The sequence below is a fragment of the Pyrus communis genome, chromosome 1 (assembly GCF_963583255.1).
Source record: "Pyrus communis chromosome 1, drPyrComm1.1, whole genome shotgun sequence".
Taxonomy (NCBI): domain Eukaryota; kingdom Viridiplantae; phylum Streptophyta; class Magnoliopsida; order Rosales; family Rosaceae; genus Pyrus; species Pyrus communis.
The window spans coordinates 17,618,304-17,690,392 of record NC_084803.1 but is presented as its reverse complement, the minus strand read 5'-3'; the positions used below and the strand labels follow the sequence as shown (position 1 = coordinate 17,690,392).

Here is a 72,089-nt window from a genome sequence, read left to right as displayed (position 1 = left end):
CAAACTGCCAAACGAGACCTAAACAGTTATACATGCAGCTTTTCTACAAACAAAACCTTAGTACGGTTGCCGTCTTAACCTCAAATTTTACAAACCCTAGCTCTCTTAAACTCAATCATATAGACCGTACTCTTCGATCAATACACACACGTACAATTGAGTACGAGCATACACTCAAACTTTATCTCAACATGCAAACACACTACGTACTATTGGATAAGAACGAAATGACATTGACACACGTTGGCGATATGATTATTAGACAAGTTGCAGCGCACCGTCGCCGTTCCTTTTGATCGTTTTCCTCTGCTTTAAGGTTCAGATTTCAAAGGGTTATTCTCATCTACGCTGCTGTTTGATATTTATTTAAAAAACTTCCTTCCCTTCGTTTTCTTTTTCCATTACATTTTTTTTTGTTTTTGGCCTTTTTAGTATTGTTTTTTTAACATGAAATGAAAGACACAAATGATGAAAAGGTAAAAGGGGCGGTTACTAACTTTATTGCTTGCTTATCTGAATTACCATCACTGCCTCCCTGTCATAAAATTTGATGAGGTGGACCAGGGCAACATACAGGTTTTTTTTGTAATAGGAACGAAAAATAAGGAAGAAGTAAAATGGATGAACCTGGATGAATATGGAGGCTAGGTTCGAGTAAATTATTGGGTATGTATTTGGCCAATCTATCTGCTGGTTTGTTTGCTGTTGGTTTGTTGTCTGCATTGCGCATTGAATTTGGCCCTTATTTTGGGTTTGATTCACAGTGGTTATTATTTTGGATGCGCTTAATGTATGGATGTGTTGTTTCCAAATCAAGAAATTAGTCGGTATATGCTATTTGACATATATAAGCAAGAAAAAAAGCTGAATATAAATCAATTTTTCAACAGTTTCTGCGCGCAGAGTTACAGTTTGGTGATTATTACGGGAATGCAAAGTAAAAATTGAAACACTAATAAAAATATAGGTAATTTTCTATAAATAATCTATAAAATAAATTTATCCGACTAATGTTAGATACACCAAAACAGTTGTTGCATTTTCAATTTTTGAACTAATTATCTCCTTTGTACGTGATATAACTATACGTATTTTTATCTTACTTTTTTTTTTTTTAAGAAAACTAGATTTTAATCTTTAAATAAGATGAAGTTTAGAAAAATATCTTATACAAGATTAAAAATTGATTTTAGTCCCTAGACTTTATTTAATGCCACCATATTAAATGTCTCTCTTTTTTAGTTATAATTTTATGGTGTTCATAAATTAAATTTTATGAAAATATAATAAATTTTAATTCTCATTATGGTAAGTATCTTATATAAAAAAATATTTTCGTAAAGATTTTTCGGTACACATGTTTTTGCATATTTTCTTATGTGCCACTAATTCATTACAATATATTTAGGTATGAACATTTCGATATACTAGGTTAGTATAATATGTTTAGGTACTGACATTTCGATACACTAGTTTATTATAATATATTTAGGTACCGACATTTCAGTACACTAGTTTAGTATCATATATTTAGGTACAGAATTTTTTGGTACGGTTATGTTTTTGCATATTTTCGCATGTGCCACTAATTTACTACAATATATTTAGGTACGGACATTTTAATACACTAACTTAGTAAAATATATTATGATACGGACGTTTAGGTACACTAATTAGAGGAAGTAAAATAAATATAATGAATTAATATGTGTAAAATAATAAATAATTTTAATTTTAATGTAATGACATTAAATAAGATATCTATTAAATATTAAAACAAAATTATAATATAAATTTGAATTAAGTACACATTAGAAGACTAAAATCAATATCCAACCTAACATCAAATTTTTATTAAATTTTAATCTTCTTCAATGTCATGTCCATCAACTATATTTATCTGTACGCAATATTCATAATCTTATCACTTCAAAAGTAGTTTGCAACTTGCACGAAGGTGGAGTAGGATATTCTACTATATATTTCTTTGATACCACGATCGATAGGAATTGGTGCAGTGCAAAGATAACACCTCAAACAAAAGAGAGCGGATCATGAATATTATTATTATTATTACATTCCTAGTGGATGACTTAACTAGCTTTTAAAGCATACTTAGATTAGAAAAAAATAAAAAAATAAAAAAATAAAAAACTCAAATTTGAATTTTGAAGCATGCGATTTAATCGAATATTTCCAAATGCATCAGCATGTTTGATCTAGAATCAATTTGATAGTGCTTTTATATATTGTTTACTTTCTATTTTTAAAATAAAAGATGGGAAAAATATGGAAAAAAAATTGTGAAGGAGACGAGGAAAAGAAAAGAACATTAAAATGAGTCGATCTGCAGAAGTTGTGTTGTTTTTTGTTTAATTATTCGTTTTAGGCAAGTTTGATTGTTTCTATTCAGAGTGAATCTCCCTTTACTGATAAAAATATGTCGTTGTCGTTAAAAAACTAACAGTAGTTTAGAATCATTTTCTTTTTTATTCTGCTGGAACCCTTTTTGCATTCCCTAAAATGTAACCATGTTATTTCGATATCTTTCTTAAAATCATTCTTACTTTTCTTTCCACTCTACGACTCCTACTGTCACACATCGTTTTCTAATATCGTTTATCTTTGATCTAAACTTAATAAACAAACAAGGTTAGTATCAAAGAGACATGCTACATGCAAGTAATAAATAAATAAAATATCATAAAAATTTGTAAGCGGTGAAACGAAAAAGAGAAACCCATATATATACCAGCTGATCTTTGATTGAAGAATGTTGACATATTCTTGACATCTTTGCACCCGGACAAGGATCCTCTCCGGATCCTCTTTATGGGAATCCAGGGATCAATTAATTATATATGTTCATCGTATATCGTTCAGTTAGTTTTTGTTAGATTCTATTTATATTTAAATTTAAAATAATTTATAATCGTACGATGTATGATAAATGGATACGTTTGATCGATTCTTTAGATCTCCACAAAGAAGATCCGGAGAACATCCTATTCCTTTGCACCCATCTGCATTATTGAACTTTTCTAGTACTGAGTTAGCTCGAGAGTCAATTCATGTCAGTTACAGCTAGCTATGCAAGCATGAGGGGAGGCATATGAAATAAAGATTCGCATTCATGAGGGATTCCTAAATTTATATTCTTAAAGGCAGTTTAATTTTAAGATTGTTGTTTGAATATAATATATAATTCAAAGATCTTTAATTTCTTTTGGGGGGGGGGGGGGGGGAATGATTAATCAATATTCACTAGAGAGAAACAAAATTAAACCGTTGAAGATATGACTTCTCTATTATTTTTTTTTTATTCCCAATTTATCTTGCGTTCAAAATTTTAAATTCCTAATTAAGTTAATTTTATCCATCAATCAAGTACCTATTTGAGAATGGTAGGATTTATTTGAAAATACTTTTATATCACCAAAAACGTTTATAATAATATTTCATAGAAAAATTTAGAAATTTCTAACTGAAGTATGCACTTAAGGGCTTTCTGAAAGTAGCATCTCCCATGTGCTTTCATCTGGAAGTACTTCAACAACTTTTTTTAAAAAATACTTTAAAAACAAACATTTGTATAAAAATTTTCCATAAACACTTTTAGCGTTTAGGAGGCTAAGTCTTACAATGGACTAGTTATAGTAATTTTATTCAAATTCATCTTTGATGAGAATCAAATCTAAAATTTCTTACTTATAAATGAAATAAAATATCACTAGAAACATTTAAACCTAAAACCTTTCACTTATTTGACACCTGAAGCAATATTTTTAGAAGCAATAGCACATATAAAGTATTCGAGCCTTTCTAAGAAACATTTTTGCCTATATTTTTGTCCATTTCAACTACTCATATAGGAACGCTTTACCAGTGTGAACTTTTCAGAGCTCTCTTTTATTGATACTAGCCTTCATGCACGCGCTCACACGTGCAGAAGATATTTTTTTTAATTACGACGTGCTACGTGCGACTTATACGTTTTAAATGTACTTATATGCATAAATTGACAAAAGGAAAACCAAATATTTGAATTAAATGAATAATCTTATATCATGCTTAGAAGAAACCCTCATAAACCAATCAAAGTAGTTGAATTCACATAATAAAATAGGCGTATATTGAATTTACATTAAGAATAGAGAAAATAATATTTAATAATTAATTGATTGAATCACATTATTGCTAGCTCATTGTGAGGCTAATCTCACCTCCTTGGTGTAGATAATATCGTTTGTTCCAAAAAAAAAAAACAAAAAAAAAATCATTTGACAACTAATTTAATCACATTATTATGCGGGTGCAAAAAACTTTTTTTATTACCGACATTACATGCCTCTTAAGATGTTTTAAACGTGTTTAAAAATAGAGAAAATAATATTTAATGAGCAACAGATTGAATCACATTATTGCTAGGCTATTGTGAGATACTAATTATAAAACAAAATAGAAAAAAACTATACAAAAAAATTAATTATTTAAAAACACTTTTAAAATGATCAAAATATTCCTGCCACATTTGATGCATTATTTTGAATTGCTTTTGAAGTTTTTTGTTTGAGAGGTATTTCTGTCCACTTTTTTGTGTGAAGCTTGTGACCCAAAAAATCACTATTCAAAAGCCCTACCGGCTTTATATATAAGATTAATTAATATTTCTTAGGCAAATAAAAAGCATCATGGTATTATATAGAAGCATAAAGAGAGACTAAATTTACAAACTAAATAATATGTTACTAATAGGAAGAAGTATGTTTATCAACATTTAAGTAATAAATCAATTATCAATTTTTATGTTATTTAGTTTTCAAAACTTTGTTGATAAATTTAATCTCTATAACATTAGCCTATATAGAATATGCTCACCACCATACACTCCCCCACCCTGCATACTATTTTCTTTTCCACCAACAGACAGACACATATACTTCTGAGTACATCAGGCTAAAAACTAGGCATGCCACGTGTTTAGCATTGCCCTATTTTACGTATTTACAATTTGACCCAATAAACGGACAAGACTTTTTAGGGGATACTCCAGGCTTCTATATGATTCCTCACTTCCTCTGTAATACGTTGTCTTGTGTTGTGTTTTTTACTTCATAAGTATTGCTGCCTCTCTCTCTCTCTCTCTCTCTCCTCTCTCTCTCTCTCTCTCGAAAAAACCATTTTCATCAGCTTTGCAAATTGGAAAACCACCAACAAAACAAGACTCAGCAGCCACTCAGTGACGGCCGGAGAGAATGCCTCTCTCTTATTGTGTAGCGGAGAACAAACCCTGCGCGCGGTGGGTTCAGAAGTATTTCAAGGACTGCCTTTGCAATCTCAACGATGACATCTCGTTTGCTTTTGGTCTGATCAGCTTGGTGTGTTGGGGGGTGGCTGAAGTTCCTCAAATCATCACAAACTTTCACACCAAGTCCAGCCACGGAGTCTCCCTCGCCTTCCTTTGCACTTGGGTCGCCGGGTTAGTTTTTGACTGACGACTAACTCTTAGTCCAGTAATATTTCATTTCTCAGTGCTCAAATCTCCCTCTTCCCTAAATAGAAAAAGGTGGTTTAAAGTTATCTAATATGTTATTAAAAATTAATTAATTAATTAAATTTTTTTTGTTTGGGTTTCATGCAGGGATGTGTTTAATTTATTGGGTTGTTTTCTGGAACCAGCAACGGTGAGTTAACCCAGCAAATTGCTATATATTGTCTTTCTCTCTGCCATAGTTATGTTGTTTGTTAGTCTGGTGGTCCAGAAAACCATCAGCGGGTGATTGGCTGTGGTTAAAACCATTATCTTTATCTTGATGCATGACAGGGTCTCCGCCATATACTGTCAAATTTCTTTTTCTGTTAACTTTGTTAAATTTCGGGTGTAAAATATTTTAATTGCAGCCATTTTTTTGATGCAGTTGCCGACCCAGTTGTACACAGCTCTGGTAATTGCATCTCCAAAAACTTTGGGTTTCGTTTCTATATATATTTGTTTTTCTTTGCAATTGCAGTTGTAGCAGTAAATGATAAAGTTAAATTTCACCACACTTTAGGCCCATGTCCGAATCTATAGTAGGACCTAGTTTTTTTTTATTTTTTATAATATTTGTCCAGATTAATACCATCAATTTAGGTCCAAATTACTTCCATCAATTTAGGTCCAAATAATTCCCATCAATTTAGGGGAGTGGGCATTAAGTAGGTCATTAATTACTTTAATTTTGTGAATGAGAATTTTAGTTTATGGAGTGAAGGATTACTATATATGGTGGCTAGGTTTGTTTGTTTGTTTTTTTTTTTTTTTTCTATCCACCACATTTCAAGTTTAAACTTTCTCCTTATATTAGTAATATCGCTTTTTAAAAAAGCTTTAGTTTATGACATGCTCTTTTATTTTTCTTTAATTAATAGCTTTACACAGCAAGTACTATAGTATTAGTATTGCAAAGTGTGTACTATGACTACATCTATACATGGTGGAAATGCCGAAATATCACAGCAAGACAGAAGGTACAACATCCATTTCAATTTTAATTTTTGGCCTCTCAATCCATCAATTATTTTCTGAATTATTGTTATTAACTGAAGCCGGCCGGCTGGGTAATACGAGGGTCTAATGATCAATTATCATGTAATTAGGATGAAGAAGAGAATAAAAAACCATTGAATCCAAAGTTGGCTGATTCAGGCATTCCAATACCAAGTGCTTCACCCAAAGCCACTCCTAGAAGGGAGTTCTACTATACGTATGTAACCTCCTACAACTTCCACAGATATATGTTCCATAATTATGATGTATCTTAACTTGATTGATAAAACTGAGATTCTTGTTAATTAATTTTTACAGGTCAGCGAGATCTTTGGCTGGCAGTGGTACTCCACCCTTTCGATCGTATATGAGGGCAGCTAGAAGTGGCCCTTCTGCAATGACAATAGACAGTGACTCGTCTTCTGAGGATGAGTCAGCTCCGGTTACATCTAACAAGAACTCTGTTACCCAGCCTAGGCCAATCCCAAGATTGGTGAGCCTCACAAATCTAGTTTCCGACTTATGGTCATTTTATACATTGCCTAAAACTGTTCACCTTTAATAACAATTGTTACGTTTTGTGTCACATCGGTTAGTAATGACGAGTTGGCATATCTATATATATATATGTAGTTCTACTTTTTAAAAAATTGCAAAACATAATTAATTAACACGTGTTTCCTATACTATATTGTTTTGATTTGCTCACCACTTTGTGTACTATAATTCCAGGCAGGGTACGGAACATTTCTAGCAACATCACTTAACTTGCCTTCACAAACAAAGGGTTTGGCACAAGTGTACCTGGGAGTAACTGGGAGGAAACTCTTGCAGGTATGATTGGTGGTCACACGAACTATATTTATCTATTAATACCGCTCATGTGAAAATTCACATGATCCTTAATTAGTCTAGATTTACACTGTTATGTTGTTTAAAAATCCGACGAGAACATTTTTTTCATCCAAAATAGTCTTCATATATATATAGTGTTTGTACAGGAACACTCAGTTGAGCATAGTACCTTTGGTCAATGGCTGGGCTGGCTAATGGCTGCTATATACATGGGCGGTCGACTCCCTCAGATTTGGTTAAATGTGCGTATATATTTTACTAATTAAGGAGTTATCCTTAGCCATTGAATTAAATAGGCAGCTGATATATAAAGGAGATGCACTTCTTACTGTTTTTTATTCATTCGTATCTCTGCCGCTATCAAAACGTTTATTTTACCCTATTTATCGATTTTGTTTTGGACGTTCCTAACTTAGTCGCTGTGTGATTTACATTGGCCAGGTTAAAAGAGGAAGTGTGGAGGTAATTCTTTACTTTTTTATTCCTTTTGTAATTGTATTTAATTACATATGATCAGTATATAATCCAGCTGTTTAAAACTATTGGTTCTGTACGTACAGGGATTGAATCCTCTAATGTTCGTCTTTGCACTGATCGCAAATGTCACTTATGTGGGAAGGTATGCAGTACTCTCTCTACTCTTATCATCTTCTTATCTCCATTTCCTCATGCTTCTCAATTAATTTGTTTGAATATTCCAATTTGCAGCATACTTGTAAGAACTACCAAGTGGGACAGCATTAAAGCCAACATGCCATGGTTACTCGATGCTGCAGTTTGTGTGGCACTTGACTTATTTGTATCCTTTGCTAGTCCTCATGCATATTAAAACAGTTCAACTTTATGATACATTTAGTAATTACAACATCTATGATATTTACTGATAATTTTGTTGGCACATCTTTAACGTAAGTGAAATGTGAGGAATGTGATCAGATGTGATCGGTGAATATGACAGGTAAAAGCATGTGTTATAATAGTCCCAACTTTATGTTACATTTAGTAATTACTGTACTTACTATACTTACCGATTACTTTGTTCTCTCATCTTTTACATACGTGAAATGTGAGAAATGTGGCCAACAATGTGATTGGTAACTGTAAGTATGATACATATGATTTAATGATATCCCTTGACAAGCATAACAACAGATAATTTTGCAGTACATATACTATAAACACTGGAGGAAAGGGACTACAAGAGGTGAAGAAGACTGCACGTACTATAAGGAAGCAAATAATGCTGCAGCTTCTTGAAAGCACTTGCATGCTGAAATCATATCCAAATCTGTATTTTAATTTTGTCGAATTAGGAATTCCCTTTTTTAATTTGTTTCTTGGGAGCATGATCATCATAAGTTAGGAATGTGAGAATGCTGACAGCGATTGTGAGTCGGGTCAAGCAGAAGCAGTAGTGGGCTTGAGGCCTTCTCCCCCGTTGACATTAATAAATAGTATGTTTATGTGGCTTTAGTCTTGATTGATGATGCTGTTTAATTTATTTACCAGGGAAAGCCATTTTCATCACCTAACATGTTTGGTGGGTATCACCAATGCAATTACATAATTGTGTTGTTAGACCAACGCAAGCCCATGGACCTAAATTCAAATATTCAGGTCCACCAAAGAACATAATTCATATATGTGAACAGTAAATTTCACCAACCCTCACATACCTAAATTAAATTAATTGTTGTGAAACTGTTTAATGCTAATTTTTTTTGGGCAAGTATTTAGTTTCTTTGTGTGATCGTAATTCAATTTTTGAATGTTTTAACTTAAAAAAAAAAAAAAAATATTCCAACAATTTTCAATATCGAACAAATAACATCAATCAACAACTCAACCTACCAAACCAATCAAATTTCAATATAGAAACCAACCAATCACTCAATGAACCGAACAAATGAATGGGTACATATAAAGTGTGGGATAATTTTTTTACACTGGATCTATTCTAATTATTATATTATTTTGACCTTTGGATCTAAATTTCAGACGTTGGATCTTTTTTTACAGTTGATTTAAAAAAGAAAAAGCAATTGAACCATTAAATCAAAATAAAAAAAATTGCTAAAAATTTGAATTTAAGAGTGTTCATGGCACCTGTGTTTAGGCTACAAATAAAAATAAGGCCTACTATGGGGCCAAACTACTATTATCTACACAAAATTGCACAACTCTTATCCACCTTCGAAACCCAATTGAGGATCATATCTTGGGTCTAGGACGACCAACTCATTCCACTCTAACTCGTCCGAGGGCACATACAGATTCCCCCCTCAAGTGCATTTGCCTTGTAGACGACCTACCTAGGAAATATCTCGCTTCCTTAAATGTCGACCTACACGTCATATGACACGCTAATACCATCACTGCGATCATGCAAACCAACATAAAACACAACTGAGGGCCACAAACCAAGAATTATAGTCACTGTCATGCCAAATGACCAACTTCTTCGCTACCTATAAGTAGAACTAGAGGTCTTAAGCTCACGACCTTTGTCAAACTCAATCTCTACGATTAAACAAAACCTTAAGTGGTTCTTCAATCAACTCAACTGTTTTTCAATACAAACCCAATGGCTCATCAACAAACCATTAGCTCTCCAACTACAACCTCAAAGCCTTAATTTAAAGCAAACACTACCTACGTTCCCTAAGATCTAAAACTCTTATATCTTTGTGACACCGTGGTATGATTTGATTGATATGTCATTCTGATCACGTTGATTTCCTTACTGAGGCATATGTTCTATACCCAGTCCAATTTGATACCACTAATCTCAGTGGACTCCTCTAGCATTATCTCACCCTTCATAGCCTGAATCTTGCAATAGTTTTACTGACTTCTTTACATTTTCAGTCAAATTTACATTTCTAGTCATGTAGCTCGGCTCATCGGTCTAGATTCGACTTTTATAAATGTTTGTAATCTTGACTCCATGAAATGATTACATTCTGTTTTTTTTTTCTTTTTCCTTATTAGTTTCCAATACTTTTTGTTTGCATTTGAGGTAAAAACAGAAAAGTTAAATTGAATTTTAAGTCCTTGTTCGCTCGAGGCATAAAAAAGAACTTATCTAAATTAGCATCCCACTCGGTGCATAATCATTTAGTTAAGAAGTCGATGCGCAACTTTCTCATACATTCAAACACAAACACTGTCGGTTGGCAGCCTCGAATAATAGCACACATATTCTCTCTTTTTCTCGATCATTCCATGATACTGATACTGAAATCAATATTTGAGAAAAATACATGTTAAATCCAATTCGAACTCCGTCATGGTTTTGACACCAACAAGTTGCCCATGCATTCGGGGTACAATCTTAACCACTTACTCTGCATTTGAAGGGTAAATTGAAAAGTACTAGAGATTCTAAAATGACAATCGGATATATTATTTTGGTTATCCGAGCTAGTATATAAGCTAAACCCTAGACTACTCTCTTTACTCTGGTCGTGCCTTTCTATGATGTGGAATTTGGGCTATCTTCGCATTACTCTTTGCCTTTAGGAATAATGAAAAAGTGGAAACGTATTTTCACTAAATATTGAGGCATATTACTATATTAGCCTTCAAGAATCAATATTGCTGGGGTTTTGAGAGTTGGACAAAGAATTATCATTCAGTGAACAATTTAAGTTGTTTATTCTCTTTTTGTAGTCCCAAACTTCTAATGCTTAAAACCAGAGTTGGTTGTATCCCAAACTTGTAATGCTTAAAACCAGAGCTGGTTGTATGACTTAAGAGAGAAATTTAGGGTTGGTTTGGTATTGCTGTGTTTTGAAAAAAAGTTGCTTTTACTATGCTGTGAGAATAAGCAGCAGAGTGTTTGGTAAACTTTTTTGTAAAAGTGTTTTTGAAAAAAAAAAGCAGTATTGTAGTGTTTGGTAAACATTTATGTAAAACAAATGTGAAAAAAAACCGGTTTTCAAAGCTGGGTTTTGCAGCTTCTTGTTTTTGGCTTTTTTTCATCCAAAATTGTGAAAAAAAGCTAAAGTTGAATGTTTACCAAACACAAAAACAGCTCCCAACTTTTTTTGATACCAGCTTTTTTCAGAATCACCTCAGTACCAAACCATGCCTTAATCAGATCCGTGTAATTGTAATCAAATATTGTTCTCTTTTATTGAAGAAAAGTAGTTGCCCTGGTACCAAAGATACGATTCTATTCATGTTTCGTTCATTTGCATTTAGTTGTTTGATTGATTTTTCTGAGATAGAGGGAGGTCTCTAACAAAATAAAGTCTTTCTGATAGATGAAGGTGTAGTTTGGGATTGAGGTGATAAAAAAAAAAAGCTGGGAGGGTTTTGGTGTTTGGTAAACTTTCAAAAACAGCTTTCTTTCAAAGTTTGGGGTGAAAAGAAGCCCAAAACTTGAAGCAGCCCTGAAGCTGCAAATAGCAACTTCCAAAAACAACCTATTTTAGAAAACACGGGTGAACAGTGGTGCGTTTAATGAATTTTTCAATAACCCAAAATTGCTCTCCCTTCCCTCTCGCCTTCAGCTCTCGCATACCCGAACCCCAGACCACTATCTCGTTCTCTCATTCTCTCGTTCCAAAAACCAACGATCTCTCTCGTTCTCTCGTTCTCCAGGTTTCTCCAGGTTCCCTTAGTAAGCTTTTCTTGTAAAAATTTGTTATTTATTTGTTTGGATTTTTCAATTTGGGGATGCGTAGCGGGAAAAACAACTGGGGATGGAGGGGTGGGAAGAGCAAAGGGATGAGGGTATGGGTGTCTGGAAAAACAATTGGGGATGGAGGGTGGGGAAACAATTAATTGGGGAAGGTGATATGGTTGGTGGAAAAAATTAATTGGGAAAAAATTAATTGGGGAAAAAATTAGGGTTTGTGGAGGAAACAAGAAAAATTGAGAGAGAAGTTTGATTACTTCTTTATTCATTTTTTTAGAAGGTCTGCTTCTGATTTGGCTTTAGGTAAGGGATAATTTCTTATAAAGCTTTGCTCTGCTTCTTATTTGGCTTCATGTTTTTGTAGACATCGAAATTTCAGTAAAACAAATGTTCACCAACGCATTAAAGTTTTGACATGTCAGGGCATACATGGCATACGCCACGTGTCGTACAAATTGTACACATGGCATGTGACTCAACAAAATAGGAAGAAATACCCTTGGATGATTAAACAAGTTTTTTCTTCTCAATTTGGGCAATGACAAGGTAAGCACATTTCAATCCATTGAGGATCAAAACAAGTTTTTCTTCTCATGTTGGGCAATGACAAGGCAAGCACACTTCAATCCATTACGGATCAAAGAAAGTTTTTCTCATTTGGGCAATGACAAAACATACACATTTCAAGTTTAAAATGGTGTTAAGTGGGAAATTAGGCCATAAGTTAGACCACTTCAAGTTTAAAATGGTATTAAGTGGGAAATTAGGCCATAAGTTACACCACTTCAATTTCAATATTGCATTAAGTGGGAAAATTAGGCAATGGTGCTTGGAAAGGAAAAAAATATTTTGTGGTGGTGATTCATTCTCAAAGCCTATAAATAGGCTTCTCCATCAAGGTATCAAGCATGAAGGAATTCACAAATACATTTCTCTACTCCAAAATTAGAAGAGAATTCCCCAAATCCTTGAAGCTTTGAAACTCCAAAGCTTCCAACCATCCAAATTCCCAAGAATTCCGAAGAATCAAGAAAGCTCTCTTCGTTCTTCGTTAAATCCTCTTTCAAGATCAAGCCTCGACGGCCCTTGAAGAAAGTGTTCATCGTTCATCCTAAGCTCAAGCCCCAACGGCCCTTTGGATCAACAACCTCAACAAATCCACACATCCAATCGTTCTTCAAGACTAAGCCCAAAAGCCCTTGAAGATCCGCTCATCCATCAACCTTCAAGATCAAGCCCAAAAGCCCTTGAAGAAATCCACACAACCATTATTCAAGATCAAGCCCCGACGGCCCTTGAAGAAAGTGTTCATCGTTCATCCTAAGATCAAGCCCCAACGGCCCCTTGGATCAACAGCACAAACAAATCCACACATCCAATCGTTCTTCAAGACTAAGCCCAAAAGCCCTTGAAGATCTACTCATCCATCAACCTTCAAGATCAAGCCCAAAAACCCTTGAAGAAATCCATACACCCATTCTTCAAGATCAAGCCCAACGCCCCTTGAAGATCCGTTCATCAACTGTTCATCCTTAGATCAAGCCCCGACGGCCCTTTGGATCAACAACTCATCCACAAACCTACACCCTACGAAGATAGAATCAGAGGACCAAATTTGAGAGAGATCGTAACCCTAAAATCATAAACACAAAAATATTATTTTGTACACGTTATTCTGGTTTCTTGTTTCAAGGAATCTTTCGTGTTCACAGTTTTCAGCCCACATAGTTTTCAATCCATGCGCTCCTCTCTTTTCCCTCTAAAAATCGTGGTTTCATTTCAATCATCTTCACCCAAACGTTTATTGCCCCTCACTGCAACTCCTTTGAGATCTCTCTCTCTGAGAGGTTCGTCTCCAATCCAACCAATCGCGCGCGCTCTCACTTCCTCTCAGACCTGTGAGATTTCTCTCTCATTTTCTCCATCACTTTATAGGCTGATTTCTTAGTTGATTCTCTGTAATTCGTTTGTTAATTGTTGAATTGGCTGCTGATTATATTTTTTTGCATGTTTGTTTACTGAGAAATTGATGAAATTAGGATGGAAATTGGAAAGTCATTCATTTGGTCAAAATAGTTGAAAATTTACATTTACTTTTGTATATTTGGGTCGTTTGGTAAATTGGGTTGTGTTTGTTTTGCTGTTTTGGGTCTTGATATGTTGGCAGAATTGGAAAATTATATGTTTGTATTGACATTGAATTTGCATGTTGCTACTTCAATTGGCTGGTTTGATCAATTCCCCGCTGATACTTTTTTGTTGTTGTTGTATTGCCTCACTTGCTATACTTCCTTTGTTTTTTACATGTTGCATACTTCAATTGACTGGTTTTAATCAAAACTATGTTGCCTATTCCTCGGTTTGAATTGATTGAATGGCGATTGACTGAAAAATTTGGACTGCATTGTACACATTGTTTCGGGTATTTTTAGCAAATTCAGGATATTTTTTTTGGGATTCTAGAAGTTCAGTTGAATGCTAATATCAAAATTATATCCCATGTGGTGCCTCTCTCTATTTGAGTTTGAGGTAGGGATGGTGGACAATGAGCAATCCCGAGATTTATCGCAATGCAATTCATCATTTCCTCAGACCACCTATAATACTGGCTCACGTTATCCTTCTTTTTTCTTTGCCTTTAGTAAGATTATTGTTTCTTACCAAGATCTGAGTTTGTCATTCACATGAGATGCTTCATTCAAGAAAATTGGAATTTCCCAAATCTTCATTAGTCGTTGTTTCCTTTGCATAACTTTAATAAATGGGGATTTGATTTTCTTGGATGTTTACTTTTGAGCTGAAATTTTCCATGTATGCAGCATTACTAGACCAAAAACAGCACCATGTCGTGGAGAAATTAGGGCTGTTTCCTTTTTAAGGATTTAAGAATTACTAATTTATTTTAGTATGCTATCCTTTGATGTTGGTATTTTTCTCTTAGGAGGTATTCAACCACAGACATATACCAACGGGTCATAAAGAGGTATTCAACCACAACATTCTTCTCTTAGGAGCATCATTGAACGAACTTTTGGGGTATCGAAGAAAAGATGGGCAATTTTAAGGGATATGCCTAATTACCCGTTCAATAAGCAAGTGAAGATTGCCATTGCTACAATGGCTCTTCATAACTAAATACGGAAGTATTCTGAACGTGATCATCATTTTGATGACCCTAGGGACTTTTGTGAAAAGAGTGATAATAGTGATGATGATGATGATGAATATCAAAATTATCAAGTTGAAGGATCACATGAGATAGAGGCATTAAGAAATAGAATAGCAACAAGTTTGATGAATGCATCTAATTAGACTACTTTCAAATACATTAACAATATTGTATTAATCAATCCTAGCTATTCAGTCTAAAATATTTCAATTGAAATAGTTTGTCATACTAATTAATATTTAAGATAAAGTTTATAAATAATTTTCTTCTAAAAATAAAGTATATTTAGTAATTCACTTTTATTTGTTAAGAAAATTAAATTAATAGGACATCTAGTATTATATCATTTTTGGTCATTTCACACAGTCACAGCTGTTTTACATAAAAGTTTACCAAACACTATCATACTACTTTTTTTTCCAAAAGCACTTTTACAAAAAAGTTTACCAAACACTTTGCTGATTTATTTCACAGCCGCTTATTCTCACAACACAATCGCTTATTCTCACAGAAGATATTTTTCAAAGCACAACAATACCAAACCAGCCCTAAATCGTGCAATATGTGTGTGTGCAATATGAATAATCTTGGTATATACGTGACTATAACCACAAGATATACTGAAAACAACTAGAATTAATGAAACATACCACAATGCATATATTCACCCCGAATGAAATCGATTCAATCATTAGTATAAATTCATTGACAACTTTTATATTTGGTATGCAAGAAAAATACATTTAAACAACATGTGAATTTTTTCGGTTTGCAATATAAGGATTCAGTTAAAGGCAGTAAATGAAACACAATTCTCAAATCACCAACCTTAGAAGCTGCCAACCAAGCATCCCAAGATTAAGAATGTTGAAATGTCCCACATCGACCGTATCAATGACAAAAGAAAAGTTTAAACCCTAATCCCACTCCAACTAATACCAAGGCCTTTTGTGATAAAACCCCACACCTGACGGATTGTGGGTGTTGTTGGAAGTGGGTCGTATGGTCTGTCTCTCTGATAATTCTACATGGTATCAAAGTTAGGAAGCGGGTTCGTACCGTACTGCCACGTGATGGATGGGTCCCCTTGGCCCCACGCGATGATGGTGGGCTCCTTGGCCCTGCGTGTAGGATGAGTCCCCTTGGCTCCACGTGGTTGTCGTTGGGAGAGCTCATACCGCACTGCCATGTGAAAGGTGGGTCCCCTTGGCCCGGCGATGATGGTGAGTTCCTTGGGCCTGCATGTAGGGTGAGTCTCATTGGCTCCACGTTGTTAGAAGTGGGCCGTATGGCCTATCTCTCTGATAATTCTACAAAGAATTGGAGCTATCCTTTAAGATGGCATTGGTGATATTGCTTCACAAGTAGAACCTAATAGTAGGGATGGATATGAGGATAGGCTTAGACTTGCAATTGAATCATCTAGCGAGGGAGACAAAGGTCAGAAGGAGACGGGTTTGGACCTGCAGTCGAATCATCTGATGAGGCTTGTACGTGACCAAATTTTTGGTATGAGGGCATTAAGCCTTTAGTTTCCTCCAATATTTACAAAGTAAAAGTATGTCATTCACAGAGAAAATGTGGAATTAGCAATGAGTGGTATGTGTACATGCTACAAATGCAATAAGATTTATAGTGTGATCAAACTAATACAAAACAGTTAGTTTATTAGAGGTAAGATATGAAAGAGATTTTAGCATATAGTTAATTAGACATGAAGTAGTTTTCTTGTATCTTACCTTTAATATATAGAGAATTCAATTTCATAAGAAAAGCTAACATATATGGCCTGAAATATTCATTTCTAGTGTTGTAAAAGAAATGGGATTGTGAGGTAAACTATCTTTCACAAAAATTTCGCCTCCAACTTTCACAAAGGATCTTATGAGCTCTTTGTTTGATTGGGACAAGATCTTTTTCAGATTGTATTGTCCTTCGGTCAAGGACCAGGCAATCTAGACTACTAAAATTGAATATGTCGGCCTTCATTAATTCATTCTATTGGCCTACTTCACATAGATCAAAAGCTTTGATCTCTCTTCCACACAAATAAGGACCCAAATTTTTTTGTTCTTAAGCTCTGGACAACAAGATTTTGAGAGGAGCCAAATTCGTTTGATTGCATATCAAGTCTAGGAATAAATTTTGCAAAGTTTAGTTTCTGGGCCCGACATTCAGAGCCTTGTTGAAACAAGCCTAGAGGGGCGACCTTCCACAAACGCATCAAGCCCATGTATATAATATACAAATATTTCAGGGTTTGGGTTTGGTTAATGGATGGCATTAGACAGTGAATGATAGCCTAGATTACTGATCAAGAAATATAGTTCAGAACTTTGATGGAGTTTTTCATCTATCTTTACATGCTTCTGAGCTACGGAGATGCAATTTCAACCTCGATAAGAAAATGTGCAATCCAAAAGTTCTTTGTACACGCACATAGTTTCAGTTGTTTAAATAGATATTAAGTACTTGACATTTTCTTTGAAAATAGTTACTCGTAATTGTCTATTATTACAATTTCAGACGTGTTAGTTTCTTTAATCAATTATCTTCATATAGTCATTGTTTTAAAAACAATGAAGATCCCTTTGCATAAAGGGCATATATATATATAAAATATGTCCAACTATGACTTGGGCATAATTTGCGAAGGGGCCAAACAGGGTTTTGTTTGGATAACTTGACTTAATCAAAGAGAACCCTCACAAATGGACTTTAGCCATTTAGCTACCATTTTTTGAAAGCAAACAACTACTAGTCCTTATGCTAGTTGAAGTGGCTAGTAACACTATTCGTACTAAATAACGTTCAAGGTAATTTGAGGGAGGATTCATTTTTCTTTAAATTATAACTTACTAGACAAGGATGAACTAGCCGATATAACAACTCAGTATACATAGTAACTCAGCTGCTGGGGTCTTGTAGGTATGTGGTCAGTGTTTTAGGTTCCAAATGCATATTAAAAGCTCGATTTCTACATTTTCTATTAGACCATCCACTCTTCGATTAAGATTTACTCAATATAAGGATTTAACTAACTGCACCTGACAATTGACTTTGTAACTCATAATATACAAATATAACCCTAGGAGTTCACATTATGTTAGATCGTGGTTTTTAGATGAAGAAAAACACCTTGATAAGCAGACTAAGCTTGACAATCTACAATATATTAATACATGCACAATTAGTTTATGTATAAAAGTGATCCAAATTCACTAATTAAACATTTAATCCCAATAAAAGGGACGCAACTAATAATAGTCCCGTGCATGGCCGCAACTCCAAGATCCCGCAGCCGGAAAAACTGGTTCTTGGTTCTCGATCGGAGATCATTTAATTTAACCTTCACAAGGGCCTTAGATTGCTCCCGAAATCTAGAAAATGGCACACTCCCACCATTTGTTTATTAATAATTATCATGCAATATGATTATACATATCTTAAAACGAACACACTACATTTGTCAAATTATGTTCACAAACAATGCGACGATGTTTTATTTATCATTTATTTTTAATTTATGCCTATTTTAAAATGTTGTGAGTTGGCGGTCACGTCAAAGTTTTGAGAGCTAGTAGCATTATCGTTCCTGTGATTTTGCTTTAGAATTTTGGAGCTTCAATTCTCTTCTGTGATATCAAAACAACTTTTACAAGATCAAAGATTAACTTAATTATAAATCACAACTACAGTAAACATTCATGCCATGAGTTGAATGAACAATTGAACAAGAAGCAAACATTTAGAAACCAATGAAGATGAAATCATGATCGGTCAAATTAGTCCTTTTCTTCTCTATCAGCTGAAAGCTCTACGCTCAACTAATAATAATAGGCTTTAGTTCAACAGTACCTTTGTGTGAGAGCAAATGTCACTTTTTCTAGCCATATGATTCTCTTATTAAAATTCATATAGAAAACCAACATAATCTCATTGTTAAGTTCTAAGTGGCAAGATTATCAGTTTTCATATATATATATATATATATATATATATATATATATATATATATTTATTCAAATCGATTTCATCAAATGGATAAGTACGTAATCATCTTTTAATAAGACTTTTCTATACCAATGTAGATCACAAGTACCAGTCTAAAGTACTTATATTTATGCTTGTATTCTACCATTTAGCATTATTGCTATGAAAACTAATCTCTTTTTCGCGTACGAGCTAGATTGTTATGCAACCCTATAAAATAAATTAATAAATCATTAGTTACTTTTATTGAATAGTTTTTTAAATCACACATGAAGGTATGAAAAACATATGCACTGGATCCAGTTAATCGTAGTATGAACCACTGGCTCTTTTATACACACACACACACACACACACACCAAAAGGTCGACAACTTGTGTTTGACTAAGATTATGATTGGTAATATAACTATTAGCAACCATAGAGATGTGTTGTAGTTTGTTCAAGAGTTCTTGTTCTGATAAACCATCTATATTTCATTCATAGAGTTTATCAGTTAAGACAGAGAATTGATTTTGGATGTTTCTTTCCTCAAACGGAATATCCAAAGGTGTTGGCCTTGGATACCAATTTTTGGTAAGAGCTGTTGGATTGACTCTTTTGTTTGTGATTCGTCTTAGTTCTGACTCTTTTGTTTGTGATTCGTTTTAGTTCAAGATTTTGAAAAGCTTGTTCTACTTTCCTAATGGAATCGGTTTCAGTTTCATTTTCTGAATCCCATACTGTAGAAATTGTTTCTACATGAGACTCATCTGGATGTTGTAAAACATTGACTGTTTTTTCTTGTTTTAATTCATGTAACATTTGATCTATTTTTGGGCTTGTGGACATTGTTTTCAAGGCAATGTTGCTGGATGAAGATTCTGGGAAGTTCACCAATGGCTTTTCTCTTCGTGTGGGTTTTGGTTGGGAAAGCTTATCTATTTTGTTTTCAATTTTGTTTAATTGTTTTCCTATGGTATGTAGGCTTTGGTTTGTGAAATTGTTTTGTTCAATGATTGGCTTGACTCCTGCATCATCTTTTGGAAGTTTTAAAGGAGTAGCTGGTACTTGTGTATTGGCGGTTGCGATTAAAATGGTTTTGTGTGGAGGGTGGCTAGAAGAATTTAAGGTTTTGTCTTCTTTAACCTAGTTTTCTTTGATAATGACTTCTAATTTCTTTTCAGACTCATAATACTTTTCAACGAAATCGAAGAAAAATACTTCAAATCTGGGTGTTTTCATGAAATTGGTCAATTTATCGTAAATATCCAATTTTTATTCTTTGGTATATTTATTTCGGAAAATGTCCCTACGATGAATGTTTTATGTTGCTTCGATGTCAGCATTAAGTTTCTTCCATCGAATTTTGAATGGTTTATTTAGGACGAGTAATTGATGGTTGACTTGGCTTGCGTCAAAGTCTGAAGTTGTTAGAGAAGTTTATTCTCCTTGGTCTTGAGTGTTGGGTTAGTAAACTAGATGAGTAACTTGAGAAGTTGTTTCTATTGATTTCAATTTGATATTAATCAAGTCATTGATTATTCTTGTTGAGTGATAGTTAAACTTGTTTCTATTGCCTTTAACTTTTTGTTGATTAAAGAATTGATTAAGTCTTGATCTTGACCTGCTATGCTAGCAGATGTGGATCCTGAAAAAGAATTCCTACTAAGTGCTAAGGATTTGTGGGGCTGAGGAAATTCTTGTAAATGAACATTTGATTTTCTGGCTGAAGGGTCAAAGTTGATTTTAACTGTTTCGTCAAAATATTGTTTTATGTTGTCTAGGTTAACCAAGCTATTTTGAATGGTAACTGGTTTGCTTTTGTTTATCAAGCACCAGTCTGAAGGTAAATTGATATTTGACCACCTAATGGTTCTGGGTATTTTGATATTGGCATTTTCTTGATTTGTTTGGATTAAGTGCGTATGGTCTTTAGGACTTTTGACTAAAGCTTGAAAATTCATGTTTGTTCCTGTAACTTTATAATAAACCCTAAATATTAGAGTTAATGGTTGGACTCCTTTAAGGACTTAGTACCCTGAAGTTTTGATATTTAATGTGAGTGCTTTCAACATGTAGGGGTCTGAAAGACTTATTGTGAGATTTGGGAAACAATCAAAATGAATTGGTCAATTGTAAAGACTTGACTCAATCATTCCTAGAATGTTATCACTAAAGTCAGTGAATCTTGCATCTTGGAGACATAACAAAATAGAGGTATTAAGGCATTTTCTTGTTAAGGGCTTGACTGCTATTTGGACTAAGCCTATGTGAATGTAATTATAACCATCTTTTCTATGAGTTCTGATTTGTTCGGTGTGAATAATTGAAAAGTTTCATATTCTTTGCTAAGAGCATATGCTTTTCCAACTGTTTTGACATGATGTTCATTTCTAAAAGAGGCTACTAACCATTTCTTTTTATAATGTTTTTACTAGAAACCTTGGGGATATTCTAATCTCCAAAGTTGACATTATCATCTGTTTGAAATTCTAACTTTTGTTCTTTATTTACTATATCTAGAATTGTTCCTAGACTGGATCTAGAGCTAGTGCTGACCATTGAATTGGATCTAAATAATCTACTCATATTATTCAAAACACAGACTTACAAAACATAAACCTACTGACTTACCTTCCTGGAGTATTTGCTAAAGTCTCTCTCCGCTCATGCCAATCCTATGGACTTATTATTTGAATCACGCCTTACTGTTTGGTTTGAGAGTGAAACAAGACAGCTTAGAAGATGAATGAACATGATATACCGCATGGAAAACTGAGTAATGAACAATTAAGACAATTAAATAGATAACAACTCAATAACCACTCACTTGGTTCTGATACCAAATGGGGCGGAAACTAGTAGAAATAATAATGATGAGGACAATTATACCAGGGGCAATGATGATAGGATTGAATGAACTATTAAGTGAATTATTGATGGAATTATATGAAATTTGATAAGGATGATATCCAGGATTAAAGATGCCATGGAACCAACTATTATAAACAAATAGAAAGAATTAGACAAATGATTGATCGGTGTTTACCTTGAACTTGAGATACTCAATGAATTGACTGTGAGTAAGAATTTTATGCCAATTAAAATAAGTTGTTATGAAAATATTCTTCATGATGAAAATAATGAATTCAAAGTAATGATGCGGATATATTTGAAAATAAGTTTTATTGAAAACTTACTTAGAAACTTACAATTGATTTACTGACGATTGGGTTAGTAAATGAGAGAATAACTGATGAAAAGGGTATTGGTGCACGTAGGCATCCTTAACATTTGAAAATTAAAAAGTGTTTACAAATTTTGTGCTGAGAAATTGATAGTTGAATATTGCTTCTGTTCTGATATGAGAGTGCATAGAAGTTTCAGCCTTCTCTTCATAAGACTTGAGCTTTGTTTTTGTAGACTTGGAGAATTATTGAATGAGATGATTGAGGCCGGGAATCCCGCTATCTTGTGAGCTGGAGGATAATGATGAAAGCTTATGACTATTCAATCACGCGGTTCCTGTTGGGAAACAAAATGATGATTTGCTTTTACTGCTGATGAATAGTGCAAAAATAATTTTACTATTCATGAATAATCTTTTTTCTGGAATGATTGCTAATAATTGCTATTGTTTTCGGTGCTGAAATTGACATATTTCCTATTGGAATCACATGTTGATTAACTGTTTAATCATATGGGTTAATTACAATTCAAATGGGTCTTGGGAATCCTGATAATTTGCCCACTTGGCAGGTTGCTGCAAGGATGCATCTGAAGATTTCGAGTTTGAGTCTTTTGTGTAGAGCATCGCTGCTTCTGGAACTAATTGTTGGGCTAGGTCTTTAAGTTGGGTGGATTTTTCTTTCTTTTTCAAACTTGCTGATTTACACGACTTGGTTGTTCCTTTGAGGGATGAAGACGGGTTAATGTCCGATAAAGATTGTTCTGGAATGGTTGGCAGTGCCATTTTTTATTGAACAGGAATAGCTGGAACTGGGGTTGCAGGGATAGCTGGAGATGGAGTGATGGGAAACTCCGAGAGGACCAAATTGATGAACTTTTGATGGTTGAACTTATCCCACCATTTGACTGATCTTGAACGGTAGACTTCACCTGTTTCAACTTCATAATTCCACTTCAAAATCCACGGAACTTTGTACTTGGCCATGAATAATGGGAGAAGTGTAATCCTATAGTTGAATCAGCTTCTGTCAAATTTTTTCTGGAAACCAGCTAAGAGGACTTGCATAAGTTCTTCTAGTAAAAGACTGGCTGTTGGGTCGTGAACTGACCACCATTTTGGGAACCATGCAGGAAAATTGAGTCTGAACCATTTGTCAAAATTAATAAACCATGAATGACTAAAGTCTTCTATTTGATGGAGGAAAATGTTAGTCCAAGATTGAATATAATCAAAATAATTGTAATGGTTATTGGGAATGAGAACATGCTGGGTATGAAGTGGTTTATTCTGATAAAGGGAGAGTCCCCAATCTGATTCAGTTAAAAACTTTCCAATGTACAGAGAATGATAAAGAATTTTGTTTTCATGGGTTTTGCTGTAACTTGGTTTAATTGAAATAGATTCAGTCTCACTGAGAATGACTTGGTAGTTTTTTAGGGTTTTATATGATTCAATAAACTAATAATGAAAATTAGGAGGGAAAACTGTTTAGGCTATTTTCTATGGTGCTTGTTCTTGGTGAATGTTGAAAATGATGCTGAAAAGATATTCGCTGGGGTTTTTCTTGACATATGGTAATGTTTTAGTGTAACTGGCTAATTGGGATGATGAAGATGGGTGAGTTGAAATTGAATATAGATCATATTGACTGACTAATGTCGTTTGGTAGTTTAGACGGGATGGTTGGTAATTTGGTCTAAGGTTTCCAATTGTGGAACCTAAGGGAGTGAATCTGTTGGTAATGGCTAAGACCGATGAAGAATATGAGCTTGATTCTTGTTTGACTGGTGGTGGTAGAGTGGCTGGAAGCCTTGTCTGTTCAATTCTTTTGTCTGTCATTCTTTCCCCTGCAAAAATTCTCTGATTAGGAAATCAGGGATGCAATTTTGGCTGCCTTTAATGTATTCAATTTCAAAATAAAAAATACTTAATATGGCTTGCCATCGTGCAAAAATTTGTTTTGATGCAATATTTTGAACATCTTTTTGTAAAACATGTTTTGCAAATTTGCAATTGACTCTGACTAAAAACTTCTGGTTAAATAAATCATCTTGAAATTTGCTAATACATAATACAATAGATAATATTTCCTTTTTAATAGTACTATAAATACTTTGTGTTGAATTCCATATTTCTGAATGGAAACGAACAATTTGTTCAGGAGATTTGGAAGAAATGGACAGTTTGAAAATACCTCCGTAACCAATTTCAGAGGCATCAGTTTCAACAATTTTGAATGAATTGGGGGTTGGAATGTCAAGACAAGGCAAAGTCTTCACATGTGATTTGATTTGCTTGACTATGGAAGTATAAGTGTTGGACCATGGTGAGGGATTTTCTTTGAGACGATCAAACAAAGGTTTGCATTGCTGTCTAAGATGGGGATAGAATTCGGCAACATAGTTTAATGAACCTAGAAATCTCTGTAATTGGGTTTTATCAGTGATTTCATCTGGAAACTTATCTGCAAATTGAATTACTCTATCGATTGGTTGAATGGTTGACTGGTGGATATTGTATCCTAAAAACTAATCTTGGTTTGGAACAACTTGATTTTGGTTACTGAGACAACTAATCTATTTGACTTAATTATCCTAACAAACATGTTTAAGTGTTTCCAATGCTTATCCATCGATTTGGAATAAATGAGAACATCATCAATATAAACAATTGAGAAATGATTGTATTGATTAAATATTTCATTCATGATATTTTGAAATTCACTGGGTGCATTCTTAAGACCAAAAGGCATTACATTCCATTCATAATGAACAAACAGAGTGACAAATGCAGTTTTGTATTTATCATCCTCATGAATTTGAATTTGCCAAAATCCAGACTTATATCAAATTTTGAGAAAATTACAGCTTGATTGAGTCTCTTAATTAAATCTCTTTTGTTGGGAATTGGATATCGTATCCATTCTAGGACTTCATTAAGAGCTTTGTAATTGATAACTAACCTAGGGGTTTCTCGTTCTAATTCTGCATTCTTTTGAACATAGAAAGTAGGACATGACCATGGTGATTTACTTTTTCTAATTATTCTTTTATTAAGAAGCTCTTGAATTTCTGTTTTGCAGAATTCCATAACTTCTTGACTCATTTGGATCGATCTGGCTTTAGTAGGTATTTTCTTTTCATCAAAATCCTTATTGTAAAGAAGTTTGACAATGTGTTATTTTCTGTGCCAAAAGGAGTTGGGAATATCCGAACAAATTTCATTAACAAGTTTCTTTTGAAAGTTGCTAATGCTTTGTAACAAAGATTTGTTTGTTAATTGCTCTTCAATTCTTTTGTAATTAATTTCTTCCTTTAAGAAATTAATTTGTTGTGATTTTTTGGTAACTAGATTGATGGTTTTTGAGATGCTATCTTTTTGTAATTGTCTTAATTTTTTTAGTTCTGTTTTCGTGCAGAACTCAAATGTGATTTTTTTGTCCTAACATTCTAGTAGTTATCCTATTATGGTGTACCTTAAAGGGGTATAGGAGAGCTATGAAAGGGAGACCTAAAATGATTGGATGTGAAATGTTTTTTATTAAAACGAATGGGGTTTTAAAACAAACATTGTTTTGACAGACATGGGCTTTTGGAATTTCGTATTTTAATTGCATTGGCAATTGGTTTGCAACACTAAGTATCTTTGCTGATTTATGAAAATACTTAGTAGGAATTAATCTTTTTTTAATACAATTCAAGTCTGCTCCTGAATCAATCAAAGCAATTGTTTCTAAGTGAAAATCTTCAATTATTACTTTGATTTTAGAATACCATTTCTGGATTCTTATCTAGTCTAATAATCATAATATTAAACCTTTTGATGATTTTTCTTCAGACTGAGAATCTGAATTGTGACTTGAGGAAGAACTGTTGTGTTCTTCGTCATTATTGTTGACAAGTGTTTGTGTCTGAACTCTACTGAGATATGTACGAATTTCTAGGTTTTCTGATTTTAGAAACCTAATTTCATCTTTGATTTTATTGACTTCTCTTTGTAAGTCCTTAACTGTAATCTCTTTCTTAGACTTATTGAATCTCTCTGGGTTGTGCTAAGGCTAATTTTTTGGGATACTTGCGGTTGATTAGTACTGGTCTCTTCCTGGGAGACTAGTTTCTTAAGTTTCTTTAAATAAAATGACTTTAATTCAGGGTCTTCTACTTTGCTAATTAATTCGATAAGAAGATCTTCTTGTTCTTCTTGTTTATTGAATACTGAAATCTTTTTGCAACAAGTGTCAGTGCAGCATATTTTGATGTCGAGGGATGCAAGACTACTTGATGAATTCTTGGAAGAAGACAAATTAGAACTTAAATCATCTTCGGATTGACTATGGTCTGTGTTTCCTAATTCTAAAACTTGGATTAATGGGACTTTCTCTTCCTCAGAGATTTTCAATTGGTTGATTGTTTTCTTGACTCTACATTTATTTGCATAATGACCAAATTTGCCACATTTGTAGCAATTTCCTTTTTGTTCTTGTTTTTTGGAGTGAATTTTTCCTGAAGGTTTTGTAACATCCCGTTCCGGGATTATTAAAACGTACATGGGAAATTACGATTTTACCCCTAATTTGTTCGTTTACACATTAGTGTTGTGTGGTGTGGTGTTGTAGGACCACACACACTCATACCCTTTCTTTTTCTCCCGGGATTCCCTCCCTCTTTCCCTCACTTTCTGTCACTCTGTCTCTCTCTCTCTCTCTCCCCGAGTTCCTCTTCTTCTTCTTCAACATACAGACACACTCACCATTGTAGGGTCACCTTCGGGTGTATATATGTCGCATTTTCCTTTTTGACTGCTGTAGACTTGCTCTGAAATTGTGTCTCACATACACTAGTACTTTGTATGCTAGTTAGTTTTAAATTATTCATACTTTTATATTACCTTCTCATTAGCTTCTGCACGCGCACATGGCTACGTCACCTTCGTGTGACGGCCAGCACGCCCTGATCTCGGTCGGGGTGTGTCAGCTTGGTATCAGAGCCTAGGTTTGGCAGTCCTGTGTCTTTGTGAGTATTCTAATAGTTGGTGTCTTCTGTCAGAATCATGCTGCCTCGTCGGGAACCACATCGTTCTTCTGAGTCTAGTTTCCCCGATCTTACTCAGTTGGGGGAAGTTATTGCTACAGCCCTTCAGACAGTGATGCGCCCTCCCCAGAGGACTCCTCTGGAGACTATGTATAATCTGAAGTTGGATAAGTTTAAAGGTAGTGAGGGTCACGAAGGCGCAGAGCGTTGGTTGGAACACATAGAGAAGACTTTCCGTGTGTTGCATAACCAGGGGAACCTTCCTATGGAGAGGTGGGTCGAGACAACCTCATGGTTTCTGGAGATGGAGTCTGCAGCCTGGTGGGAACAGGAGCTTCGTAGGTTGACTCCAGCTCAGAGGACTGATTGGAATGTTTTCAAGGATGTGTTTCAAAGGAGGTTTGTACCCCCTGAGTATATTGATCGTAAGAAACAGGAATTCACCGAGTTGAAACAGCGAAAGATGACGGCTAACGAGTATTATCATAAGTTCACTGATTTGTCTCGTTACTATCCTGATGTCGCTGGGAATCCGGCGGAGATGCTTCGTCGTTTTCGCTTAGGCACTAGGAAGAGATGGCGTTCTATGGCGACTACTACTCACTGTGAGTCCTACCAGGATTTCTATGAAATACTATTGAGGATAGAGGACTCAGAGAATATGTCGAGTGACAGTGATGAAAAGAAAGATGACAAAGGGAAAGGTCAAGTGTCGTTTGGGCCTCGCCAGACTCAAAACTTCAAGAGGGGTGGTATTAGTTCAAGTTCATCTAGTGGTGGTTTCAGTACCTCTGGACAGGGACGAGGAGGTAGGTTTTATGGAGGTGCTCGAGGCCAGAGACAAGGTGATGGTGGCCGAAACCGACCCCCAGTTTGCCGTAGGTGTAATAACCGACATTTCGGCGAGTGCAGGCGTGGCGGAGGTGGTTGTTACACATGTGGGCAGATGGGACATATAGCTGTGAATTGTCCTCAGGGTCAGCAGCAGAAGCCGCAGCAGACCTTTATGCTGCCACCTGCACCGATTAGGCAAATCCAGGGTCCGAGTAATTATGGTCAAGCAGGTAGAGGTGGTGCCTATCACTATCAGGGTGATGTTGTTCCCTATGCTCCGGGACAATATCAGTACCCCCAGGACCCGTATTCACAAGGTGGTTATCCCCCGTATCCCAGCAACTACATGCCGTATCCTCCAGCTCCGGTAGGTGGTTCTCAGTGGTACCAAGGAGGACAGTATCAGCAGGGTGAGATTGCCACTAGTAGTGCAGGGTCTTCGAGACAGTTGGGTCAGCCCAGTCAGGGGCGTGGAGCTCCAGGTCGCGGTGTTCAAGCGAGCAGAGGTCGCGGCGGACGACAGCAGGGCCAGGGGCGTATTCACAATATTTCCCTGCAGGATGCTCAGAACAACCCGGACTTGATTATGGGTACGTTAAACATTCTTGGTTATTTTGCTAGAGTCTTAATTGATTGTGGAGCTACACATTCCGTTATTTCTCATACATTCGCTCAAGTAACGCAACCTCGCCCCACACCTCTAGGGTACGATTTAGAATTCGCTATGCCTAGAGGAGAGAGATGTGTTGTAGATTGTATGTACCCAGGATGTCCAGTGATAGTAGAGGGTGTTGTTATGCCCGCTGATCTTATCCCGTTAGATATTGTCGATTTTGATGTGATTTTGGGCACAGATTGGTTGCACTTCTATCGTGCCAACATTGATTGTTACGGGAAAGTACTTACGTTTCACCGTCCTGGATTACCTGAGGTTACTTTTGTGGGTGAGCAGAGTGGGGTAAGACACGGCGTTATTTCGGCTTTGCGAGCGAAGAAGTTGTTGTCTAAAGGTTGTCAGGGGTATCTAGCTCATGTAGTGTTAGATGAGGTCGTTCCTAACAGAGTTGAGGATGTGAGAGTGGTTAGACACTTCCCTGATGTTTTTCCTGAGGATTTACCTGGTTTACCCCCAGATCGAGATGTGGAGTTCACTGTTGAGTTGCTTCCAGGTACTAATCCTATTTCATTAACTCCTTATCGTATGGCTCCCGCTGAGTTAAGGGAATTGAAAGTGCAGTTACAGGAATTAGTGGATAAGGGATTTATTCAGCCTAGTACTTCGCCTTGGGGCGCTCCAGTGTTGTTTGTGAAAAAGAAAGATGGGACTTTGAGGCTGTGTATCGACTACAGGCAATTGAATCGGGTGACGATTAAAAACCGTTATCCATTGCCTCGTATCGACGATTTGTTTGATCAGCTGAGAGGTGCTTGTGTAGTTTCTAAGATAGACTTGAGGTCTGGGTATTATCAGCTGAAGATTAGTAGGGATGATGTTCCTAAGACGGCGTTCAGGACTCGTTACGGTCATTACGAGTTTCTGGTTATGCCGTTTGGGTTGACGAATGCACCAGCAGCTTTTATGGATTTAATGAACCGGGTATTCCAGCCTTACTTGGATAGATTTGTTATTGTCTTCATTGACGATATTCTGGTGTATTCTAAGTCCAAAGCGGAGCATGTTCGACATCTTACTTTGGTGTTGAAGAGGTTGAGAGAACACCAATTGTATGCTAAGTTTAGCAAGTGTCAATTCTGGTTAGATCAAGTCGCGTTTTTGGGGCACATCATTTCTGCTCAAGGTATTCTGGTTGATCCTCAGAAGGTTGCAGCTGTGGAGAGTTGGGAGCAACCACGAACCGTTACTGAGGTGAGAAGTTTCATTGGTTTGGCGGGATATTATCGGAGATTCGTTAAGGATTTTTCGGTAATTGCCTTGCCACTGACGAGGTTAACAAGGAAAGACGTTAAGTTTGAGTGGAATGATAAGTGTGAGCAGAGTTTCCAGCAATTGAAGCATTGTCTCACTCATGCACCTGTTTTGGCACTCCCGGACGATAGTGGTGATTTCGAGGTTTATAGCGATGCTTCCTTGAATGGTCTGGGATGTGTGTTGATGCAACATGGTAGGGTGATTGCTTATGCTTCGCGGCAGTTGAAACCCCATGAGATGAATTACCCTACACATGATTTGGAGTTGGCTGCTATCATCTTTGCGTTAAAGTTGTGGAGACATTATCTTTACGGAGAGAAGTGTAGGATCTTCACAGATCACAAGAGTCTTCAGTATCTCTTTACCCAGAAGGAACTTAATCTTCGTCAACGGAGGTGGTTAGAGTTGCTCAGCGATTACGATTGCACGATTGATTATCACCCTGGTCGTGCGAACGTAGTGGCCGATGCACTTAGCAGGAAGTCACATGGCCGTATTAATGCGTTGTACGCTAGTCGTATTCCTCTTTTGGTGGACTTGCGTGCTACGGGAGTAAGGTTAGAAGCAGAAGATCAAGAAGTGGCGTTACTTGCTAATTTTCAAGTTAGGCCAATCTTGGTTGATCGGGTGCTTGAAGCTCAAGTAGCTGATGAGCAGATTCAAGAACTAATTCGAGCTCGAGATCAAGGAAGGAGGCGAGATCTCAGAGTTCGTGATTCGGATGGCATGTTGATGTTAGAGGGTAGAATGTTCGTGCCTAGTAATGCGGATTTGAGGAAGGAAATTCTTGATGAAGCACATATCTCGGCTTATGCCATGCACCCAGGGGCAACCAAAATGTATCATACCATTCGACCATTTTATTATTGGCCGGGTATAAAAAGGGAGATAGCCGAGTATGTGAGCAGGTGTGCTGTTTGTCAGCAGGTTAAAGCAGAAAGAAAGAAGTTGTTTGGATTGTTGCAGCCGTTTCCCGTTCCAGAGTGGAAATGGGAAAATATCACTATGGATTTTGTGTACAAGTTGCCGCGTACACCTAGTGGCTTTGACGGCATTTGGGTGATCGTTGATCGGCTCACTAAGTCGGCACATTTTATTCCAGTAAGAGAGAAGTACTCTTTGAGCCGGTTAGCGGAATTGTTTATCTCAAAGGTTGTGAAGTACCATGGTGTCCCTGTAAGTATTGTCTCAGATCGTGATCCACGATTCACATCGAAGTTTTGGGTAGCTTTTCAGGAAGCTTTGGGTACGAGACTACTTTACAGTACGGCATATCATCCACAGACGGATGGACAGTCCGAGAGAACTATTCAGACCTTGGAAGATATGTTGCGAGCTTCGGTGTTACAGTTCAGTGATGCTTGGCACCAGCGGTTAGATTTGATGGAATTTGCTTACAACAACAGTTTCCATTCGAGCATTGGCATGGCGCCATTTGAAGCTTTGTATGGTAGATCTTGTCGCACTCCGTTGTGTTGGTCAGAGGTTGGCGAAAGAGTCTTAGTAGGTCCGGAGATTGTCGAGGAGACTACTCAAAATGTTCAGGTAATTAGGTCTAACCTGAAAGCAGCTCAGGACAGGCAGAAAAGTTTAGCAGATCGACATGCTACGGACAGAGTGTATGAGGTCGGAGATTGGGTATTTTTGAAGCTTTCACCGTGGAGAGGTGTTGTGCGGTTTGGAAAGAAGGGAAAATTAAGTCCCAGGTACATTGGACCGTACATAGTCACAGAAAGAGTTGGTGAGGTAGCTTACAGGTTGGAGTTGCCTCCGGAGTTGGCTAAAGTGCATAACGTTTTTCACGTGTCTATGCTCCGACATTATGTTGCTGATCCGTTGCATGTGATACCTCCTCAACCATTAGAGATAAATCCAGATTTGACGTACGACGAGGAACCGTTAACGATCTTAGATTGGAAAGAGAAGGTTCTGAGGAACAAAACGGTGAATTTGGTGAAAGTTTTGTGGAGGAATCACTCGGTTGAAGAAGCGACATGGGAGACAGAAAATAGGATGAGGGATTTGTATCCTAGATTGTTCTTTGACCATTAGGGGTGTATTTAGTTATTTTGAATTTCGGGACGAAATTCTATTAAGGTGGGTAGGTTGTAACATCCCGTCCCGGGATTATTAAAACGTACATGGGAAATTACGATTTTACCCCTAATTTGTTCGTTTACACATTAGTGTTGTGTGGTGTGGTGTTGTAGGACCACACACACTCATACCCTTTCTTTTTCTCCCGGGATTCCCTCCCTCTTTCCCTCACTTTCTGTCACTCTGTCTGTCTGTCTCTCTCTCTCTCTCCCCGAGTTCCTCTTCTTCTTCTTCAACATACAGACACACTCACCATTGTAGGGTCACCTTCGGGTGTATATATGTCGCATTTTCCTTTTTGACTGCTGTAGACTTGCTCTGAAATTGTGTCTCACATACACTAGTACTTTGTATGCTAGTTAGTTTTAAATTATTCATACTTTTATATTACCTTCTCATTAGCTTCCGCACGCGCACATGGCTACGTCACCTTCGTGTGACGGCCAGCACGCCCTGATCTCGGTCGGGGTGTGTCAGGTTTCCTCTTCCACTTATTGGACCTGGGTTTCTAGTAAAATTTATTTGTTTCAAAATTCTTATTTTTAAATTTGCTATATTTGGGATATCTCCTACTGGAGTACTTATTTGTATACCTATTATAAGTTTCTGATTTTTTCTTTTTGTTGGATGGAGCAATAGGAGGAAATCCATATTGTTCACAGAATGTTCCTAATTCGTATTTAGCTATTGATTTGTCTTTATTAACTTGTTTTGAGATCTTCATATCGATACACATTTTCAATTCTTCCTTCTGGAAAATATTAATTATATTTCCATAAGTAAGGGTATGATATGGTATGATACCTTCTTCATTAACTAAAACATTCCTAATTTATAGGCAAAAAGGTTTGGTAATCCATTGATGAATTTTTCTTTCCAAAATGGCTGATTACTATCTTCTCTAAGCATGACTCTAGACATAAAAACATCTTTGTACCATCTAAAATCACTTAGGGTTGGATATCTTAAATTACTAAGTTGGTCATGAATTCTAAAGGCGACATTACTAGGAGTACCTATGAACTGTTCTATGATGGTAAATAGTATGGTATTGACTGCATCTGGGACTCTTTGTCCAATGTGTTCATCAAAGATAGGTGTTCCATCTTCATATTTTTTTATTGCGTGCTTAATTTCATTTCTAGACTGTTCAGTGAGATGTTTTTCCCACTAGGAATGAAGCATTCCTATGAATCCAACGATCAAAAGGTCGACAACTTGTATTTGACTAAGGTTATAGTTGGTAATATATACACACACACACACACACACACAAACACATATACATATATATGTGTGTATATGCATGTCAACCATATTTGTATTTTAGAATTTTAAAGGAGTTCAAAGACAATTAAAGTAATGACTAGATGTTCAGGAATTTTGCTACTTTTAACTAGTTGAATTTGTCTTCAGACTAGATTTCAAGCAATCTCTAGGAATCAACATTGATAATCAAACATATAGACCAAATAAAATCATGTATTAAAGAGAACAAGGGTGACCTAGTGACTTAGAAGAGATTCTCTAGCTATTTTTGGTGGTATGTTCTCTTGTATCTATTTTTCTTATCATGATGGAAACCAAGTTTTTGTCTAGTTTAATTTTATAGCATATCGCTATTTTATATCTAATATAAGAAAATCATCATATTACGTATTTAATGACTAATATATCTAATACAAGTGTGCATATATTGTGACTAATATCTATAAAAAAAAATCATCATATTGCATAAGATAGGTGTCTTCTGTTGATACAATAAGGACTGGAATCATTCATGAGAATACATAGAGAAAGGTTCACCCTATGAATAACTCGTTGAAAATGCACAATTTTCTATTTTATCAATTTCATATTTTGTTTTTGTAGTGTGAGAGAGAGCCTGTGCTTTCTTACATGATTTAATGATGGCTAATCTAGGATTTTTAATACTTTTGTGGTTTTATAAGGACTAAGGGCCAGTTTGGGAGTTGCGCTTTTAAAAAAAAACTACTTTTGTTGTAGTTTAATAATAATCAACTGTGACATAAAAGTCTTGGATAAACTGTATTCTTAAAAGTGTTATGAATATAAAAAGCAGTATAAAAGGGTTTGGTAAATTATAATGTAGAACTAATATAAATGTATATACTGACAAAATTGGACATGGTCGTGGGGATGGTGGCGAGGGTAGTGGTGGTGGTGGTGGTGGTTGTGGTAGTGGTGATGGCGACGACAAAAGTGGAGGAATGCTGGTAGTGCCAATAGTGCGGTGGGGTGATTGGTGTGTAGAGGTAACAATAGTGGTAAAGGCACGCGGCAGCGACAATATTGGTGATTGTCGTTGTGGCGGCTACTATGGTTATGGTGGTAATGGAGGCGGTGGTGGTGTCAACGATAGTGGTGGCAATGATGGTCGTAGCGGTTGTGATGGTTGTTGTGGAGGAGGTGGTGATAGCAACAATAATTGTGGTACTGACAGTGGTGGTGTAAGGTGAGTGTTTGTAGTGGTAATTGGTGGTCACTTTGTTCTCTAAGAGATAAAATGAGGATGGAAGGTTAAACTAATTAGGTTATCACATGGATTGAAAATTAATTAGGGTATTACAGGAATTGAAAATATTCATTAAAGACTCAACTCCGTTTTTTATTAAAGCAACTTTTAAAAGCTCCCACATGCTGCTTTTAAAAACTACCGTCTGCAAGGTATTGCTTTTAAAATAAGTAGGATATATCATTTTTGTCGCTCAACTTTAAAGTGAAACAATTGTTGGTAAAAAAAGTAATACCAAACGGGGCCTAAGAAAGCTTGCTCTACATGGTGCATTCATTTTCTAGTTTGTCCTCCCCCACTTATTAAAGAGGTGCGTAGCTCTTGGTTAAAACGTGATCACGTTTGATTTAGGGCTGGTTTGGTATTGCTGTGCTTTGAAAAAAAGCTGCTGTGAGAATAAGCGGTTGTGAAATAAAGCAGCAAAGTGTTTGGTAAACTTTTTTGTAAAAGTGCTTTTGGAAAAAAAAAAAAAAAAAAAACGCGTGTATGGAAGCCGATCTCCCTGACTTTATTAGATCGTATTGGTAATTGACATCATTGTATAGTAGTATGAACCACTGGCTTTTGTACAGTTATATATAAATATGTATGTATGTATGTATGTACATGTATGTGTGCGCGCGCGCATGTCAGCCATATTTGTATCTTAGAATTTTAAAGGAGTTCAAAGACAATTAAAGTGACGACAAGATGTGGAGGAATTTTGCTACTCCTGACTAGTTGAATTTGTCTTCAGACTAGATTTCTAGCAATCTCTAGGAATCAGCATTGGTAATCAAACATATAGATCAAATACAATCATGTATTAAAGAGAACAAGGGGTGACCTAGTGACTTAGAAGAGATTCTTTAGCTAGCTATTTTTCGTGGTGTGTTCTCTTGTATCTATTTTTCTTATCATGTGATGGAAGCCAAGTTTTTCTCTAGTTAAATATTATAGCATATCGCTATTTTATATCTAATACAAGAAAATCATCATATTGTTGTATGCCTATTTGACTGAACTGTATTTGGGATAGAAAAGGAGATTGGGCTAGTGGCAACAGAGAGAGAAGAGAGAGATGTAATTCTAAGGTGTGTGTTGTATCACCCCATTGTGCCTTTATTTATAGTAGTAAAGTAGGTTAAATCCTTACCCTATTAGGATTACAACTCTAATAGGACTTAAACTATGTAAGGGCATATACAAAGATACTCCTAGATACACTAGGATTTACACAATCACATTTCTAATCCAATAAAATTGCAACACTCCCCCTTGAGTGTGTAAATACTCAAACAAAACATCGCATCAAATCTTCAGCAGATAAGGTAGAACAGTTAATGAAGTCGTTGGCACAACGGGTGAATGCGAGTCTCAAATTTAAAAGAAGGTATGCATGGGTAGTAAAACTCACAAAACCTCGCTATGGTAAAACCCAGGGCAGGGGAAAAATCCATAGACTAAGGAGAAAAGTGAGAAGTATGCATAATGTCTAAAACAAACGTCAAACATGACGAAAGTAGTGAACTCAACAGAGTATGATCATCCCAGGATGGATGCCTCATCAAAACCTCGTTAGGTAGCAAAAACCAGTGGGAAAATGCTCCTAATCATAGGAAAAAGAATACATTAAGATCAAGTGAGTATGCTTCTGGATACTCTCCCTGAGTTAGACATAACTTCCAAATAAAAGAACTACAAGCAATTCAACTTAGTTAATTTACGCATACCGATTACTTGGACGAGCTTCTAAAATTTAGGGAGGGTTTGGCCACTCTTAGTGGGTTGGGCCATTAGGGGTGTAAAAACGCCCTAACATGTCTTAGGAAAATAAAACTTTATTCTTCCATGGGAGCTGATGCTTCCTAAAAATCTGAAACCTCCAGAGTTGTAGTAGTATCTTTAGGAAGTTCTACAAGCGCAAAGTTACACTCACAATGTGAATGATACTTGGCGATAGCCTCGAGGGTAGCTCGACATATGCATCATCAATGATCGTTTGATCCACAGTGATAGCACATGTCTAGTTCAGTGGAAACTGATTAAATTGTAGCTTTTCCCTTGTTCTTGAAGTTTGGGGCCTTAGGGGCAAATGGTTGGCACTTCTGGGTCAAATTTCCTCCTTTGGGTGAGCCTTTGTTTTGTTGACCTTGGGCCCATGGTGGGGCTTGCTGCCCTTTTCCACGGCCACAACGAGGTTTCCGTCGGTTATGGCTGCTAGAATTGATCGCATGTGTTTCAGGTGCAACGTTCAAGCCAGTGGGTCGAGCTTAAAGATTTATGATCAAAAGCTGGTTCTGTTTTTTAGCAAGAAGTAAAACAGATATCAAATCCAAAAATTTGATGAACTTATGTGCCCTATATTGTTGCTGCATGACAATATTGGTGGCATTGAAGGTTGAATAGGTCTTCTTCAGGAGATCCTATTCGGTTAAGTCCTCATTACAGAACTTAAGTATGATCGGATTCTACAAACTTCATAGTTGTATTCATTCATAGACTTAAAAGTCTTGGAAGCGTAAATGATACCAGTCGTGTCTTGTTTCAGGCAAGTAAATGTCTTTCTGGTGATCAAAGTGATCGGCCAGAGCGAGCCAAAGGGTATGTGGATCCTCCTATGCGAGGTACTCCGTCTGTAGTGCATCATGGATGTGTCTACGAATGAAGATTATAGAAGTAGCTTTTTAAGCTTTGTCGACGAGTTCATAGTCGATTGGTTCCTCGACAGTAGCTCTAAGACTCTTTGCAGTAAGATAAAGTTTCATGTCTTGAACCCACTTTAGGTAGTTTCTTCCAGTGACTTCCAGAGTGGTGAAATCGAGCTTGTTCAAGTTCGACATGTCCCTAAACAGAGGGTACAATAAAACATGATTAGTCATATGGAAAGCCATAGATATATATCGTAGAATATTCAGGTTCTATAGACATGTATTGGTTTAATTTAAGCATGAAAGCTACAGGTTTCATGTGGTAAGTTTTGAATGAAAACTTCAGGTTTCAAATGCACTAAATTCGAAACTACATGTTCGATTTAGTTATGAACGTTCAGTTCATATATAGGGGTACTTGTAAGAACATAGAATACAATATACAAAAGAAACACAAATTTTAGAGAGTCCAATCATCATTCATTCACTAAAGCCAACACAACTTTTAAAGGCTCAATTGTTTATTTAAGACCCTTAAACTGGGGCTAGTACAACTTTTAAAGAATCCAACTAAAGAAAGCAAATTTGGTATTTTTTTTGTCACAAAAAGTACTTTAACAAAACCACATGCTGTGGTTAATTGAATTTATTGTAAGAGTAAATATATGAGCTCGTACAATGCTGGATTATTGTACATAGTGGGGCTAACACAATATTATCCATAGCTTAAGATAAAACCTTGCTCACAATAGGTCATGCTTCACACATAGCCTCCAATGGAATGGCTTTAGGTGTTGTGAGTCCTTAAAGTGTAGTGGATTTGGGGATTGCTTCAGGAACCCAAGTGTGAGTGTTTCGGGACGACGAAAGATAGTCAACGGTTCAAGGAAACGAAATAATTTATTGAATCATTAATTGCCAAAAAGTGAGCTTCAAGCCAATAATTTTAGATTAATTGTTAGATTAATGTACTGATGGTCACTTTAATTAATTCAATAGATCGGGACCATTCGAGGTCGATCGTAGAAGCAAAAATAATTATAACATTCGGGTTAAAATTATAGAGAATGCAAAAAATATCATTAGATTCGAAAAATCATAGCCCAATTGCAGTGGGCACGGGGTACTGTGAGTAGGGCAAAGCCCTAAAGGGCAAATTGGGCCTCGGGTGGCCGCAGAGCAGCCCAAACATGGCTACAGGCCACGAACCGCATGTCTGGGATAAGCCCATCAGCAAAATTGTTGGCTTTTGGGCCAAAAATGGCACGGGTGCATAGGCCCAGCATGGGTTGACTTGGGGTGTAGATGCACGCGAAGTCCAGAAAAAGTTGGTTTTGATTTTGGGTTGGTCTAGGCAAGCCTACCTACCTGGGCTAACTTACGGTGATCAAGGGTTAAGACTGTTGGCAAGCCCAGTAAGCAAAGCTTGCTGAAGGTGGGGTGTGTAACGCCCCGCCCCCGAAATATTTATTTTCGGGAAATAATTCCGATGATAGGCCCAATTAAACTCTTGTTTAATTTACTACCTTTAAACACTATTCTTAATTTAACATTCAATAATTACTCACATAATCTACAACCAAAATCATTTTATCAAAAACATACGTTTATAATTTTTTTTATTTATCGCCAATTTCTTCTCTTCACTCAAATTCCAAAAAAAAGGTCAAAACTCGATTATTTAAGGTTGCATCTAACCCCTATTAAATTGCCTACGTACCATTGACCGGGATCAAGCCTTTCATAGTTCACAATTTCCTTTAAATTCATTTCTGAAAGTATTCTATTAACCGAAATATCCAACATTCGTGTTAATAATCGAAACACATCAAACGGATACCGAATACGCAATTGAAATATCAAAATTCACATAAAAAGTAGCATTGACTCACTGGCCACGCACCGCCGCCGGTGGCAGTTTCTAATGAACAGAAACCCTAAATTCCGACCAACACTAAAAATTACCATATTTTACAGGCAAGTAGACCTCAATGATATGAACAACTTTCATACCTGGGCCGAAGTCCAATTCAGCTGGTGGCAGTTTCTAGTGAACAGAAACCCCAAATTCCAACCAACACTAAAAATTACCATATTTTACAGGCCAGTAGACCTCAATGAGATGAACAACTTTCATACCTGGGCCGAAGTCCAATTCAGTCAGGAAACACCTCAAATCACCCTCAAACCGTCGAAAACCCTTGATTTTGGGTGTTCTTGATTTGTCTCCAAAACAGCTCTGATGCCCCCAACCAATGCATAGACTTTCTTCTTGAGGTTGAGGGGAGTCCATTGGTGGTGGTGATCAATGGTAATCGTTGTCGAAATCACCGAAAAAGGGGAAAACCATAAAAAAACTGGGGACTTTAAGGCTTTGGTTTGTAAAATTGAGTTAAAATTTGAGAAATATAATACCATAAGGATGTTGGGCTCACCGAGAGCTTTCCATGGACACCAAAATCACCTCGAATAGACGTCGAATGGGAAAGATACGACCTGGTCAAGAAACAGGCTAGGGTCGAATGACCCGATCACCCTTAAAACAAGTCTAGAGAAAAGGGCCTGGTTTTGTGTTTCTCTCCCCCCTCATTTCTCTCCCTCCTCTTTTTTCTGATTGGGCCTGTTCCTTCCTTTCTTTTCCTCCTTTCTCTCATTTCTCTTCATCATAACCGTCCATCTCTCTTCTTTCTCTTCTTTTTCTTTCCTCCTAGCCACACACGTGGCACACCTCATTGCTCCAGAAAATCTGGAGGCTTCTAGATTATGGTCAAATGACCATTTTGCCCTCAACTTTGATCATTAATAACTCCTTCATTGTAACTCCATTTCGCGAACAATTTTTGCCTATGCACTCGTGAGACTGAGCTCTATCCAAATATGCCAAGAAATACAATAAAATATATGAGGATAAAAGACGTCCTTGTATAATTACGTTAAGCCAACTAGGGGAAATTTCATCTTTTCCACTTATCGATAAATTTTACAACATAAACTATAATTTTTCGGAAACAACACTTTAAAAATTTTCAATTAAATTTTCATAACCATAAATCGATTTATTTTTTATTTTTCTCCACATATTCATAAACATAAATAATTGATTTATATATTTCAATTTGTTTTTCTGGGTATTACAAGCTGGGTTAAGGGAACAAGCCCAGCAAGCTTCAGGCATGCTGTTGTGGGCCGGGACTTCAAGTTCGTTTGCAATTCAACCTAGGCCTAGGCCTAGGCCTGGTTGCACTTTAATGGCAACAAGCTCAAAAAATTGTTATGATCAGTCCAAGGTGTCGAGAATGACACCGTTCCAAGAGTTTTCTGCACGCGGCTAGGCTGTTGGCAAACGCGGTGGTTCAGTAGTGGATCCCATTTTTTTTTTCAAATTCTAGGGTTAAAAGCCCTAATTGCTTCTAAATTAATTTTGATGCTTTGACTCATAAATTATGCATAGCATAATTGCGTATTGCATAAACAAGTATATATATTGACAAAATATATGAACACGTATACAATATATATATATATATATATATTATGTAATTGAAAGAAAATATAAATATAGGGGGTTCATGCATCATGGGGAATGTTTTCATGCTTCAAGGTTTTTTCAAATATCTTAATTTATTTTATAAGAACCTGATTGGCAGAAAATAATTGAAAACCTTTGATTTTGTAGAAGAAAGCCTTCTCTGCGATCCTTCATTTCCTTAGCTTCTGGCAAGAGTGTGTTGATAACATGTTGTAGGCCTATTTGACTAAACTGTATTTGTGACAGAGAGGGAGAGGGGCCAGCGGCAACAGGGAGAGAAGAGAGAGATGTAATTCTGAGTTGTGTGTTATATCACCCCATTGTGCCTTTATTTATAGCAGTAGGGAAGATTAAATACTTACTATATTAGGATTACAACTCTAATAGGAATTAAAGTACTAAAAGGAATGTACAAAGATATCCTAGATACACTAGGATTTACACAATCACATTCTTTTGACCCTAAAAATTACAAAACCTACGAGGCGCGCAGGCCGAGTAACTAATAAGCTAACTACGTCCTTGGTTGAATGTGGGGGGTGCCAACTTGTCGGCCGAGCTCGGTTAAGGAGTAAAATTTGTTAATGTTGCGTTGAGCATGTTGCTGACTTCTTTATCTTGCGATTGTGGCCGAGGAAGGAACAAATCTCAACCTTTGGACTCTCGAGCCTGAAGACAAGGCTACTAGTTCTACGAAGTTCAATATCAAATTCGACTTTCAATGTGCTGAATGTAGTAACTTGTAACACCTCATTTCGCCGAGAATGCTAATGAGATGACCTCTGCCAATAAGGATTCGAAAACCCTTTTCGACCAAGACTTGGATAGGTAACCAGTCGGCCTCAACGCAGTGCTGTTTATCCAAACTGAAGGTGCTCATTGGTCGGCTGATTCTACGACAACAGTGCTGTTTATCCAAACTGAAGGTGTTCGCCAGTTGCCTTCACAGCGTTGTTTATCCAAACTGAAGATGTGTCGGCCGAAAAAGAAAATAAAAAATCTCAAAAGGTTTGAGAGGTTTTCCGCGGGGCAGTTATGTGTTGAATTGGAGGCCCTTTTTCCGTTGCCATTGCATCTGTATTTATAGGACTGACGTGCTTGCTTGGCACGGCTAGATAATCGTGTAGAGTCCCTTTGCAACTCAAACTTTGTCGAACATCACTTCAGAATTGGTGTCTAATCATCTTGGCTGTCAAGTATCTCTAAGATATGATAAAGGCTATCTCCTAATTTTCCTTGAAAAAATAAATATATATCTCTACATACGTGACCTCACCAAATGAAAGCATCGCATTCCAACTGAAACTTCTCTTTTTCCACCATGTTAGTCCAGGTGCAATCGTGCATGCATACTAAATTACATTTTATCTGCAACACACCCTGATCACTTTAAGAGACCATTCTCTACCAAAACCCATCTGACAAAATCTCAGGGTCATTTATGATTATCCATGACTTTTCAAAAAAAACAAAGACAACACCTAGGCTTGTCACATCACCAGGCCTATCATCCTGTCGCATTAACTCACACATACATTCATCCATTTGTAGTTGTATGCATGCATAATCCCATCCTTGCCTGCTTTATTGCCGTGCGTATCCCAATATCCCATATGTTCAAATCAATGGGGATTTAGACAAATATTAAGTTTAAATAATTTAATATATTATTAAGAGATAATATGATGATTAAAATCACAACATTAATTCTTGATAATAATTGAAAATTATTTCAACCACTTTGTCATTCAACGGTCTCGATTACTCGGGCCGATAGTGTAAAATCGGGTCCAAACACATTCCTAATCCAGTAGGATTGCAACACATATTACATATTTAGTGACTAATATCTAATACAAGCATGCATATATTGTGACTAATATCTAATAGAAGAAAATGATCATATTGCATAAGATAGGTGTTTTTTGTTGATACAATAAGGACTGGAATCGTTCATGAGAATACATAGAGAGAGGTTTACCCTATGAATAACTCGTTGAAAATTCACAATTTTCCATCGTATTAGTTTCATATTTTGTTTTTGTAGTGTGAGAGAGAGTATGTGCTTTCTTACATGATTTAATGATGGCTAATCTAGGATTTTTAATACTTTTGGGGGGCGTTTGTTTGCCCTCACTAACTCGGACTGGACTGGACTGGACTAGCTATTAGTCCAATACTGTGTTTGTTCCATGCTGGGACTAACATTAATGAGACTAAAGGGGACTAGCATGGACAAAACCCTTCACTAAGAGGTCTTAGTGAGACCCCCCAATAACCATGGGACTAGCTAAGACTATCCTCTATTTCTCGTCCTTGTCATGCTCAACGACCACTCTCGACATACTCCTCGTCATCGCCGGTCATCTAGATCAATCATTAACTTCCCGACTCTCTTTCAGATCCATTTCACAACCAACTTTCATATAAAATATACCAAATTGAAGCTGGGAGTGACAAGATTACTATTTTACTTGAATCGAGGCCAAAATGTGGTCGAATGTGGCCGGAAAATGGCCTAGAAGTCTCGGCCTGTTTGGGCTTCTTCAAATCCATGACAAATTCGAGCATGCAAAGCTAAGATCTCGGTCCAGGGATGGTGATGAATTTTTTGGCGGTGATAACTTCATCCAATTTAATGAGGGTTGGCCAAAAAACGCATCGGAAAACCTGCAACTCGTCGAGAAAATTGGAGCCGTGAGGTTCCGTTCGAACAACTCATAGCTAGAGAGGGAGGGAGGACAGAGAAATAGAGACTGGAATCAATAAGGAGTTTGACCAGGAATGAGAAAGAGACATGAATTGAGAGGTCTGAGAGGAAAAAAAGAGGGAGAAGGTGGGACGATGAGAGAAGAGGAAAAGAGTGGGACGGAAATGGTAGGAAAAGATGAAGAAAAAGATAAGATCATAATAAAATATTAATAATTTATATATTAAATAAAATAATATTAGAATTTGTTATTATCTAGCTTCTTAGTCCAATACTGCACCAAACGCTTCACTAAGTTAGTCCAGTTTAGTCTAATCTAAGCCAGTCCAGCTTAGTCCTTGAAGCTAATCCAGTCCGAGATAGTCCGGCGCAACAAACGCCCCCTTGTGGTTTTATAAAGACTAAGGGCCAGTTTGGGAGCTGCGCTTAAAAAAAAAATATATATATATATATATATATATGTTTATGTTGTGGTTTAATAATAATCAACTGTGACATAAAATAGTTAAGTGTTGAATAAACTGTATTTTTAAAAGTGTTATGAATATGAAAAGCAGTATAAAAGGGTTTTGTAAATTGTATTGTAGAAATGATATAAATGTATATACTGACAAAAATGGACATGGTTGTAGGGATGGTTGACAGGGCAGTGGTGATGATGTTGGTGGTGGCGGTGGTGGTGGTTATGGTGATGGTGGTGGTAGTGGTGATGGAGGTGGTAGTGATGATGGCACCAACAAAAGTGGAGGTATGTTGGTAGTGCCAATAGTGCAGTGTGGTGATTGGTGTGTAAAGGTAACAATGGTGGTAGAGGCATGCGACAACGGCAATATTGTTGATTGTGGTTGTGGCGGCTACTATGGTTATGGTGGTGATGGGGACAGTGGCGGTGGCAACAATAGTGGTGACAATGGTGGTCGTAGCTGTTGTGATGGCTGTTATGGAAGTGGTGGTGTAAGGTGAGTGTTTGTAATGGTAAGTGATGGTCACTTTGTTCTCTAAGAGGTAAAATCAGTGTGAAAGGTTAAATTAATTAGGATTGAAAATGGATTGAAAATTAATGAGGGTATTACAGGAATTGAAAATATTCATTAAAGACTCAACTTTGCTTTTTATTAAAGCAACTTTTAAAAGCTCCCTCATGCTGCTTTTAAAAGCTATTGTTTGGAGGGCATTACTTTGAAAATAAGAATGATATTTCATTTTTGTCAAAAACTTTTTTATTACTAAACTTTAAAGTGAAGCAATTGTTGGTAAAAAAAGTAATACCAAACGGGGTAAAAGAAATCTTGCCCTGCATGGTGCATTCTTACCCTAGTTTGTCCTTTCCTTCCTCGTTGTTCCTGAATCACCCATCCTAGGAATGCTCTCACCCGAACTTGCTTAACTTTGGAGTTCCGATGGAATCTAAAACTAGTGAGTCCCCAAAAGGCCTCGTGTTATATGGAGGTGGACATGTACATATAAGGCACATCACCTCCTATCCGTTGGTCGATGTGGGATGTTACAATCCACCCCCCTTAGGGGCCCGATGTTTTCGTCAGCACACTTGCACCACACGGCAGAGTGGTTCTGATACCACTCTGTCACATCCAAAGCCAGCTTCGCCATAGCACGATATTGTCCACTTTGGGCCATGCCCTCATGGTTTTGTTTTTGGGAACTCACATAAGAACTTCCCAGTGGATCACCCATCCTAGGAATGCTCTCGTCCGAACTCACTTAACTTCGGAGTTCCGATGGAATCCGAAGCTAGTCAGTCCCCAAAAGGCATCGTGCTATATGGAGGTGGGCATGTACATATAAGGCACATCACCTCCTCTCCATTGGTCGATGTGAGATGTTACAATTGGCTTTGGGCTTAGGGTGAAATTTTTCAGCCCTAACAATCATAAAACCCAATACATAAGACAAGACCTTGAACTCCATGATTTTCACAATACAATAAAACAGATCATAAACGATAATATGTCAATTAATCCTATGATAACATAATTAAATCGACTGTAACCCAAACTAAAATTCCTCATACTTTAATTCCATGTCAACACTATCATGCATGCTTCCATTAAGGTTACATCCCAACAATCTATATCATTCCATACAAGGTTTACGCGCACACAAGTCTATTCATACATTTCTTGTATACATGCATCAATATAAATTAAAGTACCGCCTAAAAAATAGACAAGTATCTGTAGGTTTACGCACACACAAGTCTATTCATACATTTCTTGTATACATGCATCAATATAAATTAAAGTACGGCCTAAAAAATAGAAGTATCTGTAGGTTTACGCACACACAAATCTATTCATATATTTCTTGTATACATGCATCAATATAAATTAAAGTACGGCCTAAAAAAATTGACAAGTATCTGTACGGATAGTGTTATATAGATTTCAGTTCTCCACAAATTGTGTCAATGGTAGAAGCCACAATAAGGTCGAATGATAATGATCAAATCAAATGCAATTTGAAAACTCACATACCAGTACACCATCCAATACATAATCCATCTCAATATTTTTTTTTTTTTTTGAACAAGCGATATTATTTACACTAAGAGAGAACATGTGGCTTAGCCTCACAATGGGTAGCAATAATGTGGTTCAAATTCGTTTTTGGTGAAAATCGAACCTAATACATCTCAATTATTTTATGCAGTTGGTTGAAACCTTAATCCCATAAGTCCTTATAATTATATGCCATCGTTATTAATTAGTAACAATGACGAAATATTCACATATGAAAAATGATTATTCACGGGCTACACGAAATATTAATTCAAAATGTCAATCTATGAAACCAATCCGATGGAAAAGAGTTGTCAATGTATGTTATTCAAAGTTGGTGCCATTGCTATACAATAATTCCAATATCAAAGATGATTATATCAACATGAATCAACCATTCCAAACCCAATTACTCATATAACGGCAAACCCCAAAATCTTATTACATATATGGTGCAATCAAAACTGTCAAATTGAATTTTTAATATGAGCCAAAATATATTTACATGCTCTTGATAATTAGTTTTAGTACATATTAATTCAATTCAGAAATCGATAAAAACACATATGTCGAATTGAATTAGCCGCACAATAGGCAAAAGCCAAAACTTGATTACTGCATAAATTTTGACAAGCATATTACAGCAAAGCCAAGCAAGGTCATATCAAATCATCACTAAAAAACGAGGCCACATCAAAATCATTGCTCATAAGCGGGGTCAAATCGAAATCATATATCGCTTATAAGCGAGAATTCGACCCACCAACAACCAATTAATACATCAACCCAAACCTGCAAATCTTGCCCCAAATCAAGGGAATAGGCCCTGCAAGGCAATAGTTCTTGAGTTTTGGATGGTGGCTACTTGAAGCCACGAAAATTTGTTACCTACAAAATGGTGGGGGTGAAAAGGTGTTGCGCAACACCAAGGATCAGAGAGAAAAGGGAAAAACAAAGGGAAGGTCGCTGAGGAGTGGTCGAGGGAAGGGGGATGGAAGCTGGGGAGTGGAGAGGCTAGGAAGGTGAAAGGTTAGGAAGAGGGGAGGCCCTAGAGGAAGGGGGGAGAGGTTGCCGCCACCCCTGAGCCAAAGTAAGGGACCAGTTGCTAAGAATTTTGCGGAGTTAGGGTTTCTGTTTGTAGAGGAAGAGAAAGGAGACTACTTATTATCACATTCCTGTAACTTATCTATAAACGCGATTCTACGGTACCCTTTACATAAGAAAGGGTACCAATACTCTTTGTTTTAATAAAATTACATAGTAATTGTGTAAACACGAATTTTCTTGAAACAAGAACACCTGTACAAAATATATTTTTGTATTAATGATTTTGGGGTTAAATCTCTTTGTAATTTGATCTTCTGATTCTATCTTCATAGGGTGTAGGTTTGTGGATGAGTTGTTGATCCAAAAGGTCGTCGGAGCTTGATCTAGGCATGAACAGTTGATCAATGGGTCTTCAAGGGCCGTTGGGCTTGATCTTGAAGAATGGGTGTATGGGTTTGTTGATTTGTTGTTAATCCAAAGAGCCGTCGGGGCTTGATCTTAGGATGAACAGATGATGAACGATGAATAGTTTCTTCAAGGGCCATCAGGGCTTGATCTCAAAGGTTGAGGGAAGTTTCTTCAAGGGCCGTCGGGGCTTGGTCTTGAAGGGGGATTTGACGAAGAATGAAGAGGGTTTTACTGATCCTTCGGGATTTGCTTGAGAGCCTTAGAGTTTAAAAGCTTCAAGGTTTTGGTGTGTATGTAAATTCCTCCCCTTTCCTCTTGATGGAGAAGGCTATTTATAGGCTAAGAGAGTGAACCACCACCATCCGTTTTTTGGTGAAGTGAGTGGATGTTGTAGGTGAAATAAATGGAGTTGGTAGGTGAAGTAACTGTGTGATGTAGGTGAAATAAGTGTGTAATTTTAATACATTGGTCAACATTTATTTCACTGAAATTTCAATGTCTACAAATTGTCAAAATTTATTATTCCACGTGGCATAATAATCGTGATGTTCTAGAATGATATGTTTGTTATAGTACTACCAATGTTGATTGTTAAACCATGAGTGTCCTACACTATATAGCCGTAAATTAGACCATCTTCAACCGAATGGTCAAGAGGGCCAGATGGCCCAAAAATGCCCAAAACTGTCTCCAACCGAGAGCTAGGCCAAAGGGCACGTGGGCCCCACTAGACAAAAAATGGCCAAATGGGCAACTAGCTGGTCTAAATGAGCTAACTAGCCAGGCCCCGGCTGGGCCAGAAATTTGAGCATTTCTGTCGAATATAACCAATAGGAATGCTAGGCCAAATTTTCAAATTCAACAGCTAGATACCGTTGGATTCAATTATTTTTTTTTTTTGGGCCAAATTTCTTTTTTATGAATTTAAAAAATTTAAGTTAATGTTGTTTTTAAATTTAATTTGTAGTTTTTAAATTTAAGCTGTAGTTTTTAAATATAAGTTGTAGTTTTTAAATTTAAGTTGTTGTTGTTTTTAAATTTAAATAATAAATTATGTTTGGCACTATGGCCCTTTGGCCCACAGTTGGAGAACGTTTTTGTGACAGGGCTAAAACGAGCCCTATGGCCCTTTGGCCCTCGGTTGGAGATGGAGGCAAATATGGCCCTATACTGTTCCTTAAAATATTAATATCTTGGGGGGCCAGAGGGCTAAAACGAGCTCTCTAGCCAGCCTTTGGTTGGGGATAGTCTTATTACTTTCACTTTTGAGTCTCTGCCATCACTTCTAATGATATTAGGCCATCTCCAACCGAAGACTGACCAGAGGGCTCGTTTGCCCTTTGGTCCTCCAAGATATTAATATTTTAATGAACATTATAGGGCCATATTTGCCTCCATCTCCAACCAAGGGCCAAAGGGCAATAAGGCTTGTTTTGGCCCTGACACAAAAAACCGTCTCCAACAGAGAGTCATAGGGCCAAACATAATTTATTATTTGAATTTAAAAACTGCAACAACTTAAATTTCAAAACAACAGCAACTTAAATTTAAAAACTACAATTTAAATTTAAAAACTACAAATTAAATTCAAAAACAACATTAACTTAAATTTAAAAATTACAACAACTTAAATTTAATATCCATAATTAACATCATCTTCATCATCCACCATTGTAGGAGTATAGTCAGAGGTAAACAATTGCTGCCAGATCATAATATCTCTTTTTTTCCAATCAAAATAAGTCTTCCTCATTGGAGTGTAATTCGACGTGTTCCTTTCCATATTCTTATCATCCATCTCTTCTTGTATTTGTTTGGCCCATTCTTCATGCTTATGGTTCCTTTCTTCCGCGACAATGGCATTTTGCTCGGCCATTAATCATAATGAGGCCGCCACTTCTTGTTGAGTGGCGCAATCATCATTTGCGTTGCCCTTTTCCTTCAACCTTCGGGCCTTGTTTCATCCCATAGCCCTAGGTATGGAACTTTCATCCGATGACAGATTTTCTACCCTTGTTTGTTGAATGGTAGGAGATCCATCTTCATCCATATCCAAGATTCTAAAAGACGATGGGCACTAATCGAGCTGCGGGCTAGGGCCTAGTACCTAGGCGGTTAGGTGGGTCTAGGTGGATTTAATTAAATATATTGTATTTCATATAAATAAGTGTTTGTTTATACTTAAGATATATATTATTTCATCATAAACTACAAAATTGAATGATATATATATTATAACATAATGAAAACATGGGAACAAGTATATAAATTGTGTTCCCTTAAGTATTTAACAAGTATCTTACAATTTATTGAAAAAATAAAATGCAAAATGAGAGTTATCTATTATCTGTGTAAGTAAGTTGCAACCCAGGCAGGTGTCTAGGTGGGTCTGGGCGGTCTAGGCGGGCGCCTCAGTAGGTCAAGGCACCCTTCTTAATTTTCAAACTCCTAGGCATTACTCGGGATGGTGGCCAACCATCTAGTGCTTAGGCGAGGATTTTTAGAACAATGTCCATATCTACAGCTGAGGCAGTTCCGAACATCGGCGTAGGAGCTACTCTATGTTGAGGTGGATCTTCAAATAACACCCACCCTTTACAAATTTCCCATCAACCTTGATGCTAAAAGGGTTTCAAGTTGCCTTCCATATACAATTCCTCCACTTGGCGTACCTAGAAAATATAATTACAAAAATTAAAGGAAATTAATTTATGAAATTAAATGTAATATAATGAAATATAATTACAAAAATTAAAGGAAGGAGAAATTAGGTTTTCATCCCTCTTTTTTCAACTTCTTAAATTGAATTCTTTTTTTAATTTTTAATCAAGGCCCTTGGTTTTAATAAACATCATTAATTATTTCAATAATAAAATATTTTACATATCAAGATAATTAAATTTTATTTATAAATTATTCATTTAGTGTTAGAAATGTTACATTTGATATATTTATATTTATGGCTAAATTTTGTATCATATATTTTTATTTTTATTTTGTACCCTTTTTTTAAATTGTGCCAATTTTCTATTCAGTTTTAGTTTGTACCCATATATTAATTTCTTTTTGTGTCCATATTTTTCAAACTTTTATTTGTACTCATATTTTTTGACCTTTTATTTGTACCCATAATTTATTAATAATGTACCATTTGTCTTTAAAAATGTACCATTTTGTTATATGTAAAATGTACCCATTTTTTTTTGTAAGTACCATCTCTTTTTTGTGTAAAATGTACCCATTGTTTTTTTTTATATATATAAAATGTACCCATTATGTAAAATGTATCACCTTTATTTTGTATAAAATGTACCAACTTTTTGTATGTAAAATGTATCGTATAAAAATTACCAATTTTTCATAAGTAAAATGTCATTAATACAAGTAATGACAAATCATGGGTTTTGTTTAAGTATATTTTTTTTAAATATTTTCAACAAATTATGGATTTTATTTAAAATCTCATTAATATAAATAACTACACATATCAAATTTTAATTTAAAATTTATAATAACCTACATAGAAAGGCATTATTGCATTAATTTCATGGACTTCAATCAAAAACCGAAAACCAACAAGGTTTCAATCAAAAAACGTTGATAAATAGGGACCGCATCCAAAGTTACCCTTAAAGGAAATTAATTTATGAAATTATATGTAATATAATGAAATATAATTACAAAAATTAGAGGAAATTAATTTATGAAATTAAATGTAATCTAATTAAATATTTAAAATAAATTGTGAAAACACTTATTTCGTCGTAGTAATTGGGCCGCTTTCATGTGTACTTACGGCTGCTAACAGTGCTTGATGCCATTTATTCAAATTTGGATGAAGATGTTTCTTCCATCTTGAAGAACAACTCTCGTGGTTTTGGGTATTCGATGGAATGGTGCCTTCGTAGAACTCATAGTATTTTTTGGACACACAAGTCCAAACACCTTCACTTGTTTGAGAAATCCCCCTCACACTATCTTCCAAGACCCATCTATAAGCCCTGCAAAGAGTTTCATCTTCTTTTCGGATCCAAACCCTACCTTTCATTGTAGATGAGGCCATTTGAAAAATATTGAAAAAATTGAAAGAAAGATTATTGGAAGATGTAAGAAAATATAATGTGAAGAATTGAAATAGAATGAAGTGAGATAGTATAGAATGGTGAAAATTAGGTGAGAAATGGTGTAGGAATGGCTTATGTATTTATAGGGGAAAAAAAAAAGGAATTTTTTTAATTCATTAAAAAAAAAATTAGCCCAGGAAAAAAAAAATTTTGAATCCAACGGTAACTAATGTCAGCTAACCGTTGTATTTGAAATTTTATCCAACGGTAACACATAATATTATTATGGTAATAACAATGTTAATTTTTACGTGGTGGACAACAAGGTGCGTGGGCATAAAAACACATGAAAACACCGTTCGAAGTGTACAATACTATTTTTAACAGGTATCGTAGACTATGTATACAAATATATTTCAATATCTAAAGGAGAAGTGAGGGGTTGAAACTTGAAGGCGATCATCATGTAAGCGATTTTCACCAAAAAGAGAAAGTGTAAGCATGACCTCACCAATCTCATCTTGACCTAACAACAAATAATTGAGCAACAATATTTGGTTTATAGTTTAGGTCTAATTCTCCTTCAACAAATAGCGTACTGAGGACTTTTCATTCACCAAAACTTGCCACTAGTACTCTCAAATGGAACTTAATCACAGTATTAACAAGTTTGAAAGAACAATATATAACTGTACTAATTAAAATATGTTATTAATTAACTAATAATTAACACGCTGATTGCAATGAATAAAAAGTTGAGCTTAATTCGTTTAGTACTTAAAATAGTGGTCAAACCCTAGAAGTAATAGCCAAGTACAAGATGTGTTAAAACAAGTCTTGAAGGGTAAAGAACACCAGAAAGAAAAAAGAAAAGAAAACTAATAAAAAAAACTTGAAAACTTTGAATTTTAATCAAAAGAGCAAAAGTCAACATGCTAATAAACAATTTCTTTATAATATAAGCAATATTGCGGAGAGGAAGACCGTCTCACCACTGGTACTAATAATAGTTTTTAAAAATTGATTAATAGATAAGTATAATGTAAACACTAATTACACATATACATAAAACCAAGAATGGAAAAACAAAAACAGTATCAAATTTTCTCTGATATGATTCAACTGTTTCCAATTTAACCAAAGGAAAAACAGAATTGTAGAATTTAAGAGTATTAATGCCTTTGTATGATGTACTACAACAAAAACCTCGATCGAGCGACCAAGTCTTCAATTTACTCACCAATTATCATGAGCCATGACACATCCAGAGAGTCCAGAAGCCTCAGTTCCGAACAGTATAGTTTTCTCACCCAATACCTACAAATTTCCATGGACTTAAAAGAAAAGAAGAAAAATGTATTTGCTTTTATTGTAAAGATATTAAACCCCTGTAGTAATGATTAATGAATTTGATAATGTGACGATTATTAGTCTAATTTAATTAAGAATCATGACTCCAGCGCGAAGGGCGTCTGTAACAGATCATATGGGGCCCACAGAGCATCCAATGGGCACGGCCGGTTGGCGTCCAGTCTCACCCACGGCTTCCCCTTCCCGCTCCAATGCAGCAAGCTCACCGGACCCGGATGCAAATCCCGACACAACCCACGAAAGTTATCTCCGCCCAGTCCGTGCTGGTTCCATCGGTGGTCCACGGCGGCGATGTTTCCGGCGAAAACCAATAGGAACGGCGGCAGGGACCCGAGCTCGTAGATCCGCATCCGCTTCTGGAGCTCCATCCACTCCGCGATCCGATCCGTGTACCCGCCCGATCTCCACTCGTCCAAGTCGATGACCATGACGCCGGTGTTGAAGTAGCAAGCCTTGCGGTTCTCGAAGGTGAGGGAGAGTGTCGGGTTCGACCAAAACGACGGCGTAAAGTAGGATGTGAAGTTGGCGTTGCAGTACTCCGGGGCGGCAAGGACTTGGGTGGGGCCCAGCGGGGTCGACGCCAGCTTGGAAATGTCGTCGACAAGGATGATGTCGGAGTCCAGGTAGACGACACGGCGGACACATGTCGGTAGGATGTTGGCGAGGTAGTTGCGGGCATAGTTGAGCGGGCAGTCGAGGGCGGAGCGGATCGACGTCGAGATGAGCCCCGCAACGGCCGAGTCATCGAAGGGGTAGACTCGGAATTTCAAGTAGGGAAATGACTTGGCGATGGTTTGCTGGAGGAGTTGGGAGTTGGAGGTGGAGGAGGACACGAAGTGGAAGATAACATTTTCCGGACAGGAGGAGTGTTGGAGGACGGAGAGAATGGCAGCCATTGAGCCGCGGAGGTAGGCGGCGTCGAGGGTCATTGCCACGTGGAACCCCTCATGCGAGCACACGGCCACCTTGTTCTCGCGGTTGTTGAGGTCGGGGCAGCTGGGGGAGTTGTAGAATTTCGGTGCTTCCTTGAATCGTTGAGTGGTAGATGCGGCGAGCGCTTCCCTAAGTCGTTCAGAAGTAGTGACGGCGGCATTGGTGGTGGTCGTAAAGAGGAAGATGAAGCTGATGAAGAAAGAGAGCATGATAAGAAAATTTGGACAATTAGGAAAGGTGGTGATAGGAAAGGGAGGAGGTGTGTGGTGGTTTGGTTTTAATTTGAGGGAGGAGAGGGTATTTAATTTTTGACAAGGGGAGGGAGGGACGGAGAGAGAGAGAGAGGGGCGGCGGGGGGGGGGGGGGGGGAGAGGGAGTTTGTGTAGAGTTTTTGGGGAGAAGACACTTCTGCGATTTCTGCGTGGCTTTGAAACCACGTTGGTTTCAAAACTGAGCTGCTGAGGAAGCAAAGTCAAGGGAAGGGGGTCGTTGTTCAAACTAAACAAAATGGAGTCAGTTTATTTCTCTTACCAGGAAAAGAATGGGATTATTCTTCTTCCTTACGTGTGGTTTTTTACCAAAATTTTTGGAAACCAATAGACTTGGTAATATGCCATCAAGACCCAGACCGCTACTCTACTAGCTATGTAAGTGTACATTAATTTCATCTAGTCACACTCAATTTTTTTCTTTTAAAAAAAAAAAAATTCTTGAATTAAAATTTATAATTAATAACGCATGAAGTAATACATGAACACAAAACTTCGGGTGCATAAATCAACGCTCTTAACTACTTGAGTTTCAATTTATAAATCATTATCAATTTGCATAGCTTGCTAAGGAAAACTTGATATACACGTGAAAAGTAACAATTCATTAGGTTCTACTAATTTAGATATATATTTTCTCAAAAGATAATCCAACTATCGATCGTTATATTATATGATTTACAAAATATGGTCTAAAAAGATAGTCTTCCTATCATTTTTCTATTTCTATTTATTTCTTATGACTCTATCTAATTAAGTTGAATATTAAAGTATTGGAGGGAAGGAATTGAAGCAATCCCCTTTCCCTAATTGTCTAGGTTGTAAAATAAAAAATGATTAGGACATCATAACCCTTGAGCTGGACTACTTTTTAAGCAAAAAATGAGCATGAAATATTAAGATTGTTGTATTAATTGCACAAATTTCCACAAATTAAAAGTTTATTGCTAGCATCATATATCGTGTAGGTGAGCTGGTGAGGTATCCCCTTCAGGGAAATCAAATTCCAACCTCATATCATCTATATGTGTATGCTTCTGTTCAAAGCTATACTCTGTTTTCATGTACAACTCCCAGCAAGAAGTGATTCCAAGAAGGGTGAAATGGGAACTAGAAAGTTCTGCCACTAATGCATCTAATTTGGTATAGAAAGAAATATCCTTATAGCTTCATCTTAGTTTGGAATCAATTGCCAAACGGTAGTGTTAATATATCGGTATTGGTCATAAAACACACAAATCACATTTTTTTTATACATTTATGGTAGTTACTCGACTCAATGCCAATCGAAGTCAAAACATGTTGTACTTTGGATGTAACAAAAAAGGCAACAAGTTACTAGACGACCAACACAACATAACATTTTTGTCTGATAACGTTTCTATCATTAAAAAGTCTGCATTAAAAATTTAAATATTTCTTGTATGGACATCATTTACCAGTATTGTTTTTTGGGGCTAATTATAGAAATAGTTCTAGCAATTCATGGGGAAGTATTTTATTATTTTTAGACGAACCCTAAACTAAAGAGAAACGGATTTCACTTAAGATATCTTCCACTAATGAGAAGAAAATGAGTTAACTAAGATATAGCCATATGACATTTGACATTTGATGTTATAAAGAGTACGTACTTTTAAACGAACCCTAAACTAAAGGAAATGTAAGTCGTGAACCCTTGTAACATGGATGTTGATCAGTGTCCTACCCTGCTTTTGCAGTAACCCCGAATCCCTATTGGCTATTTCCCTAATCATATAGTATCATCTTTTTTTTTTTTTTTTAACAAATAATATTATGTACACTAAAGAGAAGAATGTGGGCTAATCATATAGTATCATCTTCTTCTTTTTTTTAACAAACAATATTATCTACACTAAGAGGAAGAATGTGGGCTAAACCTCACAATGGACTAGTAATAATGTGGTTCAACTTCGTCTTTGATGAGAATTGAACTTAATTAAGGCCTCTCATTTACAAATAAAGATGAATATCATTAGACCGTAGTACTAAGTGGTCATATAGTACCATCTTAAACCCTAATTATAATACAATTAAACTAAACTTGAAATTATTAAAGCAAGAGTGGAGCACTAACTTGAATTATGTTATTCCTTTTGTTCCGGTTACTGGAGGGAAAATACTTAATGCGAAACCCTACATAAACTGTTCATGTGTCATATGATGGGGGCACTAGAAAATTGGGATCCGAAATTTGTGTTGATCTTTTGGGCCACCTCATTGCATTGTACAACCTGATATTTTTGTAGCCTTAACTGACGTAAGAGAGTTGCCACCTGGCCCTTTGAATGCAAATCTGGATTCTTGCCGAATTTTTTTTGTAAAATTCCGAGAATTCGTGAATCATATCTGTTTATCGTACATCATACGGTTAAAACTTATTTTCAATATTTTTATATAAAATTAAATACAAACAGTACATGACAAAAACTAACAGTACGATATATGATAAACAGATACGATTTACGAATTTTTAAAATTCTCACCAAAAGAATCCAAAGAGGATCATGTTGGTTTGAATGCGACCAAAGGGAAAAGGAGGCAGATCGTGCCCTCCTGATATGGTGCCTCCTCATGCGTTCTTATTTGTACGGTCACGGTTAAGTTACATCAACATTTTATATTTCTATTACTTTTTATCTTATTATCCTTATAAAAAAATCAATATAAAATATTGACGTGACTTAACGCATTAGAAAATGATTTGTTTCTTATGATCCTTCTAACAAATTTTAAATTTGTCTGGATATCTTGCATTTTAATGATCACAAATATATCTCAAGGTAAATATATATATATATATATATATATGATTAAGTTGTTCCCTCCTTTTTTTAACATTTAAATATATTTGTCTGGAAATTTCCGACCTAGACGCGACCACAATCACATTTGAAACTACTAAAATGCAAGAATCAGGCTTACTGAGGTCTTTATGACTTTTTTTTTTTTTTTTTTTTTTTTGAGTCTTGATTAATTAGGAGGATTATTTGGTTGATGCAATGCTTTGTCTAAAGCTTCGACTTCGTATGCCATGTTTTATTATAGAGCAATCTTATTTTATAAAAGTGATTTACGTAAAAGACTAAAGAGAAATCAGACTTGGGTTAGAATATGTTGTTTTATCTAACTTGGTGCAATCCAAATCTATCTTGCATATAATTTTTAAAAGAGTTGGATTCTCTCTCCTCCCGTCTCGCCCGCTCACACTTTTCTCTTTTTCTTTATATCTCTACAAAAGATCAACACAAGATATTAACATAGCTTAATCGTGACAATTCAAATAGGAGGGGACTAGAAGGGAGAGAATTTGGAGGGAAATGATCCTATTCTATTTTTAAAATAAGATAATGCTTGTTTCATTCCATGGGAGACTTAACAGTGGCGAAGCCACATAGAGGCTAAGCCTAAGCCTGTCCTGAACTTTTAGGAGTATATATTTAGGGGTATGTTATCCAAACACCCCTTTTTATTTCATACACACTCTCTTAATTTGCTGCCATCTGATCGACTGAATTAAAGAAATTAAATGACAAAAATTAACAAGGGATGTGTGAGAAATGAGAAGTAAAAAATGGCGCGTGGATAACACACCCCTATATTTATTGTCTGTTATTTCTTATAAGGCTTTTTAGCCAAAATGATCCTTGAGATTTGCATAACACATAACTTTGGTCCCTGAGATTGAAATCAATATAAATGATCCCTGAGATTGTCCACCATCCATCATTTTGTTTCTTACTTTAGAAACTCTTTAGGCAATTTTCAAAGCTTCGTAACTCAATCGTTTCTTAACCAAATTTGACCCATAATATATCAAAATGATGATAGGAAAGTGTAGAACAATATTATATATATTTGGAAGCCCGATGGTTGCCATAGATGGTCGGAAAATAGCCTGAAAGGTGACTGGTCTGTAGGAAAACTGGCCGAAAACTGGGTAAACTTTAAACGTTCATAACTTCTTCAATACTCAACGAAATCAAGTGATTCAAAATGAAAATCATACTTCTCAACGAGACGAAGAGAATGGTACCTTTCTCAATGGCTAGATCACAATAGTTTTTCCGTAAAATGGCTCGAAAGTGGCTTTCTTGGTCTCGAGTTAGCCACTTTCGAGCCATTTTCCGGCCAAACCACCATGCATTATCCATCTAGAAAGGTACCATTCTCTTTTTCTCATAGAGAAGTGTGATTTTCATTTTTGAATCACCCGATTTCATTTAGTATTGAAGAAGTTATGAATGTTTAAAATTTACCAATTTCCGGCCAGTTTTCCCACGGACCAGTCATCTTTCAAGCTATTTTCCGGCCATCTCTGGCAACCTTTGGATTTCCAAATAGGTATAATCTTGTTCTACACTTTTCTATCTTCATTTTGATATTTTATATTGAATTACAAAGCTTTGAAAATTGCCCAAAGAGTTTTTAACGGAAGGATCAAAATGGTGGATGATGGATAATCTCAGGGACCATTTCTATTGATTTTTAATCTCAGTGACCAAAGTTATGTGTTATGCAAATCTCAGAGACCATTTTGGCTAAAAAACCTTCTTATAATAAAGAGTTTGTTGTGCATTTGCAAGTGGAGTGTGACAATTCCATCATTCCATGGGTTCAAAATATGTTGATGCCAGTTTAGAGCAATATCCAATTATGTTGAAAGTAAAACCTCATGGTAATAATTTTCAACCATGACCTTAATTTTTGTTCGAAATAATTAGCCGTTTGTTTTACCATATAAAAACTAATTCCTTGTTTTTGGTCAATTCATATAAAACAAGATTTATACAGTTACTTTAGAAAGATATCTAATTATGTTGAAAGTAAAACCCCATGGTAATAGTTTAAACTGAAAATATGATTTTAGCCCTTGAAACTCAAGTTTTTTTTATATAAAACCCGACATAGTCTTTTTACTTGAATAAAACCCAATGACTATAGGCACCACATAAACAAATTCATTAATTATGTTTGACTTTACACATTTTGCATTTTTCAGATGCCTAAAATACCCCTAATTACAATTTTAATGTATACGTTTAATTATATGCAGATTTGAAGGGAAGGATTAATGAAAAAATGTATTAACGTTTAAATTCATTGCATATTAATATATCATAACAAATTGTATGTTAATGCTTCTGGCAAAAAAAATAAATAAACATTAATATTATACTTTCCTTCAGATTTTGTAATTATTTTCCAAATTTGCATAAAATTAGACAATTTTAATTTAATCTTATCATTTTCTTACCAAATGGAAATTGAAAGGGAACTATGGAGTAATTTACATAAAAACACAGGTAAATTATTTGGACATATGCGTTAGTAATAGAATATTCCCAGTATGCAAAATAATTTAACTACAAAATAAAAAATTGTTATTTGATTTAACATTAATTTATCTACATTTGATATAATTGTACATATATAATACTTAAATGTGCCCAATATATGTAATAATGCATGTAAAATTATTTACGTACAAAATAAAGGTATGTAAGTTGATTAAAAAAAATAATATATCTAGTACTTTTTGTTTATGAATTTTAATTTACCTTTTTTTTTTTTTTTTGTACAAGCATAATGTACCTACAATATATAATTCCTACTAAAACTAATATACATTTGCACATAGTAAAATGTGCCCGGTATATATAATAATGCTTTAAAAAAAAAATTTACCTACAAAATAAAGGAAAGTAATTTGATTGAAAAGATAATATATCTACTACTTTTTGTTTATGAATTTCAATTTTCCTTTTTTTTTTTGAAACATAATGTACCTACAATATAAGTTACCTATTGTTTAATTCTTATAAAAAAAATTAATTTACTTATACTTACATATAAATATAGATAAATTAGTTTTGACACGCATATATAATAACAAATCAAAATGGCTAGTGTATGTAATAATCTGTGTAAAATAATTTACCTACAAAATAAAAGAATATTAATTGATTCTTGTTTTTTTTTTCATCAATCAATATTATTTGATGCAAAATACTGATTATACAAAGGATCCCTTTTTTCATATGAAAAATGTGCCTATAATTGTTTATGAATATGGATAAATTAATATATATATATATATATATATATATATTAATAATATTTATGAAATAAAAAAGGTAAAATTTCCATATGGGGTTAATTGCTAATCATAATTAGGGTGAGTAATAATATTTATTAATATAATTAGGGTTTTGTGGCATAAGTTGTAAATATGTTGTAATAATTGGTTATGTACTTATCTACATGGTAGTTTATTTGAAATTTGGGTTTTATTTGAATGTTTAATATTAGTTGGCCTTTTGTTTGAAAAATAGAAGTTTCAAGGGTCTTATCTAAAGAACCCTAGTTTAAATCATGACCTTAGGTTTTTGTTCAAATCTTTTATTTTTATTTTTATTTATTAAAGCTTGTAAACAAGTTCTATATTTGAGATATAATCATCTCAATATTAAATTTTTCATAAAAAAAATTAAAAATCCCATCACTCTTGTTTCATAAATTTTCCATGCCAATAATGAAAAAGAAACCTCTAATTTTTCTCCGATTAATTATATTGGTGTATTTGGTTAACGAACCTTTATAATCCAAACATCATAATCGGAACTTTTTTTTTTTTTAATTATTATCATCTAAAGATCATATCTGCAAAAAGTCGTTCAATTTAGATATCGTTTAGTCATCCATACATCTAAACCAATCAACGGTTTATCTTATGGATAAACCAATCAACAGTTCATAATGATACTACTTGTTATAAAAATCGTTTTTTTTTTCCCTAACCATTGAGGGGTTTTCACAGTTGGGAACTCTTCTGAAATAAGAGCTAGTTAGTCAGATATATGCCAATTGTGCTGAAACACGTCATGTGCATGTCATGTGTACTTAAGCCAAAAGAGACTAAAAAAGCAGCCTCATGCTGTATCATTAAATGGCATGTGCAACTAACATGCTCTTCAATTATAAGTGATTTGGCTTTTTAACAGAAAAGATGGAGAAACTCCTTCCATTATTTGAGCTTCATTGCTCAAACCACCATGAGACCAAGCATGTGCGAAAGCCACATGACAAACTCACACAAGCACTTTCCAACTATTCGGGTGCATCAATCCACTCCTACGTATACTTTTGTTGGCCATATAAAACCCTACGTTAGATTTTACGAAACAATATATATATATATATATGTATGTATGTATGTATGTATGTATATGTATATGTATATGTGTGTTTGTGTGTGTGTGGGCGTACCTAGAATTTTGCCTTAATGGGAGAAGTTTCAACAAACAAACTCTCGATGCATTTCATCAAACATGTAATCCGTTTCTTTAAACAAAAACTAACATTGAGATCAAAGTATATCATGAACCCAAGATTATTGAAAGATTACAAAAGTTACTTCTCCATAACATGATATTTTACAAGTTCCACAATAATAATCTAGACAATCATATCAAAATTCAACCTAGTATAGAGGTTTGAGTCGTTGGAAGGGTTTCATGCAAACGACACAACTGCTCTTGGCAGCTTTGTATCTGCTCAAAAAGGGTGTCTTCAAGTCTATATTCGCTGCCTCCTCCATGTAAAAACACACAACAAAGAAACACCCAATCTTTTCTCTATCACTCTAGTATATTTTTCCAGAGAGACGCACTTGTACGTTCACCAGATTCAACTTCCTGGTACTAGGAACTTGGATTGATAGAGTAATTCGGTGGACAACGCCTAAAAAGACTACAAGCACCTAAGTAGAGGCAAAATTTTGTCTATAAAGGACATTGTAACAATTTGCAAGCCTCTATCACTTCATAATGTCAGTTTTCGAAACCGTTTCTTTTTCGTATTATTGGTTTCGTTCTTACTATCATATATTGTTATAAGATTTGTATATACTAAAACATATTAGTATGTTTTTATTGTTCTACCAAACTTAGTTATATCATTAATAAAGTTGTTACAGTTTTTATTCTAACTATTATATTGAGTTTGTTGTCATTATAACATTTATTAACGTTATATTGATTCGTATATATTCTAATTGTACTCCAAAATTTAGTATTTGACTGAGGTAGATAAAGACGAAATGGTTATCAAACAATTTGAATTTATCTAGTTTTTAGATCAACCGAGAGGAGTACACCTTAGATGTTGAACAAAATGGAATATAATTTATATGGTTCACATTTTGCTCATTGATTTAAGAACAAAATGCTATATGGTTCACATTTTGCACGCTGACTTGTACTCAAATGATACTTTGATTGAAAATTTGAAAGATATTGTTTTTGGAGGGGTTGCTTTTGCATGTGCGAGTATTACTGTGGAGGCAGTGTCACCGACACAAATGGTGGGGCAGCCGGCGGTGGGGCGAAGGCAAAAAGGGCTGCCGAAAAAGTCAGATGAAATGGCCAATGCATCAACCCTCCCTTGTCGGTTAAACCCTCGGCTTGGTCTCTTTGTCTTCTTTTTCTTTTTCTTTTTTTTTTTCGGCATGGCAAATATAACAGTAGTAACTGGAAGTATCAAATTTTACAGCTTTAGGTTGTCCACGATTTACTTTTACCCTAAAAGACGGAAGCCCCAGTGGCTCAGTGAGATCCCAGCCGTTTATATCAGCCCAATCATCTCCTCATGGGCCCCGCTAACTCCATTTTCTAAAGGCCTGCAAAAATGGATGGTTGAGTTTTACTCTGCCCTTTGGTGAGATTACATCGCTTTAAAACAATGGTAGGAAGCGCTGGTCATCTACCTCGGTAGCGAAGATGAGTATTGTTCTTACACCATGAAGTGAATTCGAACTTCATCGATTTTTTAACCTAACAAATTTATTATTTGACAAAAAAATAAAAGCAATGGTAAGAACCTCATAAGGTAGTAGGTTTGGATACTAGCAACTCGTTTGATGATAGAAAATTTATACAAAAAAAAAAAAATATACTCAAACTTGAAATTTGCTTATAATTTTAATTTGTAATTTTACAAAATTAAATACCAAATTTTAAAAACTGAAAACAGATAATCATAAAACTACCCCTTGGTAACAAAGTTCTTAATAAATGGACTCTACTATTGAGTGTATCACTTGCATTATGGAGATCAGTTTGTGTGTTTAAATAACATTACTAGTAGAAATATAGTTTAAATAACAGATAATGTTATTCATACACCTATTTTTGGGTCCCACAAACTCTTTTTAATTTTCTACCATTCATCATTTTCAATGGACACAAAACCGAGTGCAATGACATTCTCGGATTCATATAGCCGACCCCACTTAGTGGGAAAAGGCTTTGTTGTTGTTGATCTTTTTCAATTGATTCGATCCGATGGTCAAAAATTGAAAGGAGTGTATGAGAAGTAAAATGATGTATGGATAGCACTACCTTATGACTCGTTTGGAAGTAATTTTAAAATGACTGAAACTACTTTTAGTGAAATTGATTTTGGGTTCAAAAACACTTTAATTGTCTTTTGGAAGACACATATGCACTTCATGCAGGAAGCCCTTAAAGTGTTTTTTTCATGATTCACTTGGATTTTACCAATGATTGGTTTTAAAAATATTTTTAAAAATAACGCTTTCAGTCATTTTAAAAATACATTCAAACAAAATCTTAAATAATGGAACAAAATGAGCCCTTGATTATAGAATCCACTTTGGAATTCTACCCATTTTATTTTCCGATTATAAGATTATGAAGAAAAGGTTTGGAAAGTTATGACTCATGAACGAATCATGATAATGCTTACAAACGTGTCTTTTTAAATTCCTACGATCATGGTTAGTGAGATTTGGACTTTTTCTTTAACTAAACGGCTACTTGAGCTCAAATGACTTGGAGGAACAAGTATCTATGAGATTGGTCAACTTGTGAACAACAAGGAGATTCTACCACACCAACAACAACACATGACATAAAAAAAAAAAATTGTAAGAATCATTAAAAAATTAACATAATAAAAGAAATTTACTATTCAAACATTGTTCGTATAGCAGACGATTTTCTAGAAACACACTTAAATCCAAAGGTTCATTTGGTGCACCATCTTGGATTGAAGCATGAAAACAAACCAGACAAAGACTAACAAGTTTGAGCCTAGCAGAACAAAATTGAGTTGGGTGGGAGTCAAAGGAAAGGAAGATATATGATCAAGACAATGGGAAGTACAACACGCAATATTTAATTATATTAGTCCTTTAGGTAGTTACACATTCACAGTACTCCAATTCACCGACGTGGTTTTTTTTGGTAGATTGACGACGAGTGCTTTCACACTTGTGCTTTGCTTTTGGCCAGGATTGCTTCACCAGAAAGTCTATGCTTTTAAAAGCATTTTAGGGATTTTATTATAATCATGTTAAAACTTGCATTAAAAATTCAAGTGCCTTCTTCGTAAAACACTTCTACGAGTTTGAATACTTTTCAATTTTTTTTATGTTAAATGCAATTATAATTGCTTTTGGCGGTCAAAGAGCGTTTTTTAGTAATTCTAGAAATAATTTCAAATACGCTCGCAACTTCTTGAGTTACAAGACACTTGCAAATGTCATGTTCTACTAAGATCATCTCTAACTCATGGTACAAAACTTAAAATATAAATTCTAAAACCTTCCAAACCATCTCCAATCATGGGCTAAAATAAGTCTAGGGAGAAAATATATCTCTGGCCTGGATTTCCCCAGGATTTAAGTCTAACTTAAATTATTCTGGACACATCAATCTATCAAATTTCAAAAAAAATTTTGTTTTTTTACTCATAATCTAATGGCTATGATCAAATGAGATAAAAAAATAAAAAAATTGACAGCCCAAAATTAAATCTAACGTCTAAAATAATTTAAATCAAATTTAACTTAAAACTTTATAAATACTTATCGGAATTTAAATATTTTTAGATTGAAATGTTTATAAAAATAAAATAAAATAATCTACATAAATTTTATTTTTAAAAATAGCTACTGAAAACAAAACGTTAGGAAAAACCATTATTTAATCATCACGGACTACAATTTTAAGCCATAAATGTTAAAGAAGAAAAGTAATTTCTAGCTTATGACTTAAATTCCAAAGCACTGAAGACGATGTAAGGGAAGAGCCAGAGTTTGAACACTACATGTCCTATTTTCTGTACAGAAAAAGATGAGAACCAACTGAAAGTTGAATCAAGATGATTATTAAACGACCTTATAATTATAAAAAGTTCGGTAAAATCAACTTTTTAACTCCTTAATGGTTATCCGTTCATCATTGCACAAAAACCAGACAGGAAGAAGATGATTTTTGCAAATTACGGCAGAACCAGATCACATGGTAGTTTTCCATTCAATAATTCTTGCTTCTCCTTCCCCATCAAAACTTCAAAACACAATAAAAAGAAAAAACTAAAATAATTTCAGAAAGTGAGTGCAAACCCTTTATTACGAAACCCTTGTGTCCGTTGCAGATGTTTATAACATTTAACACAATTGATCCCAGAAGTACTAAACTGGGGGGAAAACTCTCAAAAATCAGAAAAGCAGCTAACGTATTTACACATATAAGGGCAGCAACACTTAACAACCATGTTGGTTTCAAAGTTTAACGAGTAAATCATTTTAAGAACCGAAAATAACCGCAACGATCACAAACACACCGACCAACAAAAAAAGATACTTCAAAACATCACCCGGCTGCCCTTGATGATTTTCCGGCTGAGGGACTAAGTGAGCATGGCCCCCGTGAAATGAACTGAATGACGCATAAGGGAAACCTGAAGTTGTTCCATATACAGTAGCATCAGGGAACCCGTGATACTGAATGTTAAGCAACGACGGTATCAGACCACCAAATGCAGTTGCCAACGTGAAGTTACCAATCCTTGCAGTTGCCATTGGTACAAATCCGCCCATGAATCCAAATCCATAATTGGCAAACTGATTGGTATGAGGAGGAGGGGCAGTCTGAGGCCTCTGCGCAGAGGGGCGATTGGGAATGTTGATCCCTGGATATGACTTTGATCTTGGGTCAGTTTGCGTCTTGCCCCTACCATAAAGAGGAACCAACTTCTCGTCCTGTATGAGGGCTTTGCAAACCGGGCACTGTTGGGAATTCGAGTGATGATGGAGCCATCTGTAGAGGCAAGGCCAGCAAAAGAGGTGGCCGCAAAGGGTTATGATCGGGTCTTGGGCTAATTCGAAGCAAATATTGCACTCGAAGTCTCCTGCATCGTTGCCATTGTTACCCGAGCAAGACGTGCTTTGGGGTGGCACGCTTGTTGACTCCCCAAAACCACTTGCCATCTCAGTAGCCACAACAGTTCCAATATGCAGACACCTGAAATTCGTACATACTCATCACTAATTTTTTTTACGAATCACCGAAACCCATTAATACTAGAGACATGAATTAGATTCAGATACAGCAGAAACACACAACTGAATTCAAATACAGAGAAAATATTCAGACTGTTGGTATAATTGGTCTAACTATCAAAACAACCATAACTAAATTAAAGAGTTAAATATTCGATCTGCAAATTCTAAACTAAATGCTCAAAGCAGATAACAACTCCCAGAAAAATTTTCACATTAAATCTAGAACAAAATAAGATCAGCGAAATAATTCGAAGCCAAACCGACCTCATAAACCACGCAGATCAAGACAATTAAGCAAGTATATCAACATATTGCACAAATTATTCAATATATTACAAAATCCCAAATCCAAATCCCTAATCGATCAACCCTAGAAAATATTCAGAAAACCAAAACGAAATAAAAAAATAAAATTATAAATAAAATTACCTTTAGGGCGAGTGAAATTTGATTGGGAACCGTAGCCAGAGAGAGAGATAAGAGTGAGAGAGAGGAAAAATATGCAGCGCTTCGTGGGTATAAAAAGTCTTTGTCTATTAATAGAAGCAGGCAACCGAGGAACTCTATCGTCCCCCTCCCTCTCCGTCAGTCTTCCTGTTGTGCGCGGATTGTGGAAGATTCTAGCCTCTTCCCAATTTTTCCTTTTTATCTTATTCCACGCTGGCGTGCTGTTTATTCTTTTATTTTTTTTAAGTATGCGTTCGTTGTATTTCCCACCAAACTGTCCGGATCTCAAACCGACGGTGATATTGCGTTCAGGTCCCAATCCGATGGTTTTGCTTCGTCCTTGAGCTTTTACTGATGTGACGGCGATGGGCTTTCATGAAGTTCTGTGTGTTTTGCGGGCGTACTGTTATTTACAAAGCTTTCACAAAAGTCCGGCCCATACGCATTGGACCTTTTGATGTGTGTGGAAACTTACATGGGCAACGGTTTCAGTACCACTTATGGCACGTTTATGTCAGGGCTTTCAGAATAAAAGCTGAATTGTTTTGATTACAAAATATTTCGATGTTTATTAAATATTGACGAATTAAAAATTTGGTAACACCCACACAATCTTGGAATCTAACTAGATAAAAATTGGATTCTCTACAATTTGGTAGTAATAGAATTCGGAGTTACTGGGGGAATCGGAATGAATATTTCCTTTCCATTATATCCTCACTTATTCCTAAAATTTCAAGATTCATTTCACATTTGTGCTAGGAAAAAGAGGAAGAAGCCTTAGCTATAAGGGTATAAGATAGGGAAGCCTAAAGATTATCTAAGAAAGCATACAAAGGACCCTTGACCTACAATAAGGGAGGTTCAACTCAATGCAAAAGAAGTGATAGAACGAGAGAGAGGAAGGAGAGGAATTCGAGGTTGAATTGCATCAAGCAAGGGAAATCACTTCCTAAGTGCAAGCAGACTTGAATCCTAGAGAAAGCCTTCTTCTTACAATCTGAAGGTTTCCTCCCAGCTTCCTTTGATCTTCCTTAGTCAATAGAAGCTCACTTAGAACCCTAACAAATCCATATTAGCCAACCCTGAACATCATGTAACCATGCAAAGTTCTCTATCATGCTAAACCAACAAGCTTCTAGCTTTCATGCCATGCTTTACTTAAGCAAGTCATTATTTGTCTAATCATGATAACTTTGAGCCATTAATCTAACCAAGATACTTCCTAAGAAATGCTAATTCTTTCGAGGTATCATAGGACTTGGTATTCAAACGGACCAATGGAGGTAAATGGTACCCATCAAAACCCAAGTTCAGCTCGGCCTAATAGTCCCCCAACATATATTGAACAAAGTTTGACTACCTTTGGATAGATCGAGAAGTTACTTAAAACTGGAGACTCCCTCGCTAGCCATGAAACTCTGAGTAAGGTGTTCTTAAGGTAGTCCCAAAGATCCTTGACGGTGTCATGCCCAATCTTGAGGGTGAGAAAAGGCTTAGAAATTTCACTAGTGATGCAATAGTCAAATAGTTGGTCTTACCAAATCTATGTAGCATAGGCAGGATTAGGAACTTCAGGGGCTTTGATACCTTCAGTTGCAAGGGTCAGGAATTAGAGGAGAAGGAAGGGTATAAGAACCATCATTAATTTTTTAGAGATTATGACCAACAAGGTAGGATTCATTTGATGAAGCCATAGAAGATAATTTTGTTCGGTATGTTTAACAAAGCAGGAAATTTTGGGATTGAGTAACGAAGAAGATGAAGACGACCACATGGAAGAGGACAAAGAAGAACTAATAGGGATTCTACCACACACAATAAGGGTTAAAAACACTTAAAATACTTGCAAGAGAAGCAAGATAATTGTAATATAGTCGGCTCTAACAAGTTTGTCCTCCAAATCTCAATTAATTATTTAAAAACAAAGTTTTGGAAAGATTAATTTATTACCTAAATTAGCAAAAACGAATTTAATTTAAAAAATTAGAAAAATCTACAATATTAACGAGAAGGAAAAGAAAACAATTTTTAGAAATTAAGTTGTAAAACCACTAGTGTTCCACCGTCATCTTAACAATCCTACATAGTTTTCCTAATAACTTATGACTTATACATGCATATTTTGAAGGTTAGGTTTTCTTAAAGTATGATCTACATGGACCCCCAATCTAGAACACATATCAAACATGCAACCCGCCTGTGGTTATTCAAATCAAATCTAAACATGTAAGACTCATTAAGCTTTGTGAAAACTGTGACATCCCACATCGCCCAGGGGAGTGATTCTTATATGTATATTCCCATCCCTACCTAGCACGAGGCATTTTGGGAGCTCACTGGCTTCGGCTCTTGGAATTCAATTCCTCCCTCCCACCAAGGAATCCAATTCCTCCAAAAGGAGGAGCTGAATTCCATTTTTCATGAGGCCCCTCACAATCTTAATTCCTCTATGTCTTAGTAAACATAAGATAAATCCATAATCGGAATCGAACTCCTTATTTTCATTCCGAGTATGGGTGCACAAACATGCCTTAGGACCCAATACAAGAGGAAACTCTTGTTAAGTTAGTCAAATTTTATGGCGGCATCATCCCATGTTAACAGTTCTCTTAGGTGGTTAAGGGAGATTTTCAGTCTTCAGGTTGCTACGAAATGTTCGGATTTACTACTCCTCATATTACCAATTGTTTTTATGATAAAACATCAACTTGTTCATATTTTAATACGAGTTGTTTATGTTGTCGCTTCGTTTTCGTGTAGAGCAATCAAAGCATTGTTCTCCGCATTAACATCAAGACACTCAATCGTCCCCTACTCCCTAGTGTAGATTATCATTGTTAATAATTTGGTATCAGAGCCTAACCCTGGCCGTGGTGTGCCGATGAAGACGTCGGGCCCCTAAGGGGGGTGGATTGTGACATCCCACATCACCCAGAGGAGTGATCCTTATACGTATATTCTCATCCCTACCTAGCACGAGGCCTTTTAGGAGCTCACTGGCTTCGGGTTCCATAGGAACTCTGAAGTTAAGCAAGAAGGGGGCTAGAGCAATCCCATGATGGGTGACCCACTGGGAAGTTGCTCGTGAGTTCCCAAAAACAAAACCATAAGGGAATAGTAAGCCCAAAGCGGACAATATCGTGCTACGGTGGTGGAGAGGGCCCGGGAAGTGATCCGTCCCGGGCCGGGATGTGACAATTGGTATCAGAGCCTAACCCTGGTTGCGTGTGCGCGGACGAGAACTTCGGGCCCCTAAAGGGGATGGATTGTGACATCCCACATCGCCCAGGGGAATGATCCTTAAATGTATATTCTCATCCCTACCTAGCACGAGGCCTTTTAGGAGCTCACTGGCTTCGGGTTCTGTAGGAACTTTGAAGTTAAGCGAGAAGGGGGCTAGAGCAATCTCATGATGGGTGACCCACTAAGAAGTTGCTCGTGAGTTCTCAAAAACAAAACCGTGAGGGAATGGTAAGCCCAAAGCGGACAATATCGTGCTACGGTGGTGGAGCGGGCCAAGGAAGTGATCCGCCCCGGGTCGGGATGTGACACTCGGAACCCGAAGCCAGTGAGCTCCCAAAAGGCCTCGTGCTAAGTAGGGTTGAGAATATACATATAAGGATCATTCTCCTGGGCGATGTGGGATGTCACAAAAACCCTCTGAAAAACTATGCAATCCTTAAGATGTGGTATTCTTCCTAAGTGAAAATACGCTTATTCACCATAAGAAGTCTTAGTCAATTTTAGGGACTAGCCTCCAACCAAAATTGTATCAAATTATTTGTCTAAAAATCCTAATGGTTGCGAATCACCAAGACACTTAGATAGTATAAACCGGTGATTGATAATTCAAAACATGCATGCATAATATCATTAGCAAATGAAAAGAAACTACTTATTTTTGCTAAGCCTCGTGGCCTCACCCCTAGCAAAAGAGATTAGTTATGCATATTCATAATTAAAATCAAAAGGAATTTCATTGAAATAAAAAAGATTGAAAACACTTTGAATGTAAAAGTCTAAAATCTCTAAAATTTGACCAAATTCTTCTCTAAAAAATTGCATAGAGAAAACAAATAGGACCTCCCACAATGCCTTATTTATACTACATAGAATATCAAACCCTTCCTAGAAATGGTCTTAAAATAAAACTAGAAAACAAAATAAATTGAAATAAACTAGGAAACATAACATTATTGCTATCCCATTGCAAGGCTTAGCCCACTCCCCCTCCTCTGAGGTAGATAATATTGTTTGTTCAAAAAAAAAAAAAAAAATAGAACTAAGAAACATAATCTTTGACAATATCCGTCCAACTAGTAGGGAATGGACAATGTTTTTCAAATCTTCCAACTCTTTTTCCAGCATAATAACTCTCTCACGATTATATGTTTGAACACTCACTTGTGAAGGTGTTGCTCCAAACCCAAGTCCCCTTACTCTACCTGTACGTTCGGGTCCAAGCGCTTTGGCAAGAGCATCATTCTTAATAGAGTTTTTATCAACATCTATTACATTCTTATTTGCTTCTTGTATTTTTTTTCTACGATGAAAAAGCAAAATGTTAACTTATAAAATAAAGACTATAATACTAATACAAATGAGTATAAATTGTTCCATTCATTACCGCTACAATTGCAACCTCTTCGTTTAAAAATTCACCAGATTTCCTTGTGTGCCCACAAATCCATACATCTCCCCCTGTTATTGCAGCAAGTGTTTCACTTTCTCTTATCTACATCATTAGAAATTAAAAAACAAAAAAACAAAAAAAAACAAAAAGGGCACTTAGAGAGAATATCATAGTCTTCATACAGCAGCACCACTCACAATTATGTTAAAAAAGTTATTGTGATGCTGCATATGACTGATGCTGCATATGGAGCCTACTACCAAGGTGACCCCTAGGGTAAATCTTTTGGGTAAGGCTCATTGTAATCTTTAGGGTAAGGGTATGTGAATCAACTTTCCCTTG

General features: G+C 35.9%; 4 protein-coding genes and 1 long non-coding RNA gene across 6 annotated transcripts in view; 3 read left to right on the top strand and 2 right to left on the bottom strand.

Moving 5' to 3' along the window:
* The first annotated feature begins 5,173 nt into the window (after window positions 1-5,173).
* LOC137717398 (vacuolar lysine transporter YPQ1-like) lies at window positions 5,174-8,964 on the top strand. Its single transcript, XM_068456764.1, has 12 exons — window positions 5,174-5,479; window positions 5,642-5,684; window positions 5,919-5,945; window positions 6,412-6,510; window positions 6,640-6,746; window positions 6,848-7,022; window positions 7,262-7,363; window positions 7,531-7,626; window positions 7,826-7,846; window positions 7,945-8,003; window positions 8,093-8,183; window positions 8,537-8,964. Exons 1-12 carry the CDS (start codon window positions 5,256-5,258, stop codon window positions 8,639-8,641), a joined length of 1,149 nt encoding a protein of 382 aa, XP_068312865.1. The 5' UTR covers window positions 5,174-5,255; the 3' UTR covers window positions 8,642-8,964.
* A 2,869-nt stretch (window positions 8,965-11,833) lies between these two features.
* LOC137719998 (uncharacterized) lies at window positions 11,834-15,379 on the top strand. Its single transcript, XR_011066456.1, has 3 exons — window positions 11,834-12,011; window positions 13,749-13,927; window positions 14,971-15,379. It is a non-coding gene; the product is annotated as an uncharacterized lncRNA (long non-coding RNA).
* Window positions 15,380-27,979: 12,600 nt separating this feature from the next.
* LOC137715569 (uncharacterized) lies at window positions 27,980-44,622 on the top strand. Its single transcript, XM_068454942.1, has 5 exons — window positions 27,980-28,422; window positions 34,368-34,730; window positions 37,321-37,396; window positions 37,556-37,627; window positions 44,305-44,622. The coding sequence occupies exons 1-5, from the start codon at window positions 27,980-27,982 to the stop codon at window positions 44,620-44,622; spliced, it is 1,272 nt and encodes a 423-aa protein (XP_068311043.1).
* Window positions 44,623-52,854: 8,232 nt separating this feature from the next.
* Window positions 52,855-54,342, bottom strand: LOC137749054 (probable galacturonosyltransferase-like 1). The gene has a single exon (XM_068489240.1). The coding sequence runs from the start codon at window positions 54,208-54,210 to the stop codon at window positions 53,146-53,148; it is 1,065 nt and encodes a 354-aa protein (XP_068345341.1). The 5' UTR covers window positions 54,211-54,342; the 3' UTR covers window positions 52,855-53,145.
* Window positions 54,343-65,701: 11,359 nt separating this feature from the next.
* LOC137741108 (uncharacterized) overlaps window positions 65,702-72,089 on the bottom strand; it is a 9,312-nt gene continuing 2,924 nt past the window's right edge. Inside the window, exons 1-2 of one of the 2 annotated variants that reach the window (XM_068480914.1) lie at window positions 67,094-67,305; window positions 65,702-66,623 (exon numbers count right to left, since the gene is read on the bottom strand). In XM_068480914.1, coding sequence (XP_068337015.1) covers window positions 65,906-66,589 — 684 coding nt within the window. In that variant the 5' untranslated portion in view covers window positions 66,590-66,623; window positions 67,094-67,305 and the 3' untranslated portion in view covers window positions 65,702-65,905. Of the gene's footprint in view, window positions 66,624-67,093; window positions 67,306-72,089 lie in introns of those variants that run through there. The other variant, XM_068480921.1, reaches the window with a different exon arrangement.

Bases quoted from the DNA above. Each gene is read 5' to 3' on its own strand.
- LOC137717398 (XM_068456764.1), top strand. From the start codon at position 5,256: ATGCCTCTCTCTTATTGTGTAGCGGAGAACAAACCCTGCGCGCGGTGG. The intron at 6,511-6,639 runs GTACAACATCCA...TCATGTAATTAG, and splicing joins ATATCACAGCAAGACAGAAG to GATGAAGAAGAGAATAAAAA. The intron at 7,364-7,530 runs GTATGATTGGTG...GTGTTTGTACAG, and splicing joins CTGGGAGGAAACTCTTGCAG to GAACACTCAGTTGAGCATAG.
- LOC137715569 (XM_068454942.1), top strand. From the start codon at position 27,980: ATGGCGACTACTACTCACTGTGAGTCCTACCAGGATTTCTATGAAATA. The intron at 34,731-37,320 runs GTGAGTGTTTGT...GTCTTGTTTCAG, and splicing joins ACTGACAGTGGTGGTGTAAG to GCAAGTAAATGTCTTTCTGG. The intron at 37,397-37,555 runs GTACTCCGTCTG...AACCCACTTTAG, and splicing joins TGTGGATCCTCCTATGCGAG to GTAGTTTCTTCCAGTGACTT.
- LOC137749054 (XM_068489240.1), bottom strand. From the start codon at position 54,210: ATGCTCTCTTTCTTCATCAGCTTCATCTTCCTCTTTACGACCACCACC.